Source organism: Phaseolus vulgaris, chromosome 6 (genome assembly GCF_000499845.2).
Source record: "Phaseolus vulgaris cultivar G19833 chromosome 6, P. vulgaris v2.0, whole genome shotgun sequence".
NCBI lineage: Eukaryota > Viridiplantae > Streptophyta > Magnoliopsida > Fabales > Fabaceae > Phaseolus > Phaseolus vulgaris.
This window is the reverse complement of record NC_023754.2, coordinates 3,427,715-3,498,570: the sequence shown is the minus strand read 5'-3', so window position 1 is coordinate 3,498,570 and position 70,856 is coordinate 3,427,715. Positions and strand designations below refer to the sequence as shown.

The 70,856-nt window shown below is 48.0% G+C and overlaps 3 protein-coding genes across 3 annotated transcripts; 2 read left to right on the top strand and 1 right to left on the bottom strand.

The window, feature by feature from the left end:
* The first annotated feature begins 38,493 nt into the window (after positions 1-38,493).
* On the top strand, positions 38,494-38,961 carry LOC137833238 (uncharacterized mitochondrial protein AtMg00810-like). Its single transcript, XM_068641598.1, has one exon. It carries the CDS (start codon positions 38,494-38,496, stop codon positions 38,959-38,961), a length of 468 nt encoding a protein of 155 aa, XP_068497699.1.
* An 8,825-nt stretch (positions 38,962-47,786) lies between these two features.
* On the top strand, positions 47,787-48,470 carry LOC137833237 (uncharacterized). Its single transcript, XM_068641597.1, has one exon. The coding sequence runs from the start codon at positions 47,787-47,789 to the stop codon at positions 48,468-48,470; it is 684 nt and encodes a 227-aa protein (XP_068497698.1).
* Positions 48,471-57,120: 8,650 nt separating this feature from the next.
* LOC137833236 (uncharacterized) lies at positions 57,121-57,840 on the bottom strand. Its single transcript, XM_068641595.1, has one exon. It carries the CDS (start codon positions 57,838-57,840, stop codon positions 57,121-57,123), a length of 720 nt encoding a protein of 239 aa, XP_068497696.1.
* Positions 57,841-70,856: the final 13,016 nt, after the last annotated feature.

The following is a 70,856-nucleotide window of genomic DNA, read 5'->3' as shown; positions in this document are numbered from 1 at the left end:
TCTTCGAAGCCAAGCACCCAGGAGACCGCCTGTGGGTTAGCTTGAACGCGATTGCTGGGAGGTCCATCTTTGCTATCTTCCAGCAATCCTATAAAGATTGGAAAGGGAAATTCGTCCAAGTGCGCCCTAACGACAAGGACGCCTCCCTACTCGACGGCTTCCCTTTGTACTGGGTGGACAAGGGGAAGAAAGAGTCCAAGAGCTGCTTCAGGAGACCCAGAAGTCCTGACAGCATGGGAGCGTTGGACCGAGATCTCTGCCTTTTCTGGAAAAGGGTCGCGGATGCCAACATCACCTTCCTTACCACCACCCTGATCTGCTTCGAATTCTACGAGGACCAACTCGAAATTCGAATAGGTTAGAACATTTAAACTGTTGTTTTAATACTGCTTCTATTTGACTGTTTCTGGGCGTCTTGTGCGTTATGCGCAAGACTTTGGTTTTATTTTTCCTGCACCGATCATCTGCTATGCTGCATACTGCCTTGTGCACTTATTTTCTCCTTGAGTTAACCCATGCATTTTCGTTTCATGCAGATAACATGTTGGGCAAAGGTATGCTTGCTGAACTGAGGGCGCTCGCCCGAACCCACGGGTTGGCGACGGGTTCTCAAACAGTGCCCAACTGGTGGTGGAGACAGCCATCGTCCACGGGCGATCGCCACCTAAGGAACCTGCCCAACGCAAGAAACTGGTCCTCAAGAGGCCCAAGAGGAAGGCTCCTCAAGTGATCCACGAAGAGGAAGAGGAGGACGACGAGGTCACTGAGGATGGCCTCGTTACAAAGAGGAAGAGGGTGGCACCTTCTTCACCACCTGCACCACCCCCTCTTCCCTCGTTAACGCCACCATCCACACCTGCTCCTCCTCCATCATCGCCACCCCCACAAGCTCCTGTTTCACCAGTCCAAGCTATCCCGCTAGCCACTGCGCTGCCTGCGGTTGAGGCCCAAGAGCCAAACTTCATGGAGGACCCCCCGAGCGCCTCCACGCCACATGTATCAGCGGGAGGGGGTCCCCCTTCAAATGCCTCAGCCGCAGAGGTTGCGCCAATCGGGGATGAGGTCGCTCATACCTCACCGATTCTGATCTCCGAATCCCCGATTCCGTCACCACGCCAACAAGCGCCCACTGAAGAACCTGCTAAGGAAGGTGGTGACGAAAACCCACAACAGGCCCCCACAGCGCCTCTGATGCCTCTACAAGCAGCAAACCTTCCCCTTGAGGTCACGAGGATGTGGGAGCCTTTATCTGCTAAGCTAAAGACAATAGCAGAAGACATCCCAGCCATCATCACCAGAGCTGTGGAAAGCTCTACTAGGAGGCTCCAAGACGACCTCTTCAACCTCAAGACCGAGAACAGCACCATGAGGGTTGAGGTGGAGAAGTTGTCTTTCAGCTTGACGCTGGCGGAGATTGAACACTCCCGAGTGGAGGACGCAATGAACACCGAGCTCAGGTTGGTGCGCAAAGAGGCCACCGATCTCCGCCACAAAGTGCAACAGCTTGCTCAAGAAAAGATCGAACTAGAGAGCAAGATTGTGCCTTACCGCGTCAAGGTGGCTGACCTGGAGGCTCTCATGAAGGCCGACGCCGTCAAGGTGCAAAAACTAGAGAAAAGGTCAGCCGACCGAGAGACCCTCCTTGGGCAGGTGGAAAAGGCAAGGGACGACGCCATAGCTAATCTCGCCGAAGCCAACGAAGATAAGGGAAAGGTAGTTGCTGAATTGGCCCAAGTGCAAGCGGAATCCAAGAAGGTTGCTGAAGACCTTCTCCAGGCTCAAGAGATCAACGAACAACTCAAGAAGCAGGTTGAAGAGCTGGAGCAACAGAATAAGGAGCTGAAAGAGCAAACTGAAGATCTCAAGAAGCGGATTGAGGAACTTCAGAAGCAGATTGAAGAACTCAAGCTAAACCCTGCTCAAATTCTGGCCGCTGGATTCGAAGCTGCATGGGAACAATTCGCCTGCTTGTTCCCCGACCTGGATCTCAGCATGGTGTCGCTGGATAATGAAGTGGTGGATGGAAAAGTGGTGCCCGCCGAAGACTGATCAATTTAATTCATCCATCGCTTTCATACTCTCCCTTGCATTATAACTTGTAATAGACTTTATGTCCTTTCGTATATATGTTTTGAACTGTTATTCACTGTTAATGACAAAGTCTACGTTTTTCCTCTTATGATTTCCTTAATCGCTTCAACTTTCCTGGCTTGTTTTACTTTCAACGAAATAACTCAGTAATCTCGTAGGCACGATCTTGTACTTGGCTGTTTCGAACCATCTCAACTTTTAAGCAACAATCACTTTATCGATTCGTAAACTTAAGGCAATTAACCTTATCGTAAAAACATTCCTTAAGCAACAAACTTTGACTCAGCTGCTGGTTTAAACACTGCTTCACCCGATCTGCTCCACCAAAACGGGTCCTTTAACATTCTCGCCATCGTTTGAACTTTTCCTGGTCGCCAGAGACTCTTGGCGATCAGGTTCTTTCTGGCTTCACGCCTTGGCCATTGTTCTTTGATCTGGGGGTAGAGGCGCCTTTCGGATCCTCCTCTACCTTCCTGAACTTCAGAACCACAGGCCGGGTGGCCAGGCGCTCTCTTCGAGCCTGCCTTAGCCACCTTCCAAACTTCGTCCACCCTTAACACCATACCTGAACTCGTTCAAGACGAGAAGGATTTTATCTTGCCTGAACTCGCGCATAGGCGAGAAGGTCTTTAACTCGCCTAAACTCGCTCATAGGCGAGAAGGTCTTTAAATCATGCCTCTACATTGCCCCAGGGGTTACATCTTCTCGCCCCCAGAAACACTGAGGACTTTTACTTGCCTCTACATTGCCCCAGGGGTTACATCTTCTCGCCCCCAGAAACACTGAGGACTTTTACTTGCCTCTACATTGCCCCAGGGGTTACATCTTCTCGCCCCCAGAAGCACTGAGGACTTTTTCTTGCCTCTACATTGCCCCAAGGGTTACATCTTCTCGCCCCCAGAAACACTGAGGACTTTTACTTGCCTCTACATTGCCCCAGGGGTTACATCTTCTCGCCCCCAGAAACACTGAGGACTTTTCGTTCTTTCTCGCCTGCACTCGCTCGACGGCGAGGAGGTCTTTTACATGCCTCGGGACGCGCGCGGGCGTTGAGGTCTTTTAACTGGTGCCTCCGATCGCCGAAAAACGATGAGGACTTAAAATTTTTTTAGAAAGCATGCAAAATATCTTTAACTCGCCTTAAATCACGTATAAGTGACAAGGTCTTCTTCAAAACTTTTCTGGAAAACAGCAAGCATGCAATCTAAAAACGCCTTATACTTCGTAAACTCTTCTTTTATTGGGTGGCCTCATTAAAAACCCTCCTTAGGGAAAAAAGAGTGCCCCCTTCAAACTGTTTTATCAGAAACATCGTAAATAACTTTTTTGTTCGTCTTTACTTACAAAAGTTCTCAACTGTAATACAACTTCAAGTGCGTGGTGTTCCAAGTGCGAGGGATCCCCCCCCCTTCCAGTGTCTCTAAGCGGTAGGCGCCGTTCCCGAGCGCCTCGGTTATTCTGAACGGTCCCGTCCACTTAGGCAACAGCTTATTCTCCATCTCGTACTGGTGGGCTTTTCTCATCACCAGGTCGCCTTCTCTAAATTGCCTTGGCATCACCTTCGAGTTGTACCTTCGTTCAATCCTTCTCTTCACCGCCTCAGCTTTCAGTCTCGCCCCTTCCCTGACCTCATCCAGTAGATCCAGGTTCAGCCTTCTCTCTTCATTCGAGTCTTCCTCTACAAAGTTCTGGAATCTCGGCGAGCTCTCCTGGATCTCTACTGGAATCATCGCATCACACCCATAGAATAAGCTTAACGGGGTCTCATGGGTTCCTGATTGCTCGGTGGTGTGGTATGCCCAGACTATACGGGGCACCTCCTCAGCCCAGCTTCCCTTGGCTTTTTCTAGCCTTCTCTTCAAACCTCTCAACAACACCCGATTAGCTGACTCCACCTGGCCATTTGTCTGAGGGTGCTCGACGGATGCAAACACTTGTTGAATTCCCACCCCTTCGTAGAGCTTCTTCAACAGGTGGCTTGCAAACTGAGTCCCATTATCCGACACCAGGCGTTTAGGCACTCCAAACCGGCACACGATGTTCTTCCACACGAAACCTTCGATCTTGTGTGCGGTGATCTGGGCCACTGGTTCTGCTTCGATCCACTTGGTGAAATATTCAATCGCCACCACCAAGTACTTCATCTGCCTGATCACCAGCGGGAAAGGTCCCAGGATGTCGATTCCCCAGGTATGAAACGGCCAAGGGCTATAGATCGACTTCAACTCCTCGGGAGGCGCCTTATGCCAATCGGCGTGCTGTTGGCATTGTTTGCAACATTGGGCATACTTCTTGCAATCTTCTCTCATCGATGGCCAGTAGTATCCTGCACGGAGAGTCCTCGCGGCCAGAGCTCGACCCCTGACGTGGCTTCCGCATATACCTTCGTGGAGCTCCGCCATGATTCTCATGCACTTCTCGCCATGTATACATTCCAGGAGCGGGTGAGTGAACCCGAACCTGTACAGATTGCCATCAATCAGGGTGTACTTGCTAGAATTCTTCTTTACCTTCCTAGCCTCAGTCGGATCCAGCGGGAGCAGGCCATCCGCCAGGCACCGCTTGTACTGTGTTATCCAAGTGTCTGGCTCATGGGTAGCGCAGACCTGCATCACGTTCACCGTCTCTCCCCGACATGCTCTAATTCTCGGCGATCTCAGAGTTTCTTGCGTCAGGGATTTATGGCTTCTCGCTGTTTTCTCCGTCGACTTGCTTATCTGAAAGACTAGGTAATCTGCCACAAATGCTCTCGGCGTCTTCAGAGTTTCCTGAATCACCGTCCTCTGCCTACCCCCCTTGCCTGAACTGGCGAGCTTAGCCAGCAAGTCAGCTCGGGCATTCTGCTCTCTCGGTACATGCACTACTTCAAAGGAGGCAAAAGAACTCTTCAACTCCTGCACATATTCCAGATAGGCCGCCATTTGTGCATCTTTAGCCTGGAACTCGCCTGTTACTTGCCCTGTGACTAGCAGCGAGTCACTCTTAGCCATCAGCACCCTAGCTCCCATCTCTTTGGCCAGCAAAATTCCGGCGATCAGCGCCTCATACTCCGCTTGATTGTTACTGGCTTTGAAGGCAAACCTCAGAGATTGTTCGATCAGCACGCCGTTGGGTCCTTCCAATATGACTCCAGCACCGCTGCCCTGCTGGTTCGACGATCCATCCACCGAAAGTACCCAACGGAAATAGTCCCCTTCAACTCGCGCTGCCTCAGATGAGAGCTCGACCACGAAATCTGCAAAGATTTGCCCCTTAATCGGGCCTCGGGGCTCATATTTGATATCAAACTCTGACAATTCTACTGCCCACATCACCATCCTTCCTGCAACGTCAGGCTTCTTCAAGACCTTCTGGATGGGCAGGTCAGTCATCACCAGTATTGTGAAGCTGTGGAAGTAGTGGCGCAACCTCCTCGCCGAAAATACCACAGCCAGCGCAGCCTTCTCCAGGGCCTGATATCTCGTTTCGGGGCCTTGCAACACCTTGCTCACGAAATAGATAGGCTTCTGAGCCTGATCTTGATCCTGGGCGAGCACCGCACTCACCGCCCTCTCAGTTACAGCAAAATACAACCTGAGAGGGGTTCCCACCAGCGGTTTGCACAGAACCGGCGGGCTCGCCAAATACTCCTTCAGCTTGGCGAAAGCTTCCTCGCACTCTTTCGTCCACACAAACTTATTGTTGCGCCTTAAGCACTGGAAATAGGGATGGCCCTTTTCCCCGCTAGCGGACACGAAGCGGGACAGGGCTGCCATCCGACCTGTTAGCTGTTGAACCTCCTTCACCGTAGCTGGGCTCCTCATCGCCAGGATGGCGGCACACTTGTCAGGGTTGGCCTCTATGCCTCTTTCAGTCAAGAGGAAACCCAAGAACTTCCCAGCTTCCACGCCGAAAATACATTTCTCTGGATTCAGCTTCAATCTGAACTTGGCGATCGTCGTGAACAATTCCTCCAAGTCGGCAACGTGCTTGCTCTTTTCCGGCGAGGTCACGACCATGTCATCGACGTACGCTTGCACGTTCCTTCCCAGCATCGGTGCAAGTACTCGATCCATCAGCCTCTGGTACGTGGCCCCCGCGTTCTTCAGCCCAAACAGCATCACCTTGTAGCAGTAGCACGACCTCTCCGTCATGAAGGTTGTTTTCTCTTCGTCCATGGGATGCATCTTAATCTGATTGTACCCCGAGAAGGCATCCAGGAAGCTCAACAGCTTACACCCCGCAGCACTATCCACCAGGGCGTCTATGCTTGGTAAAGGATACGAATCCTTTGGGCAAGCTTTGTTCAGGTCGGTGAAATCGACGCACATGCGCCATTTCCCGTTACTCTTCTTCACCAGCACGACATTCGCCAGCCATTCAGGGTACTGGACTTCCCTGATGTGGCCTGCAGCAAGGAGCTTCTGTGTTTCTTCTCTAATCGCCTGCCTCCTTTCTTCGTTGAACTTTCTTCTTCTTTGTCGCACGGGTCTCACCAAGTTGTCCATCGCCAGATGATGGCACAGGAAGTCGGGATCAATCCCGGGCATGTCCGAAGCGGACCATGCAAACGCGTCCAAATGCCGCTCAATCACCTTGGCGATCTGGTCCTGGAGCTCGACCTCCAGAGATCTTCCCAACTTGAAGATTTTTCCCCCAATCTCTTTCTCGAGCCACTGCTCGACAGGTTTTGGCCTGGATTCTCGGGCGATCAGCGCCCTGGCGATTCCCTATTCTCTCGCTTCCTCAGGGCGATTCCGCGCCTCTTCCTCCTCCAGGCCAGCGTTTCCCTCCACTAGCTCAGCGTCCACCATCGATCTGGGCTTCACACCGGGAGGTGGGGTGGTTGTTACATAACTCACTGATCTCTTGTTTTTCAGGCTATTCTCATAGCACTTTTTCGCTTCTTTCTGATCAGACTTGATCGTGATCACCACCCCCTCCATAGACGGCAACTTTACCTTCATGTGCCGAGTCGACGGAATGGCGCCTATCCTGTTAAGCGTGGGCCTTCCCAACAGGATGTTATATGCTGAAGGAGCGTTTACGATGAGGTACTTGATTTTCTCCGTCCTCGAACCAGCCTCATCTGTAAACGTGGTTCTCAGCTCAATATATCCCCTGACCTCCACCTGGTCACCAGCGAACCCATATAGGCACCCTCCATAGGGCCTTAGCTGGTCAAGGGGTAACTCCAGCTGCGTGAAAGTCGGCCAGAACATCACGTCTGCCGAACTTCCCTGGTCCACCAGAACTCGGTGGACCTTCCTTCCCGCCGTAACCAACGAAATGACTATGGGATCGTTGTCATGAGGCACAACGTCCCGAATATCCTGCTTGGTGAACGTAATGTCCACTTCCGGCGAGTGATCTTCAAACATATCCACTGTCATCACCGACCGCGCGTACTTCTTCCTCTGCGATGCGGTGCATCCACCACCCGAGAAACCTCCTGCGATGGTGTGGATTTCCCCGTGGATAGGCATTTCGTGTTGCTGGGCTTCTCCACCTGCTGGCTGGGAACTCGACGCTCCCCCCGTCCTCCTATCCAGCAGATAGTCATTTAGGAACCCGCTCTTAACCAGATCATCGAGCTGATACCCTAAGGACAAACACGAGTCCAAAGTGTGGCCAAAGCCCTGGTGAAACTCACACCAGGCGTCTGGCTTTGGTCCCAGCACCTTGTCGCCCACCTTCTCAAGCGCTTTCAACCTAGCAGATATATTGGGAATGGCGATCAGGTCCGCCAATCCCATGACAAACTTGTGCTTAGGCGGGCGATTGTATTCCCGGCGTGCTGGTTGCTGGCGTCCCTGGCCCCTCCCCTTGTTCCTCCTATCATAAGGATGGCGAGTCCTCTGGTCCTTCCTAGCCGCCGCCGCTGTCTCCAGCACCCGTTGCGACTGGATTCTGGTCTGGGCGCGTGGCCTAGCGGGAGCCACGCTCCCTCTCTTCTCAGCGACCTCACTTTCGTCGGCGATGTGAGCCACCGCAAGTCGCCTGACCTCAGCAAACGTTGCAGGGTGAGCCCTGATCAAGGCCTCGCAGAATGGTCCCGGTAGCACGCCCTTCTTGAATGCATAGACCAGCATTTCTTCATCTTTGGCCGGCGATCTGACCATCTGCGCTCCAAAGCGATTCAGGTAGTCTCTGAGGGACTCTCCCTGGTACTGCCTTATATCAAACAAATCATAAGACACCCTGGGCGGTGCCTTGTTCACGATGTATTGCTCGACGAAAACCTTCGAAAACTGCTGAAAACTGGTTATGTGACCGTTAGGTAGGCTCACAAACCACTCCAACGTCGTTCCCTGGAGCGTGCTTACAAACATCTTGCAATACACGGCGTCTGACCCTCCCGACAGCATCATCTGCGTATGGAACGTGGTCAGATGGGCCTCTGGATCCTCCACGCCGGTAAAGACAGCCTTGACAGGGACCACGCTCGTAGGAATGGGCGTGTCAGTAATCGCCTGAACAAAAGGCATAGGGAAAACGCGAGGTGGCGATGACGGCGCCACCTCTTCAGCAGAAGAACGCCCTTGCTGCTCCTGAAGAGCTTGACGCAGCTCCTCAGTCACCTTGCTGAGCTCCTCATTCCTGGCGCGAGAGGCGACCAGGTCCTCATGTATTCTCGCCTGCTCTATGCGTGAGGCTTCCACAGTTGCCTGCAACGAACGCATCATCTCTGCCATCTGCGCCATGGTCATGGCAGCGGCGCCTTCGGCAGCGACGGGCTCAACTGGACTTGAGCGATTGCTTCTCATTTTTCTCATGAAACTCAGCGAATCACAGAATGCAGCGAACAACACTTACTTTAGCTACGATTGAGTCAGCGATCAATCGGAGAAACTGTGCGAAACTCCAGGAGAAAAACTCAAGAACACCGTAAACCTTCAAAGAAACTTGTAACTTCACCAGCAACCACCGATCTTCCCGCGGACAACCGAACGGACGAAAGAACTCAACTCCACCGAACAAATCGCGCGAAAACAGCAAGAAAACCTCACTTCACCGATTGAAAACCCAAGCGAACGGTGTAAAACGCGAATTCACCGAACGAAACTCAAGCAAACAGCGAACGATGGTTGCACCAGCACACAACCACGCAGAAAACTTCGAAAACCTCCAAGAACTCACGCTGTGGATGGGAGCAAGTTTTACACGGCCCCACGGTGGGCGCCTGATGATCCTGCCTGTTGACCAGAACGCTGGAAACTGCCTCGTCAAAGGATCGACGTGTGCCCCGCTTCACACCTCCGTTCCTCTTCGAGATCCACCTCAAGAACCTGCAAAGAAACAGAGCGGCGCCGCTGCGGCCGATCGCACTCCAACGCCCAAGTCAGTGACCGAATCACCAAATACTAAGAGAACAAGAACCGTGCAAATCCTCTCTCATAGTCAGCTCTATAACTCGCAAGCGTAAAGAGTATAATCTGAACGTGCGTACCTTAGAAAGTTCGTTGAGAACTCTTATATACCTGGTTACTTTCTCTCTCCTGGCAGTTACAGACTTGGACACGTGGCTCGTATCCAACTGTACACGTGCCATCATCTGGAGCCTCCTTGACTTGGGCGCTGCTTCTACTCTTGTTTTGCTAAGTTACCTATGCATGGTACTGCCCAGTACATAGCCAACTTGGGAGTGCGATCTCTACTGGAACTGGCGAGTTAGGGTGCCTTCATACACCTTCCCTGTGATCTCGCCGGCCGCCTTCATAATCTGCTTCTCCTTCATCTTTGGCGATGTGCTTTCTCTGGCGATCTCCAATCGCTTGGTCGCCTGAGTTTACATCTGGCGACTTCATCTTTAACCCGGTGATCGCCCATTATGGTATGCTGGAGATCGGAACATGCCAACTTAATAACTGGCGACTTCACGAGCCCCCCGACTTCCTTCCCTTCTGCCAACCTGGCGCCTTGTCAACACGCCTATACTGTAGCTTGACGCCACGTCATCACTTCCGACTACCAGGGCGGTACACAAGCCCCCCAGTCTTAAGCGAAGACTTGTCTAGCGAAAAGACTGAAAGAGTCACGTCAACACCGGTCTACGTGGCACTGACGCAGAATTCCAAGCGGTTGTACTTTATGCTGCTCTGACGCTCCACCAAACCCCTCGTCCATCACTCGACACGTGGCTTCATCAACGGTTACCTTCAGTTATCGTTTGCGCTTCCCAAACCCATTTTCGAAAAAACTCTTAAACCCATTTTCACTCTACTGTTCCATCACTCTTCTTCGTGTTCTCAAACGCTCTCACCTTCTCCTGCAAAAACTCTCTCTCAGCACTCTTCAACATCCTGAACCATCATCAACCTTCATCGTCTTCCTGATTATCGAAAGGTACCTACTTTCCTTCTTCTGCTGGTTTTCCTTGCATTTTAACCGATTCGCATCATCCTGTAACTGCCTGGTGCATACGCTGTGGGTTGCTTTTTCCATTTCTCCTTCTACGTAACTTAGGGCTTCGTCAATCATCGCAACGAACCTACGTTCGTTCGTTTTACACCTTCCTTCCATGATCGAGTCAGCCTCTGTAGCCCCTGATCATTTTTCCTTTTCTTCTTCCTTTGCAGCTGCAACAATGACTCGCACAAAGATCACCCTGAATCCTCCTCCTTCATCAAGAAACCCCCCTTCTCAAGCACACGACCCACCACGAGTTCGTGGCGCTTCATCTTCCCAGGCTGAGAGGCCTGCGTCTTCCCGCCCTAACCTGGCCCAGGCGACTCCACCTATCGCCGGAGGAGCCCCTGTTCCCTTGCCAGACTTCAAAACCTTGTATCCCTGGGCCAACTCGACCCTTCTGAGGGAGACATCTTCTGTGAATACTGCGGGAGCAGTTTTGCGGCTGACAAAGGGGGATGAGCCCAACCAATCGTTTCATAAGGAGCATGACGAGAAAATGATAGTGCTACCTTGCTCCCCCGATCTGCCCGTTTGTGCTGATGACAAAGTGAGTGCCGACGGGCCCTTCTGCTTCGTCTACACAACACTATTCAAGAAGGTGAAACTGAAGTTTCCCTTCACCCGATTCGAGAGGGAACTCCTTACCGAGCTCAACATTGCCGCCGCCCAGCTTCACCCCAACAGCTGGGCGTTTGTTCGAGCTTTCCAAGTGATGTGCGACCACCTGGGGCTGCCCGCATCCGTGGACGTATTTTTATTTCTCTTCGAAGCCAAGCACCCAGGAGACCGCCTGTGGGTTAGCTTGAACGCGATTGCTGGGAGGTCCATCTTTGCTATCTTCCAGCAATCCTATAAAGATTGGAAAGGGAAATTCGTCCAAGTGCGCCCTAACGACAAGGACGCCTCCCTACTCGACGGCTTCCCTTTGTACTGGGTGGACAAGGGGAAGAAAGAGTCCAAGAGCTGCTTCAGGAGACCCAGAAGTCCTGACAGCATGGGAGCGTTGGACCGAGATCTCTGCCTTTTCTGGAAAAGGGTCGCGGATGCCAACATCACCTTCCTTACCACCACCCTGATCTGCTTCGAATTCTACGAGGACCAACTCGAAATTCGAATAGGTTAGAACATTTAAACTGTTGTTTTAATACTGCTTCTATTTGACTGTTTCTGGGCGTCTTGTGCGTTATGCGCAAGACTTTGGTTTTATTTTTCCTGCACCGATCATCTGCTATGCTGCATACTGCCTTGTGCACTTATTTTCTCCTTGAGTTAACCCATGCATTTTCGTTTCATGCAGATAACATGTTGGGCAAAGGTATGCTTGCTGAACTGAGGGCGCTCGCCCGAACCCACGGGTTGGCGACGGGTTCTCAAACAGTGCCCAACTGGTGGTGGAGACAGCCATCGTCCACGGGCGATCGCCACCTAAGGAACCTGCCCAACGCAAGAAACTGGTCCTCAAGAGGCCCAAGAGGAAGGCTCCTCAAGTGATCCACGAAGAGGAAGAGGAGGACGACGAGGTCACTGAGGATGGCCTCGTTACAAAGAGGAAGAGGGTGGCACCTTCTTCACCACCTGCACCACCCCCTCTTCCCTCGTTAACGCCACCATCCACACCTGCTCCTCCTCCATCATCGCCACCCCCACAAGCTCCTGTTTCACCAGTCCAAGCTATCCCGCTAGCCACTGCGCTGCCTGCGGTTGAGGCCCAAGAGCCAAACTTCATGGAGGACCCCCCGAGCGCCTCCACGCCACATCGCCCATTCTGGTATGCTGGAGATCGGAACATGCCAACTTAATAACTGGCGACTTCACGAGCCCCCCGACTTCCTTCCCTTCTGCCAACCTGGCGCCTTGTCAACACGCCTATACTGTAGCTTGACGCCACGTCATCACTTCCGACTACCAGGGCTGTACAGCAACCTTGGACAAAGTTTCTCTTTTAATGGTTGTGTGTGGTCTCTAATCATCTTATGTATTTTAAAAGGTTCATTTGTGGTTACTTTCTCTTTAGGCATAAATCCTATAGAAGATGGTAACAACTTAAAAGGAGAAAGATGATTGAACCCACACATAACTTTAAAAGTAGAAATATAAGTAGTTTTGTGAACTACTTTATGGTATGTTTGCTCACCTCTAGAGTTGTGTGTGCACTTCATGTTTATTCTAGGCATAGTAGAAAGAGCTAGATTTTCAAATATATTTTGACCATGCGTTTGAGGATGATAAGAATTTAAAGTGTGCAATTTAGTTGCAAGTTTTCCAAAGGAAATCCTCAAATCATGGTTTGCGAAATTTGGAACTCTATTCAACACTATGCTTGAAGATAAACCATGAAGATGTATCACTTCTCTAGAGAAGAGTTTATCCATAACCATGAAAATGGAATCAAAACCTTTTGTTGTCCTAGGAAGATCTAATATGAAATTTAGGCTTATGTCTTCCCAAGGATCATTTGCAAAAGGTGAAGGAGTATAGAGTTCATGAGACATCGCCTTAGATGTATTTTTAAAACACGGAATGTATCTAGGGTAATGTCTTTGAACATCTTTTCTCATGGGTGACAATAATTTTCATTTTAAAAGCTCTAGAGTTTTATCAACTCTAATTTGACCCATGAGTTCTCCTTCATGAAGAATTTCTCTTTTATGTGTGAAGGTAGTCTCGTTGATACAACCTTTGTTCATGGAAATTTCAATTCGTTGCAAAGGTTGTCTCAATAAGACATGACAAGTTTCTTTAGGCACTACTTCACATAAAAAATTGTCTTTGTAGATGTACCGTCCCGTATCCGGGTGGTGACAAAGTCAAGGTCAAAGTCAAGGTCAAAGTCAACGCCTGGAATCAAAGTCAACACAAGGCGTCGCCTAGGTGAAGAGACGCCAAGTACCAGCGTCGCCTAGAGGAAGGCGACGCCCAACCAGGGCGTCGCCAAGATTAAATATCATTAAGATAAGGCGATCATAGTGTGGTTCCCCGATACCCGTGGGTAGGAAAGACCATGGAGGGAGCGACGCCGTGAGAAGGCCTCAAGTCCCGATAAATCCGGGGTTGTGACAAGGAGAGGAGAAAGGTGGCTTCAAGGCCATAGTGATAGCATCATATAGGGCAGCCTGACTCGTGAAGTACCCCTGCCACCCAGAGACGCCTTTGGGACAGATACGACTCAAGAGGAGGGTCACGCCCAGGGTACCCGGGTGCGGGGTACGAGAGGAAGGCAAATACGCTCTCAAAGTGAGTGACTAGAGGATTGGGGGCATGAGTTGGCACCCAAAAGGTCACCCCTTGCGCAGTAGCACTCCCAAGCAAGAGAACTCACACGTAGAAACGTCCCCAGATGGGGTCATGGCGCTGTGAGGCCCTCCACGTGTATGACAGCCAGGTCAGAATAGAAACACCATTTAGTCAGGTACCAGGTAATTAAAGTCATTTAATACAGTTTCTGTTTCGAGCGTTTAAGGTACTATAAAGGCTCCCAAGCGTTTCAACGTCTTAAATGCGCTACGTTTTCTAATTAGACGCGTTAATTAAGTGCGTTACGTTTTATGATTAAAAGCGCTTTAAGACGCTTTAAATGCTAGGGTAGTTTAAATAGCGCCGAGAATGTGGGGAACGGGGTTCGAACTTTTGGCAAATTTTCCAGAAACTCTCTAGTTGCTTGCTCGAGCCTTGAGGTTACGGACAAGGGACTGGGGAAAGATCTTTGCCAGAACGAGGAAATACACACTAGAAATAGCTTCCTTTTTACCACCTTCAGGGTGCCATACGCGGTGCTCCGATACGGAGGTGCATAGTTTTTGGTGTTTCTTGCTGGCTGACTTGAGCGTCGGAGTGAAAACGGCCGCTAGGGCGCCCTTTTTGTCCTTCTTTGCAGGAATCACAGGTAACCAGTGGGAAGGAGTCCCTAGTTGACGGTCGAGGCCGCGCACGAAGACGTCCCAGGTCAACTGGACGAAACAGTAGATGCCTATAGATGACTTGACCTTCACTTGGTGATATCTTGGCATGTATGTAAAATAATCTACTATATTTTTATCTATGCAAGCTTCTTTTAAAGACTCTTCTTTTTCACCTAGGCTTGCAAGTGTTCCTTTACAAAAGGTAAGGCTTTGAGGTTGTTCAACAAGACACATATTTTCAAAGGTATTTTTAAATCTTTGGTCTTGTTGAATGACCTTGTGGGAAGGAACACTCTTCTCCCACGCCTTTTGTTCTTCAAGGGTCTTCTCATGCTTTTCTTTTTCTTCTTTTTCTTTAGGTTCCCTTTCGACTTCCCCTCTCTTCTTTTGTATTTTTCTTTCCTTTCTTTCTTTATGGGAAGCAAACAATTTTTCTACCCTCATTTCCCAATCTAGGCAAGCTTCTATATTTTCTTTTCCATGGAAATGGGGTTGGTCTACCCTAACCTCTCTTGGGTTTTCTTGTTCTTTTCTATCTCTTCTATGTCTTCTAGGGGGTGCTTGATAATAATCATTTACTCTAATGCTTCCCTCCCCAAAAGAATCATGATCTTTAGAGATATATGCATGAGAAGGTAATTTTTTTAGAATGTGAGACTTCTCATCCTTTGCTTTAGTCAAAACATTAAGTTTAGTCTCACTCTCCAATTGTCTATATGCAATTGATTGCACAGTTTGTGAAACTTCTTTCAAAAGAGTTTTTAAAGATTTTAATTCACTTCCAATAGACTTTGTAGAATGAGGAGGAGAAGACATGGCTAAAGTTTTTGTGTATATAAGTGTTTTACCTTGAGGAAATTTAGGAAAGTCAAAGAAGGTAGTTTTCCAGGTAAGGGAGGTGAGTCACAAAGGACTACTTAAGTACCAAGCCTTTGCCTTAGCCAAAAACAATCCCTCAATGTCTTCACACAAAACTTCCTCTTAGTAAACTACTTAGAACACAATTAAGTTGAGAAATCAAAACTCTTTTTTTTTTCAATGCAAGAAAAACAATGTATGCTAACTAGTTAACAAAGCTAGACGGTTTTAACAAAGCTTAAAACAACCACACATACAAAGCGTTACTAATTAAACAATATAGAAACAACTAAAAATAATTAACAATTTCTAATTAAAGAGTTCTATACTAGTCGGCCCTAGGTGAGGCTTCTTGGACACTTGGAGACCTTGAAGACACACTCACCGTCTAATAACGTAATTAAGAAGTAATTAACACAAATTAAGTTGCAAGGAAATTAAGAAAAAACTTCCTTTGTTGATCCTCTTTTTGCTAAATGCACTTCCTTGTTGTCTTTGCTTGTTGGCCCTCCAAGTGTTTGTAGTGTTTTTCAAGAAAGCTTGATTCGGCCTTGGCTTTGTTTCCCCTTAGAATGAAGATCTTAATTCTCCAATTCCAGCACCTATCAAAAGACTAGACCTTACCCAAGTCAAGTTTCAATTCACATAAGTACCAAAGGAGAATAAATTCCAGCACCCAAATTAGAGGTCAAGGAACAAAAGCAAGAAACAATTTAATTGAATAAAACAGTACCACCAAAAGGAGTTAGATTATGACAACTAGAAAGAGGTCCAAGAAATATTAAGCAAGAAAATAAAAGGTACCAAAATAAAGGTAGGCACACAAAAGAATCCTAAGAATGGCACTAGAATTAGATTACAAAATAAAAAACAGCACCACTGGAAAATTTGTTGTGGGCCAGAAACGTGTTTTTCCCCAATTTATGCTGAGCTGTGTTTTTAAGATATGATTCTGAAATTTGATATGCAAGATATTCAAGATCTTAGCTAAAATCTGGCTTTGGAATCACTCAAAACGCATGCACCAATTTTTTTTAATAAATTTTGCAATTTTGGTGTTCAGTTACGCCAGCTGTAGCGCCTCAGATTTGCACACTGATTTTAAAAGATTTATCATTTTTTTTTGTTGATTCTTTTGGACTAATTCTTTTTTTGTCCTTTCTATAACACTTCAAACTTGTATATTCCAGAGAATCAAAATTTTCCTATGAGTGAAAATATTTTTCTGGAACAAAACAGCCAGCACAGAAAATTTGAAACAGGGGATTCTGGAAACTGGAAACAAAAACAGCAAGATACCAAAATTTAAACACAATAGAATTTGTGTAGGATCTAAACACAAATAGGAACTCAAACTAAAATTAAAAAGGCACCAAAAGATCAAAGAACAGCAGATTCAAAGCAATTAAAGATACATGTACCGTCCTGGTAGTCGGAAGTGATGACGTGGCACCAAGCTACAGTGTAGGCGTCTTGACGAGCGCCAGGTTGGCAGAAGAGAAGGAAGTCGGGGGGCTCGTGAAGTCGCCAGTTATTAAGTTGGCGTGTTCCGATCTCCAGCATACCAGGCGATCGCCCAGTTGAAGGTAAACTCAGGCGACCAAGCGATTGGAGATCGCCGGAGCAAGCACATCGCCAGAGATGAAGGTGGAGCAGATTATGAAGGCGGCCGGCGAGACCACAGGGAAGGTGTACGAGAGCACCCTAACTCGCCTGTTCCAGTAAAGATCGCGCTCCCAAGTTAGCTATGCACTGGGCAGTACCATGCATAAATAACTTAGCCAAAAAGGGAGTCAGAAGCAGCGCCCAAGTCAAGGAGGCTCCAAATGATGGCACGTGTACGACTGGATGCGAGCCACGTGTCCCAGGTCTGTAACTTCCAGGAGAGAGAAAGTGATCAGGTGTACCGTCCTGGTGGTCGGGTGCGATGACGTGGCACCCTGCTACAGTGTAGGCGTGTTGACAAGGCGCCAGGTTGGCAGTTGGGAAGGAAGTCGGGAGGCACGTGTAGTCACCGATTGCTAAGTTGGCGTGTTCCGATCTCCAGCTTACCAGAATAGGCGATCGCCAGGTTGAGGATGAAGTCGCCAGACGCAGGCTCAGGCGACCAGGCAGTCGGAGATCGCCAGAACAAGCACATCGCCAAAGATAAAGGAGAAGCAGATTATGAAGGCGGCCGGCGAGACCACAGGGAAGGTGTATGAAAGACCCTAACTCGCCAGTTTCAGTAGGGATCGCACTCCTGAGTTAGCTATGCACTGGCAGTACCATGCATAGGTAACTTAGCCAAAATGAGGGTAGAAGCAGCGCCAAGTCAGGGAGCCTCCAGATGATGGCACGTGTACAGTTGGATACGAGCCACGTGTCCAAGTCTGTAACTGCCAGGAGAGAGAAAATCACCAGGTATATAAGAGTTCTTAACAGATTTTCTAAGGTACGCGCGTTCAGTTCATACACTTTACGCTTGCGAGTGACAGAGCTGTTTGTGAGTGAGAGTTTGCACGGTTCCAGTTCTTAGTATTTGGTGATTCCGTCACTGACTTGAGCGTCGGAGTGCGATCGGCCGCAGCGGCGCCGTCTTGTTTCTTTGCAGGTTCTTGAGATAGATCCAGAGGAGGAACGGAAGTGAGAAGCGGCGCGCACGACGATCCTTTGACGAGGCATTCTCCAGCGCTCCGGTCAACAGGCGGGATCATCAGGCGCCCACCGTGGGGCCGTGTAAAACGTGCTCCCATCCACAGCGTGAGTTCGTGGAAGTTTTCGAGGTATTCTGCGCGGTTGTGTGCTGGTGCAACCGTCGTTTGCAGTTTCTTTGAGTTTCGTTCGGTGAGTTTGTGTTTTGTGTCGTTCGTTTGTCTTTCAATCGGTGGAGTGAGGTCTTTCGTCGCTTGCGCGCAATCTGTCTGGTGGAAGTTCGAGTTCTTTGGTGGTTTTCTGCGAAGGTTTGCGGTGTTCTTGGGTTCTTGCGCGGTTTCTTGAGTTTTCTCCGGTTGAAGTGTTATTTGCTGTATTTCTGTGGTTCGCTGAAGTTAATGAGAAAGATGAGAAGCAATCGTTCCAGTCCCGTGGCTCCCGTCGCTGCTGAAGGCGACGCCGCCATGACCATGGCGCAGATGGCAGAAATGATGCGCTCGTTGCAGGCCACTGTAGAAGCCTCGCGCGTCGAGCAGGCAAGGATACATGAAGACCTGGTCGCCTCTCGCGCCAGGAACGAGGAGCTCAGCAAGGTAGCTGAGGAGCTGCGTCGAGCTCTTCAGGAGCAGCAGGTTCGTTCTTCTGCTGAAGAGGTGGCACCGTCGACGCCGCCTCGTGTTTTCCCAATGCCTTTCATTCAGGCGATTACCGACACGCCAATTCCCACGAGCGTGGTCCCGGTTAAAGCTGTTTTTACTGGCGTGGAGGATCCAGAGGCTCGTCTGACCACGTTCCATACACAGATGATGCTGTCAGGAGGGTCGGACGCCGTCTACTGTAAGATGTTCGTGAGCACGCTCCAGGGAACGGCGATGGAGTGGTTTGTGAGCCTGCCTAATGGCCACATAACTAATTTTCAACAATTCTCGAAAATCTTCGTCGAGCAGTATATTGTGAACAAGGCACCGCCCAGGGTGTCCTATGATCTGTTTGATATAAGGCAGTACCATGGGGAGTCCCTCAGAGACTACCTCAATCGCTTCGGCGCACAGATGGTCAGGTCGCCAGCCAAGGATGAAGAAATGCTGGTCTATGCCTTCAAGAAGGGCGTGCAGCCAGGGCCATTCTGCGAGGCCTTGATCAGGGCTCATCCAGCGACGTTTGCTGAAGTCAGGCGACTTGCGGTGGCCCACATCGCCGACGAGAGCGAAGTCGCCGAGAAGAGAGGCAGCGTGGCTCCCGCCAGACCACGCGCACAGACCAGGATCCAGCCGCAGAGGGTGCTGGAGACGGCGGCGGCAGCCAGAAAAGACCAAAGGACTCGCTATCCTTACGATAGGAGAAATAAGGGAAGAAGTCAAGCACGCCAACCACCAGCACGCCAACAGCCAGCACGCCGAGAGTACAATCGCCCGCCTAAGCACAAATTCGTCATGGGACTAGCGGACCTGATCGCTATCCCTAACATTTCTGCTAGGTTGAAGGCGCCCGAGAAGGTGGGCGACAAGGTGCTGGGGTCAAAGCCGGACGTTTGGTGCGAGTTCCACCAGTGCTTTGGCCACAACCTGGACTCGTGTTTGTCTTTAGGATACCAGCTCGATAATCTGGTTAAGAGCGGGTTCCTAAACGACTATCTGCTGGACAGAAGGACCGGAGAAGCGTCGAGTTCCCAGCCAGCAGGTGGAGAAGCCCAATAACACGAGATGCCTATCCATGGGGAAATCCACACCATTGCAGGGGGTTTCTCAGGTGGTGGATGCACCGCATCGCAGAGGAAAAAGTACGCGCGGTCGGTGATGTCAGTGGACATGTTTGAAGATCACTCGCCGGAAGTGGACATTACGTTCACCAAGCAGGATCTTCGGGACGTTGTGCCTCATGACAACGATCCCATTGTTATTTCGTTGATCACGGCGGGGAGGAAGGTCCACCGAGTTCTGGTGGACCAAGGAAGCTCGGCAGACGTGATGTTCTGGCCGACTTTCACGCAGCTGGAATTGCCCCTTGACCAGCTAAGGCCCTATGGAGGGTGCTTGTATGGGTTCGCTGGCGACCAGATGGAGGTCAGGGGGTACATTGAGCTGAGAACCACGTTTACCGATGAGGCTGGGTCGAGGACGGAGAAAATCAAGTACCTCATCGTAAACGCCCCTTCAGCATATAACATCCTGTTGGGAAGGCCCACTCTTAACAGGATAGGCGCAATCCCATCGACTCGGCACAAGAAGGTGAAGCTGCCGTCCATGGAAGGGGTGGTGATCACGATAAAGTCTGATCAGAAAGAAGCGAAAAAGTGCTATGAAAATAGCCTGAAAAATAAAAGATCAGTGAGCTATGTAACGACCACCTCGCCTCCCGGTGTGAAGCCCAGACCGCCGGTAACAGAGGAGGCCGCTGGAAGGGATGTAGAGATGGTAGATGCTGAGCTGGGGGAGAGGAATGCTGGCCTGGAGGAAGAAGAGGCGCGGGATCGCCCTGAGGAAGCAAGGGAACTGGGGATCGCCAAGGCGGTGATCGCCAGAGAATCCAGGCCCAAACCCGTCGAGCAGTGGCTCGAGAAGGAGATCGGGGGGAAAGTTTTCAAGCTCGGAAGATCTCTGGAGGTCGATCTCCAGGACCAGATCGCCAAGGTGATTGAACGGCATCTGGACGCGTTTGCCTGGTCCGCTTCGGACATGCCCGGGATCGATCCCGACTTCTTGTGCCATCATCTGGCGATGGACAACATGGTGAGACCGGTGCGACAAAGAAGGAGGAAATTTAATGAAGAGAGGAGGCAGGCGATCAAGGACGAGACCCAGAAACTCCTCGCTGCAGGCCACATCAGGGAAGTCCAGTACCCTGAATGGTTGGCGAACGTCGTACTGGTGAAGAAGAGCAACGGGAAATGGCGCATGTGCGTCGATTTCACCGATCTGAATAAGGCTTGCCCAAAGGATTCGTATCCTTTACCAAGCATTGATGCCCTGGTTGATAGTGCTGCAGGGTGCAAGCTGCTGAGTTTCCTGGATGCCTTCTCGGGCTATAATCAGATCAAGATGCACCCCATGGATGAAGAGAAAACAGCCTTCATGACGGAGAGGTCGTGCTACTGCTATAAGGTGATGCCGTTTGGGCTGAAGAACGCGGGGGCCACGTACCAGAGGCTGATGGATCGAGTACTTGCACCAATGCTGGGAAGGAACGTGCAAGCTTACGTCGATGACATGGTCGTGACCTCGCAGGAGAAAAGCAAGCACGTTGCAGACTTGGAAGAATTGTTCACGACGATCGCCAAGTTCAAGTTGAAGCTCAACCCGGAGAAATGCATTTTCGGCGTGGAGGCTGGAAAATTTTTGGGTTTTCTCTTGACTGAAAGAGGAATAGAAGCCAACCCGGACAAGTGTGCCGCCATCTTGGCGATGAGAAGCCCGGCTACAGTGAAAGAAGTCCAGCAGCTGACGGGTCGGATGGCAGCCCTATCTCGCTTCGTGTCAGCAAGTGGAGAAAAGGGACATCCCTATTTTCAATGTCTGCGGCGCAATAACAAGTTCGCTTGGACGAAAGAATGCGAGGAAGCTTTCGTCAAGCTGAAGGAATATCTGGCGAGCCCGCCGGTTCTGTGCAAGCCACTGGCGGGAATCCCTCTCAGATTGTATTTCGCTGTGACTGAGAGGGCGGTGAGTGCGGTGCTCGCCCAGGACCAGGATCAGGCTCAGAAGCCTATTTATTTTGTGAGCAAGGTGCTGCAGGGCCCATAAACGAGATATCAGGCCCTAGAGAAGGCTGCGCTGGCTGTGGTGTTTTCGGCGAGGAGGTTGCGCCACTACTTCCACAGCTTCACAATACTGGTGATGACTGACCTGCCCATCCAGAAGGTCTTAAAGAAACCTGACGTTGCAGGAAGAATGGTGAAGTGGGCAGTGGAGTTGTCAGAATTTGACATTAAATATGAGCCCCGAGGCCCGATCAAGGGGCAAATCTTTACAGATTTTGTAGTCGAGCTCTCATCAGAGGCGACGCGGGTTGAAGGAGATGACTTCCGTTGGGTGCTCTCGGTGGATGGATCGTCGAACCAGCAGGGTAGCGGTGCTGGAGTCATATTGGAAGGACCCAATGGCGTGCTGATCGAACAATCGTTGAGATTCGCCTTCAAAGCCAGCAACAAGCAAGCAGAGTATGAGGCGCTGAACGCCGGGATTTTGCTGGCCAAGGAAATGGGAGCTAGGGTGCTGATGGCTAAGAGTGACTCGCTGCTAGTCACAGGGCAAGTAACAGGCGAGTTCCAGGCTAAAGATCCACAAATGGCGGCTTACTTGGCGTATGTGCAGGAATTGAAGAGTTCCTTTGCCTCTTTTGAAGTGGTCCATGTGCCCCGAGAACAGAATGCCCGAGCTGACTTGCTTGCTAAGCTCGCCAGCTCAGGCAAGGGGGGTAGGCAGAGGACGGTGATTCAAGAAACTCTGAAGACGCCGAGGGCATTTGTAGCAGATCACCTGGTCCTTCAGATAAGCAAGTCGACGGAGAGAGCAGCGAGAAGCCATAAGTCTTTGACGCAAGAAACTCTGAGATCGCCGAGAATCAGAGCATGTCGAGGAGAGAAGGTGGACGTGATGCAGGTCTGCGCCACCCATGAGCCAGACACTTGGATAACACAGTACAAGCGGTGCTTGGCAGATGGTCTCCTCCCGCTGGATCCAACAGAAGCTAGGAAGGTAAAGAAAAATTCCAGCAAGTATACATTGATTGATGGCGATCTGTACAGATTTGGGTTCACTCACCCACTCCTGGAGTGCATACACGGCGAGAAGTGCACGAGAATTATGGCAGAGCTCCACGAAGGAATATGTGGAAGTCACGTCGGGGGTCGAGCTCTGGCCGCGAGGACTCTCCGTGCAGGCTACTATTGGCCATCCATGAGAGAAGATTGCAAGAAGTATGCCCAATGCTGTAAACAGTGCCAGCAGCACGCCGATTGGCACAAGGCACCTCCCGAGGAGTTGAAGTCGATCTATAGCCCTTGGTCGTTTCATACTTGGGGAATCGACATCCTGGGACCTTTTCCACTGGCGATCAGGCAGATGAAGTACTTGGTAGTGGCGATTGAGTACTTCACCAAGTGGATTGAAGCAGAACCAGTGGCCCAGATCACCGCACACAAGATCGAAGGCTTTGTATGGAAGAACATCGTGTGCCGGTTTGGAGTGCCTAAGCGCCTGGTGTCAGATAATGGGACTCAGTTTGCAAGCCACCTGTTGAAGAAGCTTTGTGAAGGGGTTGGAATTCAGCAAGTGTTTGCATCCGTCGAGCACCCTCAGACGAATGGCCAGGTGGAATCAGCTAATCGGGTGTTGTTGAGAGGTTTGAAGAGAAGGCTTGAGAAAGCCAAGGGAAGTTGGGCTGAGGAGGTGCCCCGTATAGTCTGGGCGTACCACACCACCGAGCAGTCCGGAACCCATGAGACCCCGTTTAGCTTGGTCTATGGGTGTGACGCCATGATTCCGGTGGAGATCCAGGAAAGCTCGCCGAGATTCCAGAACTTCGTAGAGGAAGACTCGAATGAAGAGAGAAGGCTGAACCTGGATCTGCTGGATGAGGTCAGGGATGAGGCAAGGCTGAAGGCTGAGGCGGTGAAGAGAAGGGTCGAGCGAAGGTACAACTCAAAGGTGATGCCAAGGCAGTTTAGAGAAGGCGATCTGGTGATGAGGAAGGCCCACCAGTACGAGATGGAGAATAAACTATCACCCAAGTGGACTGGACCGTTCAGAATAACCGAGGCACTCGGGAACGGAGCCTACCGCTTGGAGACGCTGGAAGGGGGGGCGATCCCTCGTACCTGGAACGCCACACACCTGAAGTTGTACTATAGTTAAGAGCTTTGTAAGTAAAGACAAACACAAATGTTATATTGCATTGTCTCTGTTAAAACAGTTTCAAGGGGGCACTCTTTTTTCCCTAAGGAGGGTTTTTAATGAGGCCACCCAATAAAAGAAGAGTTTTCGAAGTATAAGGTGTTTCCAGATTGCATGTGTGCTATTTTCGAAAGTTTGAAGAAAGACCTTGTCATTTGTACATGATTTGAGGCAAGAAAATATGTATATCGCGTGCTTTCTAAAAAAAAAGTTTTAAAGTCCTCATCGTTTTTCGGCGATTAGAGGCACCAGTTAAGTTTTTAAAGTCCTCATCGTTTTTCGGCGATCGGAGGCACCAGTTAAGTTTTAAGTCCTCATCGTTTACTGCCGATCGGAGGCACCAGACGAAAGACCTCCTCGCCGTCGAGCGAGTGCAGGCGAGAAAGAGGAAAAGTCCTCCGTGTTTCTGGGAGCGAGAAGATGTAACTCCCGGGGCAACGTAGAGGCAAGTTAAAGACCTCCTCGCCGTCGAGCGAGTGCAGGCAAGAAAGAGGAAAAGTCCTCCGTGTTTCTGGGAGCGAGAAGATGTAACTCCCGGGGCAACGTAGAGGCAAGTTAAAGACCTCCTCGCCGTTGAGCGGGTGCAGGCGAGAAAGGTCCTCAGTGCATCCAAGGGGGAGGAGATGTACACCCTGGGCAAGTTGAGGCACCGGATAAAGTCCTTATCGCCGTTGTGCGAGCCAAGGCCAATTAAAGACCTCCTCGCCGTTGAGCGAGCGCAGGCGAGAGAAAGAAAAGATCCTCAGTGCATCCAGGGGGAGGAGATGTACACCCTGGGCAAGTTGAGGCATCAAATAAAGTCCTTCTCGCCGTAGTGCGAGCTCAGGCGAGTTAAAGACCTTCTCGCTTATATGCGGGTATAGGCAAGATAAAATCCTTCTCGTCTTGAACGAGTTCAGGTATGGCGAAGAGGGCGGAAGAAGCTTGAAAGGTGGCTAAGGTAGGTTCGAAGAGAACGCCTAGCCAGCCGGTCTTCAGTTCTGAAGTTCAGGGGGGTAAAGGAAGGTCCCAAAGGGCATTTCTGCCCAGATAAAGAAATGACTGCCAAAGCATGAGGCTGGGAAAAGCTGGTGTTACCAAGAGGTTTTGGCGATCGGGAAAAGTTCAAACGACGGCGAGAAGGTTGAAGACTTGTTTGATGAAGCGGGTCGAGTGGGACGTTGTTTGAACCGATAATTGAGTTACAGTTCGTTGCTTGGAAACTTTTCTTATGATCAGGTTAGTGCCTCAAGGGTACAAGTTGTGTAAAGCGATTGATTGCTTAAGTTTGAATCGGCTCGAAGCAGTTACGCCAAAGGTCGTGTTTGCCAAATCGCTAAGTTAAACGCAGCAAAGTTAAACATACAAAGAAGGTAAAAGCGCTCAAAAGAAGTCAGAAGAAATATCCAAGTTTCGCTATTGAAATGAGTAACTGTTCAAAACACATATGCAAGAGTTTTTTGCAAGGTAAATACAGGTGAATTTATAAAGAAGCAGATGGGGTGGAATTCGTTGAGCCTTCGGCGGGAACGACCTTTCCATCTACTACTTCATTGTTTAGCGACACCATGCTGAGGTCGAGATCAGGGAATAGGCATGCGAATTGCTCCCGAGCGGCTTCGAATCCAGCAGTCAGAATCTGAGCAGAATTTAGCTTAAGTTCTTCAAATTGTCCTTGAAGCTCTTCAACCTGTTTCTTGAGCTCCTTGTTCTGCTGCCCCAGCTCTTCAGCTTGTTTCTTGAGCTCCTTGTTCTGCTGCCCCTGCTCTTCAATCTGTTTTTGGAGTTGTTTGTTAGTCTCTTGAGCATGGAGAAGGTCGTCAGTAACCTTCTTGGATTCTGTTCGAGCTTGGGCCAACTCGGCAGCCATCTTCCCTTTCTCCTTGTTTGCCTCGGCGAGATCAGCCATGGCGTCGTCTCTCGCTTTCTCCACTTGCCCAAGTAGCTTTTCGCGGTCGATTGACCTTTGCTCCAGTTTTTGTACCTTATCGGCATTAGCTTGAATGTGAGCCTCCAGGTCGCTCGCCTTGGTGCGCAGAGGCACGATTCTGCTTTCAAGTTCAACTTTTTCTTGGGCAAGTTCATGGACTTTGCGGCGAAGGTCAGCAGCTTCCTTGCGCGCAAGCCTAAGCTCGGTACTTAGGGCATCCTCTACTCGGGAATGTTCCATTTCCGCGAGCGTCAGGCTGAATGCCACCTTCTCTACCTCAACCTTCATTGTGCTGTTTTCGGTCTTGAGGTGGTAGACATCGTCTTGGGGCCGCCTGGTGGAGCTCTCCACATCCCTCGTTATGATCGATGGGATATCCTCTGCTATGGTTTTGAGTTTGGCAGTCAGAGGTTCCCACATCCTTGTGACCTCGAGGGAAAGGTTCGCGGCTTGGAGAGGCGCCAGGGGGGCTTGTTGAGGGTTCTCGTCGCCACCTTCCTTAGCAATATTTTCAGTGGTTGTTTCCTGGCGTGGCGACGCAATCGGGGACTCGGTGATTAGGATTGGAGAGGTGTGAGCGACCTCATCCCCGATTGGAACGATTCCTGCAGCTGAAGTGTTGGAAGGAGGGCCCCCTCCTGCTGATATATGTGGTGTAGAGGCGCTCGGGGGGTCCTCCAAGAAATTTGGCTCTGGGGCCTCAGTTGCAGGTGGCGCAGTGGCCAATGGAACTGCTTGGACTGGTGGTGAAGGGGCTTGTGGTGCTGGTGATGAGGGAGGAGGAGCAGGTGTTGATGGTGGTGTTGAAGCTGGAAGAGGGGGCGGGGCAGGTGGAGAAGATGGTGCCACCCTCTTCCTTTTCGTGACAAGGCCATCCTCTGTGACCTCGTCGTCCTCTTCTTCCTCTTGGACGACTTGGGGGGCTTTCCGCTTAGGCCTCTTAAGGACCAGCTTCTTGCGTTGGGTGGGCTCCTTGGGCGGTGATCGCCCATGAATGATGGCCTTCTCGACCGCCGAGTTGGGAACCGTCTGGGAACCGGTCGCCAACCCGTGGTTGCGGGCGAGCGCCTTTAAGTCGGCGAGCATGTTCTTACCCAACATGGTGTCTGCATGAAATGAAAGTGCATAAGTTAGCTCAAAGGAGAAAGGGGTAAGTGTACAAGACAATGAGACAGCAAAAACAGGCATATGCAGAAAAGATAAAACCAAAGTCTTGTGTGTGTCGCACAAGACGCCCAGAAACAATATCAGAAGCAATGTCAAGACAAAAGTGTAGCGTCCTAACCTATTTGGAATTCCAACTGGTCCTCAAAGAACTCGAAGGAAATCAGGGTGGGGGTCAAGAATGTTATGTGGGCATCTGCCACCCTCTTCCAGAATAGGCAAAGGTCTCGGTCCAAAGCTCCCATGCTATCAGGACTTCTGGGCCTCCTGAAGCAGCTCTTGGACTCCTTTTTCCCCTTGTCCACCCAGTACAAGGGGAAACCGTCGAGAAGGGAAGTGTCTTTGTCATTTGCGCGAACCTGGATGAACTTCCCCTTCCAATCCTTGTACGACTGCTGGAAGATGGTGAAAATGGATCTCCCAGCAATGGCATTCAGGCTGACCCACAGGCGATCTCCTGGGTGCTTGGCCTCAAACAGGAATAAAAACACGTCCACTGACGCGGGCAGCCCCAGGTGGGCGCACGTTATCTCGAAAGCTCGGACAAACGCCCAGCTGTTGGGGTGAAGCTGGGCGGCAGTGATGTTGAGCTCGGTTAAGAGTTCCCTCTCAAATCGAGTAAGAGGGAACCTGAGTTTGACCTTCTTGAAGAAAGTGGTGTAGACGAAGCAGAAGGGCCCGTCGGCGCTCACTTTATCATCGGCGCACACTGGCAGAGCGGCGGGGCAAGGCAGCACCATCATTCTCTCATCGTGCTCCTTGTGGAACGATTGGTGGGCCTCGTCCCCATTGGTCAATCGCAGAACCGCTCCCGCAGTGTTCACCGACGAGGTTTCCTTTAAGAGGGTTGGGTTAGCCCATGGGTATAACGTCTTGAAGTCTGGCAGTGGGATGGGGGCTCCTCCAGCGTTTGGTGGAGTCGCCTGGGCCAGAGCGGTTTGGGAAGACGCAGGCCTCACAGCCTGCGAAGAGGGAGCACCACGAACTTGCGTTGAGTCGTGTGCTTGTGAAGGAGGGTTTCGCGCTGATGGAGGGGGGTTCAGGGTGATCTTCGTGCGAGTCATGATAGCAACTGCAAACGAAGAAGAAAGAAAAAACGATCAGGGGTTTACAGGGGCTGACTCGGTCATGGAAGGAAGGTGAAACGACGAACGAATGTGAGTTCGTTGCGACGATCGACAAAGCCCTAAGTTATGCAGAAGAGAAATGGAGAAACGACCCACAGCGTATGCACCAGGCAGTTACAGGATGATGCAAATCGGTGAAAATGCAAGAAAACCAAGCGGATGAAGGAAAGTAATTACCTTTCAGTGATCAGGAAGACGAGGAAGGAAGATGGTGATCTGGAACTTTGAAGAGCGTCGAGAGTTTTCGCAGAAGGAAATGAGAGCGTATGCAAGTGTGAAGAAAGTGATGGAACAGTAGGAGCGTAAGGGGTTTAAGGGTTTTCGAAATGGTTTTGGGAATCCCTAACGACAGATGAAGATAGCCGTTGATGAGAGCCACGTGTCGAACGATGCGCGAAGGGTTTGGTGGAGCGTCAGAGCAGCAGAAAGTACTATCGCTTGGAATTCTGCGTCCATGCCACGTAGACCGGTGTTAACGAAGGCTTTTTCAGTCTTTTCGCTAGACAAGTCTTCGCTTAAGACTGAGGGGCTTGTGTACCGTCCTGGTGGTCGGGTGCGATGACGTGGCACCCTGCTACAGTGTAGGCGTGTTGACAAGGCGCCAGGTTGGCAGTTGGGAAGGAAGTCGGGAGGCACGTGTAGTCGCCGATTGTTAAGTTGGCGTGTTCCGATCTCCAGCTTACCAGAATAGGCGATCGCCAGGTTGAGGATGAAGTCGCCAGACGCAGGCTCAGGCGACCAGGCAGTCGGAGATCGCCAGAACAAGCACATCGCCAAAGATAAAGGAGAAGCAGATTATGAAGGCGACCGGCGAGACCACAGGGAAGGTGTATGAAAGACCCTAACTCGCCAGTTTCAGTAGGGATCGCACTCCTGAGTTAGCTATGCACTGGGCAGTACCATGCATAGGTAACTTAGCCAAAATGAGGGTAGAAGCAGCGCCAAGTCAGGGAGCCTCCAGATGATGGCACGTGTACAGTTGGATACGAGCCACGTGTCCAAGTCTGTAACTGCCAGGAGAGAGAAAATCACCAGGTATATAAGAGTTCTTAACAGATTTTCTAAGGTACGCGCGTTCAGTTCATACACTTTACGCTTGCGAGTGACAGAGCTGTTTGTGAGTGAGAGTTTGCACGGTTCCAGTTCTTAGTATTTGGTGATTCCGTCACTGACTTGAGCGTCGGAGTGCGATCGGCCGCAGCGGCGCCGTGTTGTTTCTTTGCAGGTTCTTGAGATAGATCCAGAGGAGGAACGGAATTGAGAAGCGGCGCGCACGACGATCCTTTGACGAGGCATTCTCCAGCGCTCCAGTCAACAGGCGGGATCAGGTATATAAGAGTTCTCAACGAACTTTCTGAGGTACGCACGTTCAGATTATACTCTTTACGCTTGCGAGTTCTAGAGCTGACTGTGAGAGAGAACATTGCATGGTTCCTTGAGATTTCTTGAGTGTTCTTGCTCTTAGTATTTGGTGGTTCGGTCACTGACTTGGGCGTTGGAGTGCGATCGGCCGCAGCGGCGCCGCTCTGTTCTTTTGCAGGTTCTTGAGGTGGATCTTGAAGAAGGACGGAGGTTCGAAGCGGTGCACGAGTCGATCCTTTGACGAGGCAGGTTCCAACGTTCTGGTCAACAGGCAGGATCAATACCCAAAATCAAGAAACAATCAAGCCAAATAAAGGACTACTAAGAATTGTTGACATTGTGGATGAACATGACTTGACAAAACATATATGGATTCAGAAAATAAAGACTCAAAAGCATAATACGAACCAAATAAGAAAGCAATAAAGACTCAAATTCCTAAAAGAAAAACAGCAACTCAAAGGTGTATGGAATCCTATCACAATTTGCACAAGAAATTGTTCAAGATCAATTGAACAAAAGTGCTTCGGTTGGATCTTCCAAAAAGCACACCAAAACAAATTAAAATGCAAAAAACAACAAGACAATTATGGAAATAAGATGAATAACATGAAATAAAGAAGAACTAGAAATGAAAAGACCAAAAGCAACTCATCTTGAAGAACCCAAGCTCTGATACCAAATGATGGCATTTTCATGAAGGTCTTCTTGAATCATGTAAGAAAGTGGTGCGGAAGCTATGAAGGTGTGTGTGCAAGATCCTCCTAAGAGTGGTGTTGATCTTGAAGGTGCATGATAGGTATGATTATAGGGAGGTTCGACCAGCCCAAGGAGATGTGAAGGAAGTGAAGTTTAGAGCCTAGAATTCTAGGAGAAGCAAAGCTTGGCACAAAATGGCAGCATAACTTTACTCACAATAAACTTGAAAATACAAGGTGTAGGCTCCTCTTTTTATAGGCTAAAGAGGACCATAATGCAACCCTAATGCTAATCAAAATGAAATGCAAATTTACATCACATGGAGCACATGGCCATGTGGAGAATCCTTCTAAAAAGTGACCAAATCTTTAGCAAATCTAGGTCAAGTCTCATGGAATCAAGTTTATGCTATTTACACCACAACTAATACTAAGCTACCCCTAATGGGCCTTCATGTAGCATAAACAAATCTGCATGGATTCGCTTGGCCATGGGCTTAGCAATTTGGTCCTAGACGCTCCTTTCATTGGCCTAGACGCTCTCCACCTTGAGCTAGACGCTCCTCCCCTTTGGCCTAGACGCTCCTCCCTTAGCCCTAGACGCTCTTGGTTTGGCTTTGGATGCTCATGTCTTGGCTTTTTTCGTTCTTTTGAAGTTGTGCTTGGCCCTCTTCCATCAGGTTGCGCCACTATTTTCACAGTTTTACAGTACTGGTGATGACCGACTTGCCCATCCAGAAAGTCCTGAAGAAGCCTGATGTAGCTGGGAGGATGGTGAAGTGGGCGGTGGAGCTGTCGGAGTTCGACATCAAGTATGAGCCCCGAGGTCCGATCAAGGGGCAGATTTTCGCCGATTTTGTGGTCGAACTCTCGTCAGAAGCAGCACGAGTTGAAGGGGATGATTTTCGTTGGGTGCTCTCGGTGGACGGATCGTCGAACCAGCAGGGTAGCGGTGCTGGAGTCATTCTAGAAGGTCCCAACGGCGTGCTGATAGAACAGTCCCTGAGGTTTGCCTTCAAAGCCAACAACAATCAAGCAGAGTGTGAGGCGTTGATCGCCGGAATCTTGCTGGCCAAGGAGATGGGAGCTAGGGTGCTGATGGCTAAGAGTTACTTGTTATTAGTCACGGGACAAGTAACAGGCGAGTTCCAGGCCAAGGATCCACAAATGGCAGCTTACTTGGAGTATGTGCAGGAGTAGAAGGGTTCCTTTGTCTCGTTTGAAGTGGTGCATGTGCCCAGAGAGCAGAATGCCCGAGCAGACTTGCTAGCTAAGCTCGCCAGTTCGGGCAAGGGGGGTAGGCAGAGGACGGTGATCCAAGAAACTCTGAAGACGCCTAGAGCATTTGTGGTAGACCACCTGGTTCTTCAGATAAGCAAGTCGACGGAGAAAGCGGCGAGGAGTCACAGGTCCTTGACTCAGGAGACCTTGAGATCGCCGAGAATAAGAGCATGTCGGGGGGAGAGGGTGAACATGACGCAAGTCTGTGCCACACATGAGCCAGACACATGGATAACCCAGTACCAGCGTTGTCTGGCAGATGGCCTTCTCCCGCTGGATCCGACGGAGGCTAGGAAGATAAAGAAGAACTCCAGCAAGTTCACAATGATTGATGGCGAGTTGTATAGGTTTGGGTTCACACACCCACTCCTGGAATGTGTGCACGGAGAAAAATGTACAAGAATTATGGCCGAGCTCCATGAAGGGATATGCGGAAGTCACGTCGGGGGTCGAGCTCTGGCTGCAAGAACTCTCCGTGCAGGTTACTACTGGTCAACAATGAGGGAGGACTGCAAGAAGTATGCACAGTGTTGCAAGCAATGCCAGCAGCACGCCGATTGGCACAAAGCGCCTCCAGAAGAGTTAAAGTCGATTTATAGCCCTTGGCCGTTCCATACGTGGGGAATTGACATCCTGGGACCTTTCCCATTGGTGATCAGGCAGATGAAGTACTTGGTGGTGGCGATTGAATATTTCACCAAGTGGATCGAAGCAGAACCAGTAGCCCAGATCACCGCACACAAGATCGAGAGCTTTGTATGGAAGAACATCGTATGCCAGTTTGGTGTGCCTAAGCGCCTGGTGTCAGACAACGGAACTCAGTTTGCAAGTCACCTGCTGAAGAAGTTGTGCAAAGAGGTGGGAATTCAGCAGGTGTTTGCATCCGTCGAGCACCCTCAGACAAACGGCCAAGTAGAGTCCGTCAATCGGGTGTTGCTAAGAGGCTTGAAGAGAAGGCTAGAGAAAGCCAAGGGATCGTGGGCTGAGGAGGTACCCCGCATAGTCTGGGCGTACCACACCACCGAGCAGTCAGGAACCCACGAGACCCCGTTTAGCTTGGTCTATGGATGCGACGCAATGATTCCAGTGGAAATCCAGGAGAGCTCGCCGAGATTCCAGCACTTTGTAGCGGAACACTCGAATGAAGAAAGAAGGTTGAATCTGGATTTGCTGGATGAGGTCAGGGAGGAGGCGAGAGTAAAAGCCGAGGCAGTGAAAAGGAGGATCGAACGAAGATACAACTCGAAGGTGATGCCAAGGCAGTTTAAAGAGGGCGACCTGGTGATGAGGAAGGCCCACCAGTACGAGATGGAAAACAAGTTATCGCCTAAGTGGACAGGACCGTTCAGAATAACCGAGGCGCTCGGGAACGGCGCCTACCGCCTAGAGACATTGGAAGGAGGGGCGATTCCTCGCACTTGGAACGCCACACACCTCAAGTTATATTACAGTTAAAGCTTTGTAAGTAGAAACGAACATGAAAAGATTTGCAAGCTTTCTGTTAAAACAGTTTAAAGGGGGCACTCTTTTTTCCCTAAGGAGGGTTTTTAATGAGGCCACCCAATAAAAGAAGAGTTTTCAAGCATAAGTTTTTGAGTTTGCATACATGTTTGTGTTGAAAGCTTGTAGAAAAAGTGCATGCTCTCAGTTAAAGTTTTAAAGTCCCCATCGCTTTTCGGCGATCGGCGGCATCAGTTAAAGTTTTAAAGTCCCCATCGCTTTTCAGCGATCGGCGGCACAGTTAAAGTTTTAAAGTCCTCATCGTCTTTCGGCGATCAAAGGCACCAGCAATGATTAAAAGTCCTCAGTGCATCCAGGGAAGAGGAGATGTAATCCCTGGGCAAAGTAGAGGCACCAGATAAAGTCCTCCTCGACTTTGTGCGAGCGCAGGCGAAATCATATTAAAAGACCTCTCTGCACCAGCAGATAGAGGCAAGTTTAAAAGTCCTCAGTGCATCCGGGGAAGAGGAGATGTAAACCCTGGGCAAAGTAGAGGCACTAGATAAAGTCCTTCTCGCCGTTGAGCGAGTTCAAGCAAGATAAAGTCCTTCTCGCCGTTGAGCGAGTTCAGGCCAGATAAAGTCCTTCTCGTCGTTGAGCGAGTTCAGGCAAGATGAGCTGAAAAGTCAGGGGTGTTTATGACCTTAAGTGGTGGGAAAGGAAGGAAATGCCTTTTCCCCTTTAAGTGAAACATCAATATTGACCCAGTAAGACCAGATCATTGTTCTGAAACTCAGGGAGGTAGAGAAGGATCCGAAAGGCGCCTCTACCCCCAGATGAGGGAACAATGACCAAGTTACGAAGATGAGAAGGGCCACATCGCCAGAATACTACGGCGATCAGAAGAACCACAGGCGATGACAGGAGTAAGGGCCCACTTCGATGGAGCAGATTAGGTGAACTGTATCTTAAAATATCAGTTGGTTTGAAACTTGCTGTTTAGTAAGTAGTTTCACGCTGAAGTTCGTTACCTTAAGTTCACAAGTTATTAAAATGTCATCGTTTGAGAGTTAATAAGTTGCTCAAGCTTTACTTCGAGTTAACAGTTTGATGAGTTGTTATGAGATTGATGGTTTGCTGAAGTTCAAAGTGCGAGTAAGAAAGCATATGAAGGTTAAAAAATGCGGAGTAAACAGAAAGACGAGGTGCAAAAGCGGAAGAAGTTATAATAGAGGCGGTATCAGTTCAAATGCATAAGAAGAAAAGGAAAAATTATTACAAGTAAAGGTCGTACAAACAGAAATAAGCGCCAAATCTCAGGAAACAAGTGATGGAGGGAAGCGATCAATCTTCAGAAGGCACGACCTTCCCATCCACCACTTCGTTGCAGATCGACACCATGGAGAGGTCGAGCTCGGGGTACTGGCAAGCGATTTGCTCCAGGGCGGCGTCGAACCCGGCGGCAAGGACTTGGGCGGAGCTTTGCTCGAGCTCTTCGGTTTGTTGCTCGAGCTTTTCGGTTTGTTGCTTCAGTTCGTCAGCTTGTTTCTTTAGTTTCCCCGCAAGCTTGAGCAAGGTCTTCAGCAACCTTTTTGCCTTCGTCCCGCGCCTGGGCCAGATCTACAGCAGTTTTCTTGCTTTCCTCTTGAGCCTTGGCGAGCTCAGCCATGGCGTCGTCCCTCTCCTTCTCGACCTTTCCGAGGAGTACCTCCCGATCAGCCGACCTTTTCTCAAGGTTTTCCACCTTGGCTGCATCGGCTTTTATTGATGCCTCCAAGTTGGCCACCTTGAGCCTGTAGGGAACCAGCTTACTCTCCAGCTCCATTTTCTCTTGAGCTAGGAGGTGCAGTTTCTGGCGCAGATCGGAGGCCTCCTTGCGTGCGCCCCTCAGCTCAGCACTCATGGCGTCCTCCAGCCTTGAGTGATCGATTTCTGCCATCATCAGATTGCAAGACAGTTTTTCTGCCTCAATCCTTATCAGGCGATTCTCCTCCTGGAGCGTTGAGATCTCGTCCTAAAGCCTCTTGTTCGAGCTCTTCACAGCCTTTGTTATGATTGAGGGGAGGTCCTCTGCCATCATCTTTATTTTAGCTGTGAAGGGCCCCCAGAACTCTTCGATCGAGGGGGGAAGGCTTGCAGCTGTTGTTGGTGGAGGTGCTGAAGGAGCCTGGTGCTGACTTTCACCACCACCCTCTTGAGTTGGTAGAGCGAGGGGGGCTTCTTGGTGTGGTGGTGAGGTGGGAGATTCGGTTATAAGTATCGGCGAGTTATGGGCACCTTCATCTCCACCTGGTGCGGCCCCAGCAATAGAGGTGGTTGAAGGAGGACCCTCTCCAGCAGATACAAACGGCGTGGAGGCGCTTGGAGGGTTCTCTATGAAGTTGGGCTCGCTGCCTTCAACCATAGGGAGCGCGACCGCCAAGGGTGTTGCTTGGACTGGCGGTGTTGGAGCTGGGGGAGATGGCGGTGTTGGTGTTGGGAGAGCGGGTGGTGAAGAAGGTGCCACCCTTGTTCTTTTGGTGACAAGTTCGTCCTCAGTCGCCTCGTCATCTTCATCCTCTTGAACCACTTGAGGGGTTTTCCTCTTTGGCTTCCTCGAAACGAGCTTTTTTCGTTGGGGGGCGGGCAGTGTTTCCGGAGGAGTTGGACCTTGGGGAGGAGATCTGCCCTGAGCAGCGGCGATCTCCACCACCGAGTTAGGCATGGTTTGGGAACCCGTCGCCAACTTATGGGTTCGGGCGATCGCCCTCAGTTCAGCTAGCTTGCCTTTGCCCAACATAAGGTCTGCACAGGGTAAAAGATAGATGAGTAAGCCCAAAAGCAAAGGCAAAATGTACGAGTATATGCACGAAAAATGCAAACAAGTGGCACATAACTTAAAAAACCAAGACCAGTACGCAACAAACAGGACGCCCAATGGTAGATGACAGAAATGTGAAATCAATCCCAACACAAAACGAAAACCTAAGTGTCGAGGTGAAGGCTAACCTATACGAGCTTCAAGTTGGCCCTCGAAGAACTCGAAGGAGATTATTGAGGAGGTGGGGAAGGTAATGTTGGTGGCTGCTACTTTCTTCCAGAAAAGGCATAGATCTTTGTCTAGCTCGCCCATGGTGTCAGGACTTCTGGGCCTCCTAAAGCTTTCTTTGGCGTCTTTGTTCCCCTTGTGTACCCAGTACAAGGGGAAGCCGTCAAGCAGAGAAGGATTTTGGTCGTTGGCGCACACCTTCACAAATTTTCCCTTCCAATCTTTGTAAGATTGCTGGAAGATTGAGAGGATTGACCTCCCAGCAATCCCGTTCAGGCTAATCCAGAGGCGGTCTCCTGGATTCTTAGCTTCGAAGAGGAAGAGGAAAACGTCAACCGAAGTTGGCAGTCCCAAGTGTGCGCACATGATCTGGAACGCCCTTACGAACGCCCAGCTGTTGGGATGAAGCTGGGCGGGGGCGATATCGAGCTCGGTTAACAGCTCCCTCTCGAAGCGAGTGAAGGGAAGTCGGAGCTTCACCTTCTTGAAGAACGTCGCGTAGAGGAAACAGAACAGCTCGCCGTTGTTCGCTTTATCGTCGGCGCAGATCGGCTCACCGAGGAGGCAAGGCAGCACGGCCATTTTGTTGTCATGCTCCTTATGGAATGAGAGCTCGGATTGGTCCCCTTTCCTCAGTCGGTGAACGCCCAAGTCCGTGTTTATGGAAGAAGTTTCTTTCAACAAAGTTGAGGTGGTCCAAGGGTAGAGTTCTTTGTAGTCTTTTGGAGGTAGGGAGGCACCTCCGGCGACGGGCGGAGTTGCCTCAGCAGGGTTGGCATGAGAAGTTGAAGGCCTCTCAGCCCGGGAAGAAGGAGCGCCAGATGCTCGTGTTGGGTCACGCGCTGGTAGGGGATTTGCCCCAGGAGCAACCCTGCGCGCTTGGGGTGGAGGGTTTCGCGATGAAGAAGGGGGGTTCGCGGTGGACTTTGTATGAGCCATCGCAGGAACTGCAAAAGGAAAAGGAAAAGGATGAACAAAGGTTATAGAGAACGACTCGATTGAGGACGAAGAAAGGAGAACGAACGAACGGGAGTTTGTTGGGACGAACGTAATGGAAGACGAAGCCCTAAGTTACGAGAGGGAAGAAAAGGAGAAAACAACCCACAGTGTATGCACCAGACACAGATCATGATGGCGGCCGGCGAGACCACAGGGAAGGTGTGTATGATGACACCCGTACTCGCCACACAGAAGAGATCGCGCTCCAAGGCAGCTATACACCGAGTTACTCCTTGCATGGATAACTTAGTCGAATAAGCCTGAAGAGTAAGAAGTGACGCTCAAGCAGAGGACGCTCCAGATGGTGACGCGTGTACAGCTAGATGCGAGCCACGTGTTCAGATGTGCAACCGTCAGGAGAGAGAAAGTGCCCAGGTATATAAGAGACTCTAACGAACTTCTGAGGTACGCGCGTTTAGAATACTTCTTTACGCTTGAGAGAACTTGAGTACGCTGAGAGAGAACATTGCACGGTTCCTGAAGTTCTTAGTTTTCCTCCTAGTATTTAGGTGGTTCAGTCGCTGACTTGGGCGTCGGAGCGCGATCGGCCGCAGCGGCGCCACTCTGTCTTTTGCAGGTTCTTGAGGTGAATCGAGGTGAAGGACAGAAGCTTGCGTGGTGCAAAGCCGATCCAGAGGAAGAACACCTTTGACGAGGCGAGGCTTTTGCGTTCTGGTCAACAGGCAGGATCAGAAACAATCGGTTGTTTATACTAGTTAACAAATATACAAACTTAAATTAAAGAGTTTAAGGGATAGAGAGATTGTACACACAGTTTATACTGGTTCACTCTTAAACGAAGAGCTACATCCAGTCTTCCCAGAAACCATTGGGGAATCCACTAAGTAACCAAACCTAGATTACTTACACACACCACCAAATAAGTGACCTTGATCCCCTCAAGACACACACTTCCTTTGGCTCAGCACAAACACCACCAAGAATGTTGATCTTGACAACCTCAAGAGCACACAACACTTCTCGGCCTGACACACCAGAGTTTACACAAAGTACAGAAGGATTGCACTTGTTACAGAATGATCTGAAATCAATATAAATGAAAATTCTATTCCACTCTCTCTTGATCAAAGCAATCTTAAAGCAATCTTCAACTCTTGAAAGCAAAAATCAGTGAAAAACTCAAATCTGTTTTTCTTTGATTAAATCTCAGCTCTTGTTTGGTACATAATTTAAACAAACTCTTTATAGCTTTCAAAGACTGGTCAAAGCCTTTAAAACAGGAGTGCATTCAGTTACAAAATCATTTAAAGCTCAGTCATAGCACAAACAGTTTTCTGTTATGGTTTCAAAACAAACAATTGATTGAATGCTCGAAGCAATCGGTTGTTTTGGTTTAACAGCAAGCCAATCACCAAAAACAGTTTTCAACCTTTCTTAAAACACCTAAGTATAAAACAATCGGTTGTTTCGAGAAAATAACAGGTTGTTTTTCACTTAGTTTGAAAATACTTAAGCTTTGGAGTCAATCAAGAGTGGATTTACACAGATAATCTACCCCAGATCCTATTCTAAAACACCTCAGCAACAGCAAGCACATCCAGCCTTCCATCAAACTCAAAGGATTTGGATTCTTCAAAGCTTGAACACACTTTATTCAACATAGCTAAATTACTTTCTAGGTTTGTAGGTCAAACAACTCAAGGATGGCATATTCTTAAATCAGGCTAAGTATTGCAAGGAGCTGTTAAGAAAATTTGGAATGGATAAGTGCAAATCAATCAACACACCATTCTCAACCAACTGCCACCTTGATCATGATGTGGCTGGAAATTCAGTTGATGAAACCAAATACAGAGGACTTATTAGGTCTTTATTGTATCTTACTACCAGCATACCTGACATAATGTTTGTTGTATGCATGTGTGCTTGTTTTCAATCTGCTCCAAAAAAATCACATTTCAATGCAGCCAAAAGGATTTTGAAATATCTTCAAGGAACAAAAGATGTTGGCGTGTGGTATCCAGGTAATATTTCATTAAGTTTAACTGGTTACTCTAATTCAGACTTTGCAGGTTGCAAGATTGATATAAAAAGCACCAGTGGCACCTGTCACTTGCTTGGATCAAGCTTGATATCTTGGCAATGCAAAAAGCAAGCGTGTGTTGCTCTCTCTACTGCTGAAGCAGGGTATATTGTTGCAGGGAGTTGTTGTGCTCAAACCCTATGACTAAGCCAATAGTTAAATGATTTTGGTATCTTGCTTAATAATATACCTATGTTGTGTGATAATACTAGTGTCATCAATTTAACAAAAAATCATATCATGCATTCAAGAACTAAGCATATTGAAATAAGACATCACTTTCTAAGAGAACATATATCAAATGGAACATGTGAAATTAAATTCATTGGTACTGACTTGCAACTTGCAAATTTGTTTACTAAACCCTTGGCCAAAGATACGTTTAATTTTCTGTTGAATGAATTGGGTATCATAAACATAAATTCTCCTCTGCAGTGAAAAATAAATTTGTTGTTTATCAATTAAACATGTTTTTTTTTCTGATATTGGTGCACATTGATGACTAGGAAAGAGAAACATTAATATATGCTCTTTGACTGGTTGACTGACGTAGTGGGTATTAACCAATAGGTTTTGACAATTTTCATCTTGATATTGTAACTAATTTGATGCATTGATTACACAATTGGAAAGTTTGAAGTGCAAACCATGACTTCAAAATATTTTTTGCTCATTTCCAAACATTTTATGCACATACATAGTGATGGATATCCAATAGGATAGGATTTTATTAATGAAGGAAGAGGATTTTCACCTACACATTTGAAGTTCTTCCTTCTAGTCTTCTCACAAATTAAAAGAAGTCAAAGAGAAGATCAAGCCTAAATATAAAGAAGTCTACAAACTCTCAAATAATAGGCTTCATTTGGAATATCTCTCTTTAAGTAGAAAATATATAGAATAGTCTTTAGGAAGGTGCTTAGAGGGAAACATAAGAAACCTCTTTTGTAAAAGCATCCTTAGTTGTAGTTTAGAAATAGTAGAAGCTTAGGGGGGTGTGAACTTAGTAAGGGATGCTAGGGGGAGTGTAAATATGAGTTAGGAGGTGCCAAACTAGGAAGGAAAAGTCACACTTCCTTCATGCACTAGTTGGCGCCGAAATTACATGTCATTTAGGGGCACATTTGCATTTGATTAGCTTTGCATTTCAGCACCTTATAGGCTATAAATAAAGGTGCTTAGCTTGTACAAATCAGATTTGGAAATTGTAGTAAGAAAACTCTACTCAATTTGAGAGAGAAATTGGAAGAGCTTTGGTGCCTTCATCAAGTCTTATCTTGGGTGTCTATGGTGAACCTCAAGTGGCGGCAACACACTAATCTTGGAGTATCCACACTCTAAGTGGCGTGATCACTCACCTATTCTTCCATCTCCATAAGTTTTCTATTCTCATTCTTTGTTTCTTCTTCATGTTCATGTTCTAGTTTACTTGTTCTTCAAATTCTGTTCGGTGCCTTTGCTGTATTTGCAATTCTGTTCGGTAATTTTCTTTCATTGGCTGAATTCAATTGTTGTTTCTTCAATTCTTATGTTTGAGATTCAATTTGACAATACATGGACTTCCATGTGAGCTTTGGTTCGGTGCAAAGTCTTGGTGAGTTCTTGAAGTAGAACCTTGATCCAATTCTAATTAAAGTGCCAATTCATGACCAACTCAAGTTGTTCCTAAGAATGTCAAAGAATCATGTATTCTTGCTATTGCATTCACATCACATAGTGAATCAAATATGCACATATCTTTGCTCTTAATTGCTTGATCAAATCACTATTGTTCCTTTATATAAACCTGTTTCTAGCATTGTTATCTCTCAACTTTCACTCTTGACCTAAACTTGGTAAGGTTACTGTGTTCTTTTTCTAATTTGTTGTTGTATACCTATTTTCTCTACACTGATTTGTTTTCAAGATGATTAATGTGCATACTTGAGATTGTTTCAACAATGGCATCCTCCTCACGTCAAAAAAAAAAATCAAGAGAAGCATAACAACTCTCAAGGGGTTTTGGAGAACTGGTTTGCTAGAGATGAAGAGGCCATAATTGCCTACATCCATGAGATGAGTAGAAAACAGATCAACACACCCAAGGTTTTGGAGTTCACATGGCTAAAACTTGAAAAAATCACTGAAACCAAATATGCACTAAAGCATCAAAAACTGAAGCAACGTGACACTGGATGGGAAGAATCTTGTGTCATATGTGAAAGGTATTAAGATGAAAGTCTCAAATGATGTGTGGAACTCAGTGGCTGGAATCAAGTATTCTGGTTTGAAGGTTGGAAAAGGAAACACAAATGGAATTCAGGAGTTCAATAAAATCCAATACTACAGGAGTTGTGTAAGGAATCCATCTCAAAGTTTCAACAGGTTCAACGTAGGTAATCTGAATTTAGCTCCAAGGTTAATTGCCTACATCATTGCATGGCAACTTATTCCTAGAGGCACTAACCATGCTATTTTGCATGAGGGAGATTTAATCCTCCTTTACTGCATTATGAATCTGATAAAAGTTAACTGGGTATACATCATAATGGAACATATGTTGAAATCGAAAAGGTTAGCTTATTACAAATTTCCTTATGTTATTCTTGTATCAAAATTAATTGATTACTTTGGTATTGATACTGCTAATGAGAGGAATGAGACTATCAAAGCTGTGAGTGAGATTGGCAATGCCACTCTCATCAAGATAGGTTTTCACAAAGTGGAAAACATCAGGGTATTTCATAAGAGCAGGACTCACAGGGAGGAACATGGAGGATCAAATCTCAACAATGAAGAGGGAGATGATGCAGTGCCTATGGAAGATGATATGGTGCAAGCAACAGAACAATCTTGCTATGAAGTTCATCATACATCATCTCACAGAATGGAGTCTCCTGCTCAACCTTCTATGAGTCAAATGAGGTCTCCATCTATGGAATACAGGGGAGATTCACCAGCACCACCGTCAATGAATGAAGATGTTGTTGCAACTCACTACAATGCTCTTGTTGCTTATCAAGCTCCAGAATATAGAGGTAAACCAATGTCCATGTTTGAAAGGCAGGTTCTGCATCGTCTTGATGTTCTTTCAAATGATCAAAAGACCTATTTTGAGGCAACACAAATGATATTCCAGCATCTCGATCATCAAATTGAAGGGGTCTAGGAGCAGTTGGCAGAACTGTACTACAAGAAGTAAAAGTGATATGTTTTCAGTGCCTATCTTATGCTTATCTTATGTTTTCTGTAATATGTTCAACAATTTAGCTTTTATCTGGTTTTATATTTCTCTATGCTTCAATGTTGTTTGATGAATTCAAAGGGGGAGAAAAATAGCTTATAATGCTAGATGATGCAGACTTGATAAACTGTTGTGGTACAGGGAGTTAAAGTTTTCTCTAAAATCTGTTTTGTTATATGATCACTTTCAATTGTTGTATCTTGAAATTAAGTGCAATACAGGTGCTAATCTTACTTCAAAGCAGCAGAGCTATGGGGATTTGTTTCCATCAAGCAGGGGGAGATTGTTGAAGATGAATATTGTTCCTTCAAGTCAATGTGTTTGATGAAGAATTGTGTGTGTTCTGCTTTGAAGATTGTATGTGTTTTTGGATAGTCTTGTGTATAGGTTAGAGTGTGTTTAAAGTGAGCTTTTTGCCCTGTGTGTTGAATCAAGTGTGTTCAAGCTTTGAAGAATCCAAATCCTTTGTGTTTGAGGAAAGGCTGGAGGTGCTTGTTGTTGCTGGTTGGCTTTAGAATAGGATCTGGGGTAGATTATATTGTAATCCAGACTTGCTGTCAAACCCAAACAACCGATTGATTCGCTATTTCAACCCTAACAGAAACAGTTTTGGTTGTTAAAAGAGCTTTAATTGATTTCATAATTGAATACGCTCCTGCTTTAAATGTTTTGACCAAGATTTGAATACTATAAATATTTTGTTAATGTTTTATAACAAACAACAAGAAAGAAAAACATATTTGATTTTTTCAAAGAGTTTTTGAAGCATCTGAGTTTGAACTTTGAGCTCTGGTTATTCAAGAGATAAGTGGAATAGGATTACTCTGTATTGATTTTAGTTGATTCTGTAACAGTGTAATTCGTTCTGTGATTTGTGTACATTTTGGTGTTGTAAAGCCAAGAAGGGTTGTGAGCTCTTGAGGTTGTCAAGATCAACATTCTTGGTGGTGTATGTGTTGAGCCAAAGGAAGTGTCTGTCTTGAGGGGATCAAGCTCAATTCTTTGGTGGTGTGTGTATGTTATATGGATTTGATTACCCAGTGGTTTCTGGGAAACTGGATGTAGCTCTTGGGTTAAGAGTGAACCAGTATAAACCGTTTGTGCATTTCTCTCTCCCTTAAACTCTTTAATTTCAGTTGTTGTTATTTTACTGGTATAAACAAGTGATTGTTTTCTATTGCTTTTCTGTTTTGAGCTTTGTTCTTGGCAAACTGAATTCCTAAATTTGGATTCTCGCAAAGAATTTCATTCTATCTTAAAAAGTTTGCGAAAACCCTCTTTAAACCATTCACCCCCCCCCCCCTCTAGTTTAAAGCCATACATTCTAACACTATGACCCACATTTTAATCCTTATCAAGTTTATAAGATCAAGCACAACGTTTTCTAAAATGTTTTTCTCATGTTTTTCCAAAATATGCTTTATTGCACATAAATCAATTTGTTCTTTCTTAAATGAATAAATTCTTTTTTAAATTGATGCCTTGCTCTTTAAAAGTTTTTAATCACTTTGTTTTGTGCATCCAGTATTTTGGCTCAGCCTTAGGTCATATCAAAACGACTGAGTTTCATCTGTTCAAAAATATCTCTTTATCTTTTTTGAAAATAAATTTATTCATTATAACTTCAATCTGTTCTTTTTTTAACAAATTTTTAAACTGTTTTTAAAAGTATGTTATAAATCATTTCTTATATACAGAGAGTTATTTCTTACTAAAGTGAGCGTTAAGAAAACAAATTTAAAATAGAGATTGAGAGTTTTCAGAGTTTTTAGCACGTGATCTTGAAAGAACTTCTAAAAGAGAAAGTGTGCTTGTTCTCGTTTGTTATTCTAAGCTTGGTTGGAGGTGCTATCACAGTTTGGGCAATCTGTTCTATCAACTCAATCAATTGACAAGATTCATTCAAGTGGGTGATTTTATATTCAAGGATTGTACACTAACTCAACTCTCGGATTTTCTTCTGCTTGAATTAATGTGAACATTGTTTGCTGATCAATTCACTTAATATCAGAAAAACACATAACTGAATTACTATTTTGTTATTGTAAGCAGAAAAATACATATGTTCATGTCAAAATAAATTTGTTCATGTCAAAATAAATCGATTCTTTTTCTCTGTCATGTGATAAAATTGAATCTGTTTGAAATTTTTAAAAGCTCAATTCACCCCCCCGCCCCCCTCTTGAACTTTGACACTATTGAACCCAACACATTTATCTTCGGATGGACCATTTGCTTGAATGAGAAATCATCTTCATGTTTCATCCTTTGGTCTCTTCTATGAAATACCAACTCGACATTTTTTGAGGAAACAACTATTAATGTGTACATTTTTCTTTACCTTTTTTTTATCCTTTTCATCTTTGTGTTGAACAAGATTCTTTGATGTCTCCAAATCCAAGTAGAAAGCCTAGTTGTTGTTGTGTGTGTGTCTAGTTGTTTGAAACTTGATAATTCACTCCTTAAGATGATCCCAGCTCAATTGAATCATTAACATTTGAAAAGGTGGGTTTTCTAAAAGGAAGTGAAATTGTTGAAATTTCGAAACAATAGGTTGTTTGACACTTAGTGGATTTTAAAATGATTTGTAAAAGCTTTGGCTTTGGCTTTGCTGTCAAACAAATTTCAACAAGTTGAAATTTCGAAACAACACGTTATTTGACACTTAGTGGATTTTAATGCTATCAAACAAAAGTCAATTGGTTATTTCGAAAAATCAACAGATTGTGTTGCTGAAAACCTTAACAAAATTATGGTAAGTGGTTTTTCTGTTTTAAATGATTCCAACAGCTTTTGGGCTTTTGTTGTAATTGTTTTAACCATTTGATTGAAAGATAAAAAGGTGGTTTTACGCTCCTATGCATTAACTAAGTAAAAAGGATCAATCAAAAACAGTTTTCAATGAGTTTTTTGGATCATCTCAAGTGTGGAATAGAATTGGGTCTTCTATTATGATCTTTGATCTTGTGATTTACCCAGGTGTATTCTATTCCCTTCCTTCTTGATAATTGTATTTATGTACTGGTGTTGCCAAAAAGTGTTGTGTGTTCTTGAGGGGATCAAGATCAACATTCTTGGTGTGGTTTTTGCCAAGGAGTGGTGTGTGTTCTTGAGGGGTTCAAGATCATCACTCTTGGTGTGTGTAGTTTGTAATCTAGGGTTGATTACATAGTGAATTCTCAGTGGTTTCTGAGGACTGGATGTAGCTCAGATGTGTTTGATGGATTTGTTCCTTCATATTTTCAGATTTATTGATGAGTTGCAGAAGCTTCACGGTTTGAAGATGGAACAAGGTCCTCCTAAGAGTGGTGGTGACCTTGAAGGTGCATGATAGGTAGGATTTGAGAGTGGTGAGGCCAACTCTACTTGGAAAGGGAAAGTTTGTGAAGATTAAGAGCCTAACCTATGAGGTTTTGGGTAAGGAGTGAAATTGGCACAATTTTGGTAGCAATTCACTCATGTATTAATCTTGAATTTACATGACCCAAGCTCCTCTATATATAACAAGAATGGGCTGAATATGAAAAGAGAATTGGAGGGAATTTCAAATGAAAAGAACTTTGAAAGTGGCACCCATTTTTACACTTAGCACATGGAGCACGTGTAGCATATTTAACATATGATGGAAAACATTTAGCACATGTTAAATATGAAATATGTGGAAAATGTGCCTTGGTTAAACATAACCAGCCTTGGTTAAAATTAGGTGTTTTAGAAATCCTAATTTAACCAAGGTTGGTTTTTAGGTGCCAAATTTCATCTAAGGAAAAATTACAAATAAAATTCCTAACATTATTTTCACAAGAAATTAAAATCTAATCTACACTAGAGTTTATGACATGTAGAATGCGACCTCTTGACCCCTCTTTGACCATAACTCTAGTGGTTGCCTCAATTTGACATTTTTGTGGCCATTCAATGGATTGGTGTTGGGGCCTCTTCCATCATGTTGAGTAAATCAGTATAAACATTCTCTGTGAATCTCTCTAACTTTACACTTTTTAAACTGCTTTAACTTTGTTTTTATAAAGTGCTAATAAAAATAACCGGTTGATTTTCTTCATCAAGCTTAAAAACAATTTTATATTTAGCTGGACAAATTTTCCATTGATTAGTTCTTCATAGCCTTTCACTCTACCTTCAATACTTGCGAAAATCTTTAAAAAACAATTCACCCCCTCTTGTTTTAGCCCTATTGATATGAATCCAAATAGAAATGACAGTAAAATTGGGAATTTAGGTTACGGAACAGAATAAATTCAAAACAGTAACAATAGAAACCTGGATAAAGGAAGGCGCCACAAACAAAGTTTGATAAGCCTAAGGATGATCGCCACAAGAATTGGTGGATTCTTGATAAGATCGCAAGATGCAGGGAAAAACCCTAGCAGAGAAACACTCTCTAAAATTGTCAAAATATTCGTTCCCCTATTCTGAGTTCCAATAGTGTATAAATTACAAATTTAGCTAGAGGTCTTTTCTTGTTTGTAAGAAAATAAGACAATACTAAAATCCTTATATTTCAAGAATGATCATTTGTCCCAGTGGTTAGGTTGATACTTTGTACTTGGTCTTGAGTTCAATATAATTGTGCATCCTGTTTTTGTTTTTTTTTTCTCCTCATTATTGTTCACGTTGTGCTGTTCACGGGGGTATTGTTCACGGTACTGTTCATTTTATTTTTTTTATTTTAAAAAAAAGAAACAAAAAAAGAAGAAATAGAAAAAAATAACAGAAAAAAAAAGAAACAAAAAAGGAAGAAGAAAAGGAAAACAGAAATAGAAAAAAAAAACAAGAGGAAAACAGAAAAAAAAATAACTCTTATTCAGTGGATACTTGGTGTTTGTTAAAAGTTCTAAAAGAGTCCTATTTACATATTTTATTTTCTTTATATATTGTTTTGCTTGCTGTTTTTTAATTGTCTTGCTTGTTGGTTGATAGTCAAATTGTTCTTCACTATTTTGTTCTTTACTATTATTTTTAATTGATCCTGATAACTACTTTTTAAAGTGATTCTGGATTATTGATTGCTTGATTCTTGTAAGAACCTTAAGTAGAGAAAGAGTGGTAAAAGGTAGTGTGATCATTAGAAAAAAAAAGTCTTATTGTGTGAAACACGAGTGTTGAGTGTAAACACGTGAGAAAGTGGTGTGAGGCCCAAACTTATTGTTATTTGTAATCTGTTTGTTTAAGCATGGTAGGGGAATCGTCAGATAGTGGACTTTCTCAACTACATATGCAAGCCTTAACACAACACTTGGAAAGGATAATGAAATAACAAAGTGATGGACTCCATGAGAGGTTGGATCAAATGGAGCAAGCACAACAAGTAAATCCAGAAAATAGAGGGGGAGATAGGAGGAGGAGAAGAGAAAATGAGGGAGAACAAAGAACTTTGAGAATTGATGGAATAAAATTAAATATTCCCACATTCAATGGGAAAAGTGATCCTGATGCTTACTTGGAGTGGGAAATTAAAGTAGAGCATGTGTTTGCTTGCAATGAGTATAATGAGGAGCAGAAGATGAAGTTGGCAGCAGCTGAATTTTCAGATTATGCTTTAACTTGGTGGAATAAATACCAAAGGGACAGAACTAGATATGAAGAACCCATGGTAGAATCTTGGACAGAAATGAAAAGGATTATGAGGAAGAGATATATTCCAGCAAGCTACAATAGGGATTTGCAACTCAAACTCCAGAGAAAGACTCAAGGAAATAAAAGTGTGGAAGAGTATTTTTAAGAGATGGAGGTAACCATGATTAGAGCTGGAATGAATGAAGAAAACGAAGCAATCATGGCTAGGTTTTTTAATGGACTGAACTACGATATTAGGGATGTTGTGGAGCTGCAAGAGTATGTTGACATTGAGGACTTGTTGCACAAGGCTAACCAAGTAGAACAACAACTCAAGAGGAAAGGAATCATGAGGAGGAGTTCTAACAATAATAATAATTCCAACTGGAAGAATAAAGGAGCTCCCTCAAGTTCAGCCATGTCTTCAAGTGGGAAGTCATCTAATAAATATAACAATTCACCACCTAAAAGGAAGACAAGTGATGTAAAATGTTTCAAATGCTTAGGAAGGGGACACTATGCTGCGGAATGTCCAACAAAAAAAACTATGTACATGTTATCAAATGGACAAATAGACGGTGAACCTTCAAGTGAAGAAGAGAAAGAGGATGTAGAGGTGGAGTTGGATGCATTTGAGGGTGATTTGTTCATGATTCGAAGGCTTTTAGGAAGCAAAATGCAAGCTTTGGACCAAACCCAAAGGGAAAATATTTTCCATACTAGATGTTCCATTCAAGGGAAAATATGTTCACTCATAGTTGATGGAGGAAGTTGCACCAATGTAGCTAGCTCAAGACTAGTTACCAAACTGAATTTGGAGACAAAACTGCACCTAAGGCCATACAAGCTTTAATGGCTTAGTGAAGATGGAGAGATGACAGTGAGTAAGCAAGTGGAGGTGAACCTATCCATATGACAATATAATGACAATGTCTTGTGTGATGTGGTTCCAATGGAGACAACTCACATTTTGTTAGGGAGGCCGTGGCAGTTTGACACCAAGGCTATTCATGATGGTTTCACTAATAAAATCTCTTTCATGTAGAATAATAAGAAGATCATTCTCAAACCCTTATCTCCCAGAGAGTTGTGTGAGGATCAAATCAAATTGAGAGAAAAGAGAGTCCAAGAGAAAAGAGAGATGAGTGAAACACCTAAACAGAGCAAGAGTGAAACACCTAAAAAGAGAGAAACACATGAGAGAAAAATGAGTGGATTACTGAAAGTGAATGAAGTGAAAAAGTTGCTACTTTCTAGCAAACCCCTTTACTTACTTTATTGCAAAAACAATACTTTGGTTGCTGACCATTCTAATCAAATTAATTTTCTTCCTAGTGTTAATTCTTTGTTGTAGGAATTCCAGGATGTGTTTCCAAGTGATGTTCCTAGAGGACTCCCACCCCTAAGGTGAATTGAACATCACATTGACCTTCTTCCAGGAGCATCTTTGCCTAATAGGCCAGCTTATAGAAGCAACCCTTAAGAGACAAAGGAGATCTAAACTAAAGTAGAAGAACTTATGAACAAAGGATAGGTGCAAGAGAGCATGAGCCCCTGTGTTGTTCCAGTTATTTTGGTGCCTAAAAAGGATGGTTCTTGGAGGATGTGCACAAATTGTAGAGCACTCAATAACATTACCATCAAGTATAGAAACCTTATTCCTAGGTTAGATTATTTATTGGATGAACTGTACGGTGCTTGTATATTTTCAAAATTTGACTTCAGAAGTGGTTACCATCAAATTAGGATTAGGGAGGGGGATGAATGGAAAACTGCCTTTAAAACAAAATATGGATTGTATGAGTGGCGTGTGATGCCATTTGGGCTAACAAATGCCCCAAGCACTTTTATGAGATTAATGAACCATGTTTTGAGAGAATTTTTGGGCAAATTTGTTGTGGTGTATTTTGATGACATCTTGATCTATAGCACTAGTTTGGAATTCCATGAGGAACATTTGTGTGTTGTTTTGAATGTTCTTAGAAAAGAAAAGTTGTATGCTAATCTTGATAAATGCAGCTTTTGTTCGGTGAATTGAGGTTTTTCACCGCTTGCTTGCGTTTTGTTCGGTGAATTGAGGTTTTTCGCCGCTCGCTTGCGTTTTGTTCGGTGAATTGAGGTTTTTCCCCGTTCGTTTGAGTTCTTGTTCGGAGAGTTGAAGTTTTTCGCTGTTAGCACGAGTTTCAATCGGTAAATTGAAGACTTTACTGTTCGTTCGTGTTTCTGGCCGGTGAATCGGGAGTTTTGGCAAAGAAGCAGTAGGTTGTGCTGAGAACGCAAGTTTCTGTGAAGGTTTTGCGTCCGAATCGATCGGCGTGCTGTTGTGTTTGCGTTCTTGGAAGTTCTTGGGAGTTTGAGAGTTTTTGACCGATTGATTACTGGATCGATCGTTTGCTGGTGAAGGTTTTGTTCGCTGAAGTTTGATTTGCTGATTTTTCATGAGAAAGATGAGAAGCAACCGTTCAAGTCCCGTTGTGTCAGCTGCTCCAGAAGGCGCCATGACCATGGCGCAGATGATGGAGATCATGCGTGCGTTGCAGGCAAATGTGGAGGCATCGCGCATAGAGCAGGCAAAGATGCATGAAGACCTGGTCGCCTCTCAGGCCAGGAATGAAGAGCTCAGCAAAGTTACTGAGGAGTTGCGACAAGCTCTTCAGGAGCAGAGAGGACGCACAGTGGTTGAAGAAGTTGCGCCGTCGTCACCACCGCGTGTTTTCCCAATGCCATTTGCTCAGGCGATCACGGACACGCCGATCCCTGCGAGCGTGGTACCTGTGAAAGCCTCTTTCACAGGCGTGGAGGATCCTGAGGCACATCTCACTACGTTCCACACGCAGATGATGCTGTCAGGAGGCTCAGATGCGGTATATTGCAAGATGTTTGTGAGCACGCTCCAGGGAACAGCGCTGGAATGGTTTGTTAGCCTGCCTACAGGTCACATAACCAATTTCCAGCAGTTTTCGAAGCTTTTCGTCGACCAGTACATTGTGAACAAGGCGCCACCTAGGGTGTCTTATGATTTGTTCGACGTAAGGCAGTACCAGGGAGAGTCCCTTAGGGACTACTTGAATCGCTTTGGAGCACAGATGGTCCGCTCGCCCGCTAAAGACGAGGAGATGTTGGTATACGCTTTCAAAAAGGGCGTGCTTCCGGGACCTTTCTGTGAGGCGCTGATTAGGGCCCACCCCGCCACGTTTGCTGAAGTTAGGCGACTTGCGATGGCCCACATCACCGACGAGAGTGAGGTCGCCGAGAAGAGAGATAGCGTGGCCCCTGCTAGGCCACGAGCCCAGACTAGAATCTAGCCGCAGAGGGTGCTGGAGACGATGGCGGCCAAGAAGGATCAAAGGACTCGCCATCCTTATGACCCAAGGAAAAACAAGGGAAGGGGCCCAGGGTGCCCCCAGGGAGTACAATCACCCACCAAAGTACAAGTTTGTCATGGGGTTGGCGGACCTAATCGCCATTCCCAACATAGCAGCCAGGCTTAAGGCGCCTCAAAAAGTGGGCGACAAGGTGTTAGGACCAAAACCAAACGCCTGGTGCGAGTTCCACCAGAGTTTTGGTCACACCGTTGATTCGTGTTTGGCCCTGGGATACCAGCTTGACGACCTAGTCAAGAGCGGTTTCTTGAATGATTACCTGCTGGACAAGAGGACGGGAGGTGCGTCGAGCTCCCAGCCGGCGAGTGGTGAGGCTCAGCAGCATGAGATGCCCACTCATGGCAGATCCCCACCATCGCTGGAGGTTTCTCGGGTGGTGGATGCACTGCATCACAGAGGAAGAAATACGCGAGGCCTATGATGACGGTGGATATGTTCGAGGATCACTCGCCAGATGTGGACATCACGTTCACAAAGCAGGATCTTAGGGACGTTGTGCCTCACGACAACGATCCCATAGTCATCTCGCTCGTCACAGCGGGAAGGAAAGTCCACCGGGTATTGGTGGACCAAGGAAGCTCGGTAGATGTAATGTTCTGGCCGACTTTCACGCAGTTGTAGCTACCCCTTGACCAGCTAAGACCCTATGGAGGGTGCTTGTATGGGTTCGCTGGCGACCAGGTGGAGGTCAGGGGGTACATTGAGCTGAGAACAACGTTCACGAATGAGGTGGCCTCGAGGACGGAGAAGGTCAAGTACCTCGTTGTGAACGCCCCCTCAGCCTATAACATTCTGTTGGGGAGACCCACCCTCAACAGAATAGGAGCTGTGCCCTCAACCAGGCACATGAAGGTTAAGTTGCCATCAATGGAGGGAGTGGTGATCACCATCAGATCTGACCAGAAGGAGGCGAAGAAGTGCTATGAAAATAGCCTCAAGAATAAAAGGTCAGTAAGTTACATCACCACGACGCCGCCTCCCGGTGTGAAGCCTAGGCCGCCGGAGGCGATGTCACCATGATAAATGCTGAGGCTGAGGGAGAGAGCGTCGGACGAGAAGAAGAAGCGAGAAACCGCCCAGAGGAAGCGAGGGATTCGGGAATCGCCAGGGCGGTGATCGCCAGGGAAACCAGACCCAAACCCGTCGAGGAGTGGCTCGAGAGGGAGATCGGGGGAAAGGTCTTCAAGCTGGGAAGATCTTTGGAGGGTGAGCTCCAAGACCAGATCGCCAAGGTGATAGAACGGCATCTGGATGCTTTTGCATGGTCTGCTTCAGACATACCGGGAATTGACCCCGACTTCTTGTGTCACCATTTGGCAATGGACACACACGGCAGACCAGTGCAACAGAGAAGAAGGAAGTTTAATGAGGAGAGGAGACAGGCGATTAGGGATGAAACGCAAAAGCTCCTCGCCGCAGGCCATATCAAGGAGGTCCAGTACCCTGAATGGTTAGCTAATGTCGTACTGGTGAAGAAGAGCAACGGGAAGTGGCGCATGTGCGTCGACTTCACTGACCTGAACAAGGCTTGTCCAAAGGACTCGTATCCTTTGCCAAGCATAGATGCCCTGGTCGACAGTGCAGCAGGGTGCAAGTTGCTGAGTTTTCTGGACGCCTTCTCGGGGTATAATCAGATAAAGATGCATCCTATGGATGAAGAGAAAACTGCCTTCATGACTGAGAGGTCGTGCTACTGTTACAAGGTGATGCCCTTCGGGCTGAAGAATGCGGGGGCCACGTACCAAAGACTGATGGATAAGGTGCTTGCACCAATGCTGGGAAGGAATGTGCAAGCGTATGTAGATTATATGGTCGTGACCTCGTTAGAGAAGAGCAAGCACGTCTCGAATCTGGAGGAGTTGTTCACTACGATCGCCAAGTTCAGATTAAAGCTAAACCCCGAGAAGTGCATTTTTGGCGTGGAGGCAGGGAAATTCTTGGGTTTCCTCTTAACTGAAAGAGGAATAGAGGCAAATCCTGATAAGTGTGCTGCCATATTGGCGATGAGGAGCCCGGCTACCGTGAAGGAAGTGCAGCAGCTTACAGGTCGGATGGCCGCCCTGTCTCGTTTCGTATCAGCTAGTGGAGAGAAGGGCCATCCGTATTTTCAATGTTTGAGGCGAAACAACAAGTTTGTCTGGTCGAAGGAGTGCGAAGAAGCTTTCGTGAAGCTTAAAGAGTACCTGGCGAGCCCGCCGGTTTTGTGCAAACCCTTAGTAAGAATCCCTCTCAGGTTGTATTTTGCTGTAACTGAGAGGGCGGTGAGTGCGGTGCTCGCCCAAGATCAAGACCAGGCTCAGAAGCCTATTTATTTCGTCAGCAAAGTGTTACAAGGCCCGGAGATAAGGTATCAGGCCTTGGAGAAAGCTGCACTGGCTGTAGTATTTTCGGCGAGGAGGTTGCGCCACTATTTTCACAGTTTTACAGTGCTGGTGATGACCGACCTGCCCATCCAGAAAGTCTTGAAGAAGCCTGATGTAGCTGGGAGAATGGTGAAGTGGGCAGTGGAACTGTCGGAGTTCGACATCAAATATGAGCCCCGAGGACCGATCAAGGGGCAGATCTTCGCTGATTTTATGGTCGAGCTCTCGTCAGAAGCAGCACGAGTTGAAGGGGACGATTTTCGTTGGGTACTTTCGGTGGACGGATCGTCTAACCAGCAGGGTAGCGGTGCTGGAGTCATTCTAGAAGGGCCCAACGGCGTGCTGATAGAACAATCCCTGAGATTTTCTTTTAAAGCCAGCAACAATCAAGCAGAGTATGAAGCGTTGATCGCCGGAATCTTGCTGGCTAAGGAGATGGGGGCTAGGGTGCTGATGGCCAAGAGTGACTCGTTATTCGTCACGGGACAAGTAACAGGCGAGTTCCAGGCCAAAGATCCACAAATGGCGGCTTACTTGGAGTATGTACAGGAGTTGAAGAGTTCCTTTGTCTCATTTGAAGTGGTGCATGTGCCCAGAGAACAAAATGCCCGAGCTGACTTGCTAGCCAAGCTCGCCAGTTCGGGCAAGGGGGGTAGGCAGAGGACAATGATCCAAGAAACTCTGAAGACGCCTAGAGCGTTTGTGGCAGACCACTTGGTTCTGTAGATAAGCAAGTCGATGGAGAAAGCGGCGAGGAGTCACAGGTCCTTGACTCAGGAGACCTTGAGATCGCCGAGAATAAGGGCATGTCGGGGGGAGAGGGTGAACATGACGCAGCTCTGCGCTACGCATGAGCCAGACACATGGATAACACAGTACAAGCGCTGCCTGGCAGACGGCCTTCTCCCGCTGGATCCGACGGAGGCTAGGAAGATAAAGAAGAATTCCAGCAAGTTCACCATGATCGATGGCGAGCTGTATAGGTTTGGGTTTACACACCCACTCCTGGAATGTGTATACGGAGAAAAATGCACTAGAATTATGACCGAGCTCCATGAAGGTATATGTGGAAGTCACGTCGGGGGACGAGCTCTAGCTGCAAGAACTCTCCGTGCAGGTTATTACTGGCCAACGATGAGGGAGGATTGCAAGAGGTATGCACAGTGTTGCAAGCAATGTCAGCAGCACGCCGATTGGCACAAGGCGCCTCCAGAAGAGTTAAAGTCAATTTACAGCCCTTGGCCGTTTCATACTTGGGGAATTGACATTCTGGGACCTTTCCTATTGGCGGTCAGGCAGATGAAGTACTTGGTGGTGGCGATTGAATACTTCACCAAGTGGATCGAAGCGGAACCAGTAGCCCAGATCACCGCACACAAGATCGAGATCTTTGTATGGAAGAACATCGTGTGCCGGTTTGGTGTGCCTAAGCGCCCGGTGTCAGACAATGGAACTCAGTTTGCAAGTCACCTACTGAAGAAGCTGTGCGAAGAGGTGGGAATACAGCAGGTGTTTGCATCCGTCGAGCATCCACAGACAAATGGCCAAGTACAGTCTGCCAATCGGGTGTTGCTGAGAGGTTTGAAGATAAGGCTAGAGAAAGCCAAGGGATCGTGGGCTGAGGAGTTACCCCGTATAGTTTGGGCGTACCATACCACCGAGCAGTCAGGAACCCATGAGACCCCGTTCAGCTTGGTCTATGGATGTGATGCAATGATTCCAGTTGAAATCCAGGAGAGCTCGCCGAGATTCCAGAACTTTGTGGCAGAAGACTCGAACAAGGAAAGAAGGTTGAATCTGAACTTACTGGATGAGGTCAGGGAAGAGGCAAGGGTAAAGGCTGAGGCGGTGAAAAGGAGGATTGAGCGAAGGTATAACTCGAAGGTGATGCCAAGGCAGTTTAGAGAGGGCGACCTGGTGATGAGGAAGGCCCATCAGTACGAGATGGAGAACAAGTTATCGCCTAAGTGGATAGGACCGTTCAGAATAACCGAGGTGCTCGGGAACGGCGCCTACCGCTTAGAGACGTTAGAAGGAGGGGCGATTCCTCGCACCTGGAACGCCACACACCTCAAGTTATATTACAGTTAAAGCTTTGTAAGTAAAAACGAACATGAAGAGATTTACTAGCTTTCTGTTAAAACAGTTTGAAGGGGGCACTCTTTTTTCCCTAAGGAGGGTTTTTAATGAGGCCACCCAATAAAGAAGAGTTTTCAAAGTTTAAAGCTTCTAAGATTGCATGCTTGTTGTTTCGAAAGTTTTAGAAAAAAGACCTTATCACGCGTACGTGATTCAAGGCAAGTTTAAAGTTATACTGCATGCTTTCTAAATAAAAGTTTAAAGTCCCCATCGTTTTTCGGCGATTGGCGGCACCAGTTAAAAGTTTTAAAGTCCTCATCGTCTTTCGGCGATCGGAGGCACCAGCGATGATTAAAGACCTCAACGCTCTCGTGCGTCTTGAGGCAAGAAAAGTAAAAGACCTCCTCGCCCTCGAGCGAGTGCAGGCGAGAAAGAGAAAAAGTCCTCAGTGCATCCAGGGGGGAGGAGATGTACACCCTGGGCAAGTTGAGGCACCAGATAAAGTCCTTCTCGCCTTTGAGCGAGTTCAGGCCAAATAAAGTCCTTCTCGCCGTTGAGCGAGTTCAGGCGAGAAAAAGTCCTCAGTGCATCCGGGGGGGAGGAGATGTACACCCTAGGCAAGTTGAGGCACCAGATAAAGTCCTTCTCATCGTTGAGTGAGTTCAGGCCAGAGAAAGTCCTTCTCGCCTTTGAGCGAGTTCAGGCAAGATAAAGTCCTTCTCGCCGTTGAGCGAGTTCAGGCAGGATAAAGTCCTTCTCGCCGTTGAGCGAGTTCAGGCGAGAAAAAGTCCTTCTCACCTCAGAGTGAGTTCAGGCAAGATGAACTGAAAAGTCAGGGGTGTTCGTGACCTTAAACGGCGGGAAGGGCAGGAAAACGCCTTTCCCCCTTTAAGTGAAACATCAATATTGACTTAGTAAGACCAGAGAAGGCTTCCACGCTTGTAGGCGGTGTGAAGGCAGATAAAATCCTTCTCGTCCTGAACGAGTTCAGGTATGGCGTGAAGGGTGAAAGAAGTTAGAAAGGTGGCTAAGGTAGGTTCAAAGAGAACACCTCGCTATCCAGCTCATCATTCTGAAACTCAGGGAGGTGGAGAAGGATCCGAAAGGCGCCTCTACCCCCCAGATGAGGGAACAATATTCAAGTTATGAAGGCAAAGAAAGTTCACATCGCCAGAACCCTACAGCGATCAGAAGAGTTCCAGGCGATGACAGGGATAAGAGTCACTTTGCTAGGCAAATCAGGTAAACTGTGTTGTGATACTAGTTTAAGTTAAAACCTGCTGCCTAGTAAGTAACTTATTGCCTTAAGTTTGCAAGTCGTGTTAAATGTCATCGTTTGAGAGTTAATAGTTACTCAAGTTTTACTTCGAGTTAACAGTTTGATGAATTGTTATAAGATTAACAGTTTGTTCAAGTTCAAAGCAGTGAGTAAACGGTTAAGCCCGAGTATCGCTGAGTTGATTCATTTGAGTAAGTTCTACCGGTTATGTTGGTTAATCACACAGCGAGTAAGAGTAAGAAGTATTCCAAGGCAACTATCAGAAAACAACATCTTAGCAGAAGAAGTTATATAAAGCAGTATCAGTTCAAGTTTATACATAAACAGCTGTTACATATAAAGTTTTTACAAACAAAGATAAGCGCCAAGTTTCAAAAACAAGGTGATGGAGGGAGGCAGTTAGTCTTCAGATGGCACGATCTTTCCATCCACCACCTCGTTGCAGATTGATACCATGGAGAGGTCGAGCTCAGCGTATTGGCATGAGACTTGCTCCAAAAAGGCGTCGAACCCGGCGGCAAGGACTTGGGCGGAACTTTGCTCGAGCTCTTGTGCTTGTTTCTTCAGCTCGTCGGTTTGTTTCTTCAGCTCTTCGGCTTCTTCATGAGCCCGAGCAAGTTCTTCAGCGGCCTTTTTGCCTTCATCCCGGGCTTGAGCCAGCTCTGCAGCAATCTTCGTGTTTTCCTCTCGAGCTTTGGCGAGCTCAGCCATGGTGTCGTCTCTCTCTTTCTCGACCTTCCCGAGGAGGACCTCCCGATCTGCCGACCTTTTTTCTAGGTTTTCCACCTTGGTCGCATCTGCTTTCATTGCAGCCTCCAAGTTGGCCACCTTGAGCCTGTAAGGTACAAGCTTGCTCTCCAGCTCGATTTTCTCTTGGGCTTGGAGGTGCAGTTTTTGGCGCAGATCGGAGGCCTCCTTACGCGTGCCCCTTAGCTCAGCGCCCATGGCGTCCTCCAGCCTTGAATGATCGATCTCTGCCACCATCAGGTTGCAAGAAAGCTTTTTCGCCTCAATCCTTATCAGGCGGTTTGACTCCTGGAGCGTTGAGTTCTCCTCTTGGAGCTTGTTGAGGGAGTCCTTCACGGCCTTCGATACGATCGAAGGGAGATCCTCCGCCATCATCTTCAGCTTGGCTGTGAAGGGCCCCAAGACCTCGTCGACGGAAGATGGGAGGCTTGAGGTTGTTGCTGGAGGAGGTGCTGGGGAAGCTTGGTGTTGACTTTCACCACCACCCTCTTGAGTTTGCAGAGCAAGGGGGGCTTCTTGGCGTGGTGGTGAGGTCGGAGATTCGGTTATGAGTATTGGAGAGTTGTGAGCACCCTCATCTCCTCCTGGTGTGGCCCCAGCGATAGAGGTGGTTGAAGGAGGACCCTCTCCAGCAGATACGAATGGCGTGGAGGCGCTTGGAGGGTTCTCTATGAAATTGGGGTCGCTGTTTTCAACCACGGGGGGTGCGACAGCCAAGGGTGTTGCTTGGACTGGTTGTGTTGGAGCTGGAGGTGAGGGCGGTGTTGGTGTTGGGAGTGCAGGTGGTGAAGAGGGAGCCACCCTTGTTCTTTTGGTGACGAGGCCATCCTCAGTCGCCTCATCATCTTCTTCCTCTTGTACCACTTGAGGAGTTTTCCTCTTTGGTTTCCTCAAGACAAGCTTTTTCCTTTGAGGGGCGGGTAGTACCCCGAAAGAGGTTGCACCTCAGGGCGGCGTTTTGTCTTGAGTAGCGGCGATCGCCGCCACCGGGTTAGGCACGGCTTGGGAGCCCGCCGCCAGCTTGTGAGATCGGGCGATCGCCCTCAGTTCTGCTAACTTCCCTTTTCCCAACATATTATCTGCATGAGGTAAAGAACGGTTGAGTAATCAAAACAGAAGCAGATGATACAAGCACATTTATGCAGAGACAACATGAGCAATACATAGATGGAAAGATCGGAGTCAACACAGAGTAACAGAACGCCAAAGTAAAGCGGGGAAGACGCTAAGTTAAGTATTAACTCAAAGCGAAGGACTTGGTGCGGAGGTAGGAGCTAACCTTTGTGTATTTTGAGTTGGCTTTCGAAGAACTCGTAGGGAATGATTGAGGCAGTGGGGAAGGTGATGTTGGCGGCAGCTACACTCTTCCAGAAGAGGCAAAGGTCCTTGTCCAAATTGTCAGGGCTCCTTGGTCTTCTGAAGCTGTCCTTAGCGTCCTTGTCCCCCTTATGTACCCAATATAAGGGGAAGCCGTCGAGCAGTGAAGGATCTTGGTCGTTTTGGCACACCTTCACGAACTTCCCTTTCCAATCTTTGTAAGACTGCTGGAAGATTGAGAAGATGGATCTCCCAGTAATCCCGTTCAGACTGACCTAGAGGCGATCTCCAGGGTTTTTTGCCTCAAATAAGAAGAGAAAGACGTCGACGGAGGCCGGTAACAGCAGATGTGCACAAAGAATTTGGAATGCCCTTATAAACGCCCAGCTGTTGGGATGAAGCTGGGCGGGGGCGATGTTGAGCTCGGTTAGCAGCTCTCTCTCGAAGCGGGTAAAAGGAAGCCTAAGCTTCACTTTCTTGAACACGATGGTGTAGATGAAGCAGAACAACTCGTCGTTGCTCCCCTTATCGTCCGCGCAGACCGGTTCACCCGGGAAGCAGGGCAGCACGGCCACCTTGCTATCATGTTCTTTGTGGAAGGAAAGGTCGGGTTGGTCTCCTTTCCTCAATCGATGCACGCCCAGCTTGGTGTTTATTGAAGAAGTCTCTTTTAGCAAGGTTGGGGTGGCCCAAGGATAGAGTTCTTCATAGTCTCGTGGAGGAAGGGAAGCCCCTCCGGCGACTGGCGGAGTTGCCTGAGCGGGATTGGCGTGAGAAGAAGCAGGCCTCTCAGCCTGGCTAGAAGGAGCACCAGATGCTCGTGGTGGGTTGTGCGCTGGTGGAGGATTTGCCCCAGGAGCAACCCTACGCGCTTGGGGTGGAGGGTTTCGCGACGAAGAAGGAGGGTTCGCGGTGGACTTCGTGTGAGCCATCGCAGGAACTGCAAAGGAAAGAGAAAGGGATGAAATGAGGATGTACCGTCCCGTATCCGGGCGTTGACAAAGTCAAGGTCAAAGTCAACGCCTGGAGTCAAAGTCAACACAAGGCGTTGCCTAGGTGAAGAGACGCCAAGTCCCAGCGTCGCCAAGAAGAAGCGTCGCCAAGGCAAGGCGTCGCCTAGGTGAAGGCGTCGCCCAACCAGGGCGTCGCCAAGGTCACATATCACTACGGCAAGGCAATCACAGTGTGGTTCCCCGATACCCATGGGCAGGAAAGACCATGGAGGGAGCGACGCCGTGGAAGGCCTCAGGTCCCGATGATCCGGGGTAGTGATGAAGAGAAGAGAAAGGTGGCTTCAAGGCCATAGTGACAGCACCAGTGTAGGGCAGCCTGACTCGTGAAGTACCCCTGCCGCCCCAGAGACGCCTTTGGGACAGATACGACTCAAGAGGAGGGTCACGCCCAGGGTAGCCGGGTGCGGGGTACGAGAGGAAGGCAGATACGCTCTCAAAGTGAGTGACTAGATGTTTGGGGGCATGAGTTGGCACCCAAAAAGTCACCCCTAGCGCAGTAGCACTCCCAAGCAGGAGGACTCACACGTAGAAACGTCCCCAGATGGGCAGAAACGTCTCCAGATGGGGTTATGGCGTCGTGAGGCCCTCCACGTGTACGACAACCAGGTCAGAATAGAAACACCATTTAGTCAGGTACCAGGTAATTAAAGTCCTTCAATACAGTTTCTGTTTCGAGCATTTAAGGTACTATAAAGGCTCTCGAGCGTTTCAACGTCTTAAATGCGCTACGTTTTCTAATTAGGCGCGTTAATTACGTGCGTTACGTTTTATGATTAAAAGCGCTTTAAGGCGCTTTAAATGCTTGGGGTAGTTTAAATAGCGCCGGGAATGTTGGAAACAGGGTTGGAACTTTTGGCAAATTTCCCAGAAACTCTCTAGTTGCTTGCTCGAGCCTTGAGGTTACGCACAAGGGACTAGGGAAAGATTTTTGCTAGAAGGAGAAATATACACTAGACACAGTTCTTTTTTACCACCTTCAGAGTGCCATACGCGGTGCTCCGATACGGAGGTGCACAGTTTTTGGTGTTTCTTGCTGGCTGACTTGAGCGTCGGAGTGCAAACGGCCGCTAGGGCGCCCTTTTGTCCTTCTTTGCAGGATTACACAGGTAACCAGTGGGAAAGAGTCCCTAGCTGACGGCTGAGGTTGCGCACGAAGACGTCCCAGGTCTACCGGACGGAACATTTGGCGCCCACCGTGGGGCCGATATAAAACATCAGTCCCATCACAAGTTCGAGAAGATCTACCAAGTTACAGTAACGTTTGAGGAAGTTGGAAGAGACCGTGACAATGGCCCCCACCAGTATGCATTGTTTTTGAATTACTAAAGGAGGAAAAACCTGTTTTGGAAGGAACAAAGAAACTGGACAGCTTTTTCACATTACATTTCATTTCAGGATTCTATCCTAAACCATTTTTATTGAAAACAGCATTCTGTGAACCTAATAAGGTTTCAAGATTTTCTCTTCCCTTAGTGAAATTTGAAAGCGTTTTCAACAAATACTCAACCTGTTTTTCCAGCTTTTTGCAATTATCACAAGTTTTAATTGATGCATGTAAACATGTCAATTCAAGACTAATTAATTCAGTTTTAGCTTTGTGCAGTTCTTCTTCAAGAGCTTTAACCTTTGGTTCAAGTACCCTATTTACTCTATTCAATCTGTTGCACATTATAGCCAACCTGTTTGCTTCATCATGTGTTTTGTACCGCCCTGGTGGTCGGGTGCGATGACGTGGCACCCTGCTACAGTGCAGGCGTGTTGACAAGGCGCCAGGTTGGCAGTTGGGAAGGAAGTCGGGAGGCACGTGTAGTCGCCGATTGTTGAGTTGGCGTGTTCCGATCTCCAGCTTACCAGAATAGGCGATCGCCAGGTTGGGGATGAAGTCGCCAGACGCAGACTCAGGCGACCAGGCAGTCGGAGATCGCCAGAACAAGTACATCGCCGAAGGTGAAGGAGAAGCAGATTATGAAGGCGGCCGGCGAGACCACAGGGAAGGTGTATGAAGGCCCTACCTCGCCAGTTTCAGTAGAGATCGCACTCCTGAGTTAGCTATGCACTGGGCAGTACCATGCATAGGTAACTTAGCCAAAATGAGAGTAGAAACAGCGCCAAGTCAGGGAGCCTCCGGATGATGGCACGTGTACAGTTGGATACGAGCCACGTGTCCAAGTCTGTAACTGCCAGGAGAGAGAAAACCACCAGGTATATAAGAGTTCCTAACAGATTTTCTAAGGTACGCACGTTCAGTTCATACACTTTACGCTTGCGAGTGACAGAGCTGTTTGTGAGAGAGAGTTTTCACGGTTCCAGTTCTTAGTATTTGGTGATACCGTCACTGACTTGAGCGTCGGAGTGCGATCGGCCGCAGCGGCGCCGTGTTGTTTCTTTGCAGGTTCTTGAGATAGATCCAGAGGAGGAACGGAAGTGAGAGGCGGCGCGCACGTCGATCCTTTGACGAGGCATTCTCCAGTGCTCCGGTCAACAGGCAGGATCATCAGGCGCCCACCGTGGGGCCGTGTAAAACGTGCTCCCATCCACAGCGTGAGTTCGTGGAAGTTTTCGAGGTTTTCCGCGCGGTTGTGTGCTGGTGCAACCGTCGTTTGCAGTTTCTTTGAGTTTTGTTCGGTGAGTTTGTGTTTGGTACCGTTTGCTTGGCTTTCAATCGTTGGAGTGAGGTCTCTTGTTGCTTGCGCGCAATCTGTCTGGTGGAAGTTCGAGTTCTTTGGTGGTTTTCTGCGAAGGTTTGCGGTGTTCTTGGGTTCTTGCACGGTTCCTTGAGTCTTCTCCGATAGATCGCTGATTCGTTCGTGGTTGAAGTGTTGTTTGCTGTATTTCTGTGGTTCGCTGAAGTTAATGAGAAAGATGAGAAGCAATCGTTCCAGTCCCGTGGCTCCCGTCGCAGCTGAAGGCGACGCCGCCATGACCATGGCGCAGATGGCAGAAATGATGCGCTCATTGCAGGCCACTGTAGAAGCCTCGCGCGTCGAGCAGGCAAGGATACATGAAGACCTGGTCGCCTCTCGCGCCAGGAACGAGGAACTCAGCAAGGTAGCTGAGGAGCTACGTCGAGCTCTTCAGGAGCAGCAGGTTCGTTCTTCTGCTGAAGAGGTGGCACCGTCGACGCCGCCTCGTGTTTTCCCAATGCCTTTCATTCAGGCGATTACCGACACGCCAATTCCCACGAGCGTGGTCCCGGTTAAAGCTGTTTTTACTGGCGTGGAGGATCCAGAGGCTCATCTGACCACGTTCCACACACAGATGATGCTGTCAGGAGGGTCGGACGCCGTCTATTGTAAGATGTTCGTGAGCACGCTCCAGGGAACGGCGATGGAGTGGTTTGTGAGCCTGCCTAATGGCCACATAACTAATTTTCAACAATTCTCGAAAATCTTTGTCGAGCAGTATATTGTGAACAAGGCACCGCCCAGGGTGTCCTATGATCTGTTTGATATAAGGCAGTACCATGGGGAGTCCCTCAGAGACTACCTCAATCGCTTCGGAGCACAGATGGTCAGATTGCCGGCCAAGGATGAAGAAATGCTGGTCTATGCCTTCAAGAAGGGCGTGCAGCCAGGGCCATTCAGCGAGGCCTTGATCAGGGCTCATCCAGCGACGTTTGCTGAAGTCAGGCGACTTGCAGTGGCCCACATCGCCGACGAGAGCGAAGTCGCCGAGAAGAGAGGCAGCGTGGCTCCCGCCAGGCCACGCGCCCAGACCAGGATCCAGCCACAGAGGGTGCTGGAAACGGCGGCGGCGGCCAGAAAGGACCAAAGGACTCGCTATCCTTACGATAGGAGAAATAAGGGAAGAAGTCAAGCGCGCCAACCGCCAGCACGCCAACAACCAGCACGCCGGGAATACAATCGCCCGCCTAAGCACAAATTCGTCATGGGACTAGCGGACCTGATCGCTATCCCTAACATATCTGCTAGGTTGAAGGCGCCCGAGAAGGTGGGCGACAAGGTGCTGGGGTCAAAGCCAGACGTTTGGTGCGAGTTTCACCAGTGCTTTGGCCACAACCTGGACTCGTGTTTGTCTTTAGGATACCAGCTCGATGATCTGGTTAAGAGCGGGTTCCTAAACGACTATCTGCTGGACAGAAGGACCGGAGGAGCGTCAAGTTCCCAGCCGGCAGGTGGAGAAGCCCAACAACACGAGATGCCTATCCATGGGGAAATCCACACCATTGCAGGGGGTTTCTCAGGTGGTGGATGCACCGCATCGCAGAGGAAGAAGTATGCGCGATCGGTGATGTCAGTGGACATGTTTGAAGATCACTCGCCGGAAGTGGACATTACGTTCACCAAGCAGGATCTTCGGGACGTTGTGCCTCATGACAACGATCCCATTGTTATTTCATTGATCACGGCGGGAAGGAAGGTCCATAGAGTTCTGGTGGACCAAGGAAGCTCGGCAGATGTAATGTTCTGGCCGACTTTCACGCAGCTAGAATTGCCCCTTGACCAGCTAAGGCCCTATGGAGGGTGCTTGTACGGGTTCGCTGGCGACCAGGTGGAGGTCAGGGGGTACATTGAGCTGAGAACCACGTTTACTGATGAGGCTGGGTCGAGGACGGAGAAAATCAAGTACCTCATCGTAAACGCCCCTTCAGCATATAATATCCTGTTGGGAAGGCCCACTCTTAACAGGATAGGCGCCATTCCATCGACTAGGCACATGAAGGTGAAGCTGCCGCCCATGGAGGGGGTGGTGATCACGATCAAGTCGGACCAGAAGGAAGCGAAAAGGTGCTATGAGAATAGCCTGAAAAACAAAAGGTCCGTGAGCTATGTAACGACCACCCCGCCTCCCGGTGTGAAGCCAGACCACCGGTAACAGAGGAGGCCGCCGGGAGGGATGTAGAGATGGTAGATGCTGAGCTGGGGGAGAGGAATGCTGGCCTGGAGGAAGAAGAGGCGCGGAATCGCCCTGAAGAAGCGAGGGAACTGGGAATCGCCAAGGCGGTGATCGCCAGAGAATCCAGGCCCAAACCCGTCGAGCAGTGGCTCGAGAAGGAGATCGGGGGGAAAGTTTTCAAGCTCGGAAGATCTCTGGAGGTCGATCTCCAGGACCAGATCGCCAAGGTGATTGAACGGCATCTGGACGCGTTTGCCTGGTCCGCTTCGGACATGCCCGGGATCGATCCCGACTTCTTGTGCCATCATCTGGCGATGGACAACATGGTAAGACCGGTGCGACAAAGAAGGAGGAAATTTAATGAAGAGAGGAGGCAGGCGATCAAGGACGAGACCCAGAAACTCCTCGCTGCAGGCCACATCAGGGAAGTCCAGTACCCTGAATGGTTGGCGAACGTCGTACTGGTGAAGAAGAGCAACGGGAAATGGCGCATGTGCGTCGATTTCACCGATCTGAATAAGGCTTGCCCAAAGGATTCGTATCCTTTACCAAGCATTGATGCCCTGGTTGATAGTGCTGCAGGGTGCAAGCTGCTGAGTTTCCTGGATGCCTTCTCGGGCTATAATCAGATCAAGATGCATCCCATGGATGAAGAGAAAACAGCCTTCATGACGGAGAGGTCGTGCTACTGCTATAAGGTGATGCCGTTTGGGCTGAAGAACGCGGGGGCCACGTACCAGAGGCTGATGGATCGAGTACTTGCACCAATGCTGGGGAGGAACGTGCAAGCTTACGTCGATGACATGGTCGTGACCTCGCAGGAGAAGAGCAAGCACGTTGCAGACTTGGAAGAATTGTTCACGACGATCGCCAAGTTCAAGTTGAAGCTCAACCCGGAGAAATGCATTTTCGGCGTGGAGGCTGGAAAATTTTTGGGTTTTCTCTTGACTAAAAGAGGAATAGAAGCCAACCCGGACAAGTGTGCTGCCATCTTGGCGATGAGAAGCCCGGCTAAAGTGAAAGAAGTCCAGCAGCTGACAGGTCGGATGGCAGCCCTATCTCGCTTCGTGTCAGCGAGCGGAGAAAAGGGACATCCCTATTTCCAATGCCTGCGGCGCAATAACAAGTTCGCTTGGACGAAAGAATGCGAGGAAGCTTTCGTCAAGCTGAAGGAATATCTGGCGAGCCCGCCGGTTCTGTGCAAACCACTGGCGGGATTCCCTCTCAGATTGTATTTCGCTGTGACTGAGAGGGCGGTGAGTGCGGTGCTCGCCCAGGACCAAGATCAGGCTCAGAAGCCTATCTATTTTGTGAGCAAGGTGTTGCAGGGCCCAGAAACGAGATATCAGGCCCTTGAGAAGGCTGCGCTGGCTGTGGTGTTTTCGGCGAGGAGGTTGCGCCACTACTTCCACAGCTTCACAATACTTGCCCATCCAGAAGGTCTTAAAGAAACCTGACGTTGCGGGAAGAATGGTGAAGTGGGCAGTGGAGTTGTCAGAATTTGACATTAAATATGAGCCCCGAGGCCCGATCAAGGGGCAAATCTTTGCAGATTTTGTAGTCGAGCTCTCATCAGAATCAACGCGGGTTGAAGGTGACGACTTCCGTTGGGTACTCTCGATGGATGGATCATCGAACCAGCAGGGTAGCGGTGCTGGAGTAATATTGGAAGGACCCAACGGCGTGCTGATCGAACAATCGTTGAGATTCGCCTTCAAAGCCAGCAACAATCAAGCAGAGTATGAGGCGCTGATCGCCGGGATTCTGCTGGCCAAGGAGATGGGAGCTAGGGTGCTGATGGCTAAGAGTGACTCGCTGCTAGTCACAGGGCAAGTAACAGGCGAGTTCCAGGCTAAAGATCCACAAATGGCGGCTTACTTGGCGTATGTGCAGGAATTGAAGAGTTCCTTTGCCTCTTTTGAAGTGGTCCATGTGCCCCGAGAACAGAATGCCCGAGCTGAATTGCTTGCTAAGCTCGCCAGTTCAGGCAAGGGGGTAGGCAGAGGACGGTGATTCAAGAAACTCTGAAGACGCCGAGGGCATTTGTAGCAGATCACCTGGTCCTTCAGATAAGCAAGTCGATGGAGAGAGCAGCGAGAAGCCATAAGTCTTTGACGCAAGAAACTTTGAGATCGCCGAGAATTAGAGCATGTCGAGGAGAGAAGGTGGACGTGATGCAGGTCTCCGCCACCCATGAGCCAGACACTTGGATAACACAGTACAAGCGGTGCTTGGCAGATGGTCTCCTCCCGCTGGATCCAACAGAAGCTAGGAAGGTAAAGAAAAATTCCAGCAAGTATACACTGATTGATGGCGATCTGTACAGGTTTGGGTTCACTCACCCACTCCTGGAATGTATACACGGCGAGAAGTGCACGAGAATTATGGCAGAGCTCCACGAAGGAATATGTGGAAGTCACGTCGGGGGTCGAGCTCTGGCCGCGAGGACTCTCCGTGCAGGCTACTATTGGCCGTCCATGAGAGAAGATTGCAAGAAGTATGCCCAATGCTGTAAACAGTGCCAGCAGCACGCCGATTGGCATAAGGCACCTCCCGAGGAGTTGAAGTCGATCTATAGCCCTTGGCCGTTTCATACTTGGGGAATCGACATCCTGGGACCTTTTCCACTGGCGATCAGGCAGATGAAGTACTTGGTAGTGGCGATTGAGTACTTCACCAAGTGGATTGAAGCAGAACCAGTGGCCCAGATCACCGCGCACAAGATCGAAGGCTTTGTATGGAAGAACATCGTGTGCCGGTTTGGAGTGCCTAAGCGCCTGGTATCAGATAATGGGACTCAGTTTGCAAGCCACCTGTTGAAAAAGCTTTGTGAAGGGGTTGGAATTCAGCAAGTGTTTGCATCCGTCGAGCACCCTCAGACGAATGGCCAGGTAGAATCAGCTAATCGGGTGTTGTTGAGAGGTTTGAAGAGAAGGCTTGAGAAAGCCAAGGGAAGTTGGGCTGAGGAGGTGCCCCGTATAGTCTGGGCGTACCACACCACCGAGCAGTCCGGAACCCATGAGACCCCTTTTAGCTTGGTCTATGGGTGTGACGCCATGATTCCGGTGGAGATCCAGGAAAGCTCGCCGAGATTCCAGAACTTTGTAGAGGAAGACTCGAATGAAGAGAGAAGGCTGAACCTGGATCTGCTGGACGAAGTCAGGGAGGAGGCAAGGCTGAAGGCTGAGGCGGTGAAGAGAAGGGTCGAGCGAAGGTACAACTCAAAGGTGATGCCAAGGCAGTTTAGAGAAGGCGATCTGGTGATGAGGAAGGCCCACCAGTACGAGATGGAGAATAAACTATCACCCAAGTGGACTGGACCGTTCAGAATAACCGAGGCACTCGGGAACGGAGCCTACCGCTTGGAGACGCTGGAAGGGGGGGCGATCCCTCGTACCTGGAACGCCACACACCTGAAGTTGTACTATAGTTAAGAGCTTTGTAAGTAAAGACAAACACAAATATTACATTACAATGTCTCTGTTAAAACAGTTTCAAAGGGGGCACTCTTTTTTCCCTAAGGAGGGTTTTTAATGAGGCCACCCAATAAAAGAAGAGTTTTCGAAGTATAAGGTGTTTTCAGATTGCATGTGTGCTATTTTCGAAAGTTTTGAAGAAAGACCTTGTCATTCGTACATGATTTAAGGCAAGAAAAGATATATCGCGTGCTTTCTAAAAAGTTTTAAGTCCTCATCGTTTTTCGGCGATTAGAGGCACCAGTTAAGTTTTAAGTCCTCATCGTTTTTCGGCGATTGGAGGCACCCGTTAAGTTTTAAAGTCCTCATCGTCTTTCGGCGATCGGAGGCACCAGATGGAAGACCTCAACGCCCTCGCGCGTTTTGAGGCAAGTTAAAATACCTCCTCGCCGTTGCGCGAGTGCAGGCGAGAAAGAGAAAAAGTCCTCCGTGTTTCTGGGGGCGAGAAGATGTAACTCCTGGGGCAATGTCGAGGCAAGTTAAAAGTCCTTATCGCCGTTGTGCGAGCCAAGGCCAAATAAAGACCTCCTCACCGTTGAGCGAGTGCAGGCGAGAAAGGTCCTCAGTGCATCCAAGGGGGAGGAGATGTACACCCTGGGCAAGTTGAGGCACCAAACAAAGTCCTTCTCGCCGTCGAGCGAGTTAAGGCCATTTAAAGTCCTTCTCGCCGATGAGCGAGTTCAGGCGAGTTAAAAGACCTTCTCGCTTGTATGCGGGTATAGGCAAGATAAAATCCTTCTCGTCTTGAACGAGTTCAGGTATGGCGAAGAGGGTGGAAGAAGCTTGAAAGGTGGCTAAGGTAGGTTCGAAGAGAACGCCTAGCCAGCCGGTCTTCAGCTCTGAAGTTCAGGGAGGGTAAAGGAAGATCCCAAAGGGCATTTCTGCCCCAGATAAAGAAATGACTGCCAAAGCATGAGGCTGGGAAAAGCTGGTGTTACCAAGAGGTTTTGGCGATCGAGAAAAATTCAAACACGGCGAGAAGATTGAAAGACTTGTTTGATAAAGCGGGTCGAGTGAGACGTTGTTTGAACCGATGATTGAGTTACAATTCGTTGCTTGGAAACTTTTCTTATGATCAGGTTAGTGCCTCAGGGGTACAAGTTGTTTAAAGCGATTATTGCTTAAGTTTGAATCGGCTCGAAGCAGTTACGCCAGAGGTCGTGTTTGCCAAATCGCTAAGTTAAACGCAGCAAAGTTAAACATACAAAGAAGTAAAAAGCGCTCAAAAGAAGTCAGAAGAAATATCCAAGTTTCGCTTTTGAAATGAGTAACTGATTCAAAACACATGTGCAAGAGTTTTTACAAGGTAAATACAGGTGAATTTATAAAGAAGCAGATGGGGTGGAATTGGTTGAGCCTTCGGCGGGAACGACCTTTCCATCTACTACTTCATTGTTTAACGACACCATGCTGAGGTCGAGATCAGGGAATAGGCATGCGAATTGCTCCCGAGCGGCTTCGAATCCAGCAGTCAGAATCTGAGCAGAATTTAGCTTAAGTTCTTCAAATTGTCCTTGAAGCTCTTCAACCTGTTTCTTGAGCTCCTCGTTCTGCTGCCCCAGCTCTTCAGCTTGTTTCTTGAGCTCCTTGTTCTGCTGCCCCTGCTCTTCAATCTGTTTTTGGAGTTGTTTGTTAGTCTCTTGAGCATGGAGAAGGTCGTCAGTAACCTTCTTGGATTCTGTACGAGCTTGGGCCAACTCGGCAGCCATCTTCCCTTTCTCCTTGTTTGCCTCGGCGAGATCAGCCATAGCGTCGTCTCTTGCTTTTTCCACTTGCCCAAGTAGCTTTTCGCGGTCGATTGACCTTTGCTCCAGTTTTTGTACCTTATCGGCATTAGCTTGAATGTGAGCCTCCAGGTCGCTCGCCTTGGTGCGCAGAGGCACGATTCTGCTTTCAAGTTCAACTTTTTCTTGGGCAAGTTCATGGACTTTGCGGCGAAGGTCAGCAGCTTCCTTGCGCGCAAGCCTAAGCTCGGTACTTAGGGCATCCTCTACTCGGGAATGTTCCATTTCCGCGAGCGTCAGGCTGAATGCCACCTTCTCTACCTCAACCTTCATTGTGCTGTTTTCGGTCTTGAGGTGGTAGACATCGTCTTGGAGCCGCCTGGTGGAGCTCTCCACAGCCCTCGTTATGATTGATGGGATATCCTCTGCTATGGTTTTGAGTTTGGCAGTCAGAGGCTCCCACATCCTTGTGACCTCGAGGGAAAGGTTTGCGGCTTGGAGAGGCGCCAGGGGGGCTTGTTGAGGGTTCTCGTCGCCACCTTCCTTAGCAATATTTTCAGTGGTTGTTTCCTGGCGTGGCGACGCAATCGGGGACTCGGTGATTAGGATTGGAGAGGTGTGAGCGACCTCATCCCCGATTGGAACGATTCCTGCAGCTGAAGTGTTGGAAGGAGGGCCCCCTCCTGCTGATATATGTGGTGTAGAGGCGCTCGAGGGGTCCTCCAAGAAATTTGGCTCTGGGGCCTCAGTTGCAGGTGGCGCAGTGGCCAATGGAACTGCTTGGACTGGTGGTGAAGGGGCTTGTGGTGCTGGTGATGAGGGAGGAGGAGCAGGTGTTGATGGTGGCGTTGAAGCTGGAAGAGGGGGCGGGGCAGGTGGAGAAGATGGTGTCACCCTCTTCCTTTTCGTGACAAGGCCATCCTCTGTGACCTCGTCGTCCTCTTCTTCCTCTTGGACGACTTGGGGGGCTTTCCGCTTTGGCCTCTTAAGGACCAGTTTCT

Coding starts and splice junctions, on each gene's coding strand:
- LOC137833237 (XM_068641597.1), top strand. CDS start 47,787: ATGGAGGTAACCATGATTAGAGCTGGAATGAATGAAGAAAACGAAGCA.
- LOC137833238 (XM_068641598.1), top strand. CDS start 38,494: ATGGATAAGTGCAAATCAATCAACACACCATTCTCAACCAACTGCCAC.
- LOC137833236 (XM_068641595.1), bottom strand. CDS start 57,840: ATGGCGGAGGATCTCCCTTCGATCGTATCGAAGGCCGTGAAGGACTCC.